Genomic DNA, 72,089 nt, shown 5'->3' with positions numbered 1-72,089 from the left:
TAGTGTTAGGGGATTAAATACATGGGGTTACGGGGATAGGGTGGGATATGTGTCGGTGCAGGCTCGATGGGCCGAAATGGCCTCTATCTGCACTGTAGATTCTGTGATTCTGTGATTCTGTGATTCAGAAGGTTGTGGATTCAAGTCCCACTCCAGAGACTTGAGCACAAAAATCTAGACTGATACTCCAGTGCAGTGCTGAGGGAGTGCTGCACTGTCAGAGGTGCCATCTTTCGGATGAGTCGTTAAACCGAGGCCCTTTCTGCTCTCTCAGGTGGACATAAAAGATCCCATGGCACTATTTTGAGGAAGAGCAGGGGAGTTTTCCCTGGTGTCCTAGCCAATATTTATCTCTCAATCAGCATAACAAAAACAGATTATCTGGTCATTATCACATTGCTGTTTGTGGGAGCTTGCTGTGCACAAATTGGCTGCCGCATTTCCTACATTACAACAGTGACTACACTTCAAAAAGTACTTCATTGGCTGTAAAGCATTTTGCGATGTCCGGTGGTCGTGAAAGGTGCTATATAAATGCAAGATCTTTCTTGTTCTTTCTTTAGTACTTTTTATTAATGTTTTTTTTCAGTGTGACAGTGTATGCAGGTTCAATAATAAGTTTCAAAAGAGAATTGGATATATAATTAAAAATGAAAAATTTGCAGGGCTATGGGGAAAAAGCAGGGAAGTGGGACTAATTAGATGGCTCTTTCAAAGAGCCGGCACAGGCACAATGGGCCGAATGGCCTCTTTTTGTGCGCTATCATTTGCTGAAAACTTACACAACTGGTCAGCTCAAAGGAACATGAATTTCCATGAACCTGCCAACATTTAATGAGGGAAACATCAAATTTCTGTTTTATTATCTGATGCATTCCATCGCTCTTTATGGGCTGGGGAATGAAAGAGTTTTCCACTCATTTCCAGTCAGTGGGTTGTAATGTAAATCTTACAGTAATGTTACTGCACCCAATTACATGGTAAATTAACTGAATCAATCAATTCTATCCTGCATCACTGGCTCAGTACGTTTGATTTCACTTAAGCCGAATATTGACTAAAGCATTATTTTAATCCAAGAATAGAATTCCAACATACTAAACCACCCTCATTTTTTAGAATTCTTAATCTAAGACACTTTTAATCTAAACAGGAAATCCTTTCCACTTAATCAAAATGCGTATGTGTTTGTCCAAAATCCACTACATGATCATTAGCTTCTAATTTCATAGCATGACTTTGTCAATGTTGCTGTACTAGATTTTGATCAATAATTTCAGTCAGCAGCAATCTTTTACCAATTAATTTCACAACTTTCTGAATGCAGATTTGTTTTCTTAATAGTTTGTCATATCTTTATTGAGTAGATTGGGCCTATACTCTCTGGAGTTTAGAAGAATGAGAGGTGATCGCATTGAAACATACAAGATTCTGAGGGGGATTGACAGGGTAGATGCTGAGAGATTGTTTCCCCTGGCTGGAGTGTCTAGAACTAGGGGTCATAGTCTCAGGATAAGGGGTAGTCCATTTAAGACTGAGATGAGGAGGAATTTCTTCACTCAGAGGGTTGTGAATATTTAGAATTCTCTACCCCAGGGGGCTGTGGAGGCTCAATCATTGAGTATATTCAAGGCTGAGATGGATAGATTTTTGGACTCCAGGAGAATCAAGGGATATGGAGATCGGGCAGGAAAGTGGAGTTGAGGTTGAAGATCTTATTGAATGGCAGAGCAGGCTCGAGGGGCCGTATGCCCTGCTCCTGCTTTTAATTCTTATGTTCTTTATTACCTGACATTCGTAACTACCTCAAAAGAATTGCAACTTTGTTTTATTTAGCTAAACATGCTACATTATTGTTTTAAACATGAGATGGAGAGACATTCTAAACGATCAATCAATATTAATGTAGAATATTGCTATTTAATGTTAAATAATTTGTCAATAATATTTCCTTTAAAGTTAAAATCCAAAAAGGTTATGTTCAGATTAAAAGTGGCCATATTTTTGCTGCTTAAGTCAGTGTTCTGGCCCCAATTTAGCTATTAAGGCTCCAGTCACCTAATCATGGGAAAAGTATTATTGAGAGACGAACAACCAAGCTAATTCAAGGTATCCGGAATCTCAGGAAAGGAAATCAGCTTGTTCTTTTTGGAAAAGTGGAGGCTTTAAGATTGAAATTTTCAAGCTTATATTTCAAGGATTATCACAGTTAATCAAAAACAGTATTTGCTATGGCATTGCTCAAATACCAGGTGACTGGTTAAAATTGGAAAATTAGGCATTAGAAGAGAAGTCAGGATGATTTTTTTTTAACAAACTTGATAGATTTGTGGAATAAGTTACAGGAAAGGCTATTGAAGCAAATGGGTCCAAAAGGCTGATCTACAAGTACTGAAGTGGAGTTAATTCTCTCCACTTTGTGCCAAAATTAAAAACAGGAGTAAATATGGTGAAGTCATGTGTAATAATGGGCAAATGTATTGAACAACGTGTTGCAGTTATGATTGGGATTGTAGCCAGATGGTATGTGATATAAAGCTATACACAGCATGTACGGAGCGTGAGAAATAGGCTGGGCTGTAAACCAAGTGCAATCCCTGCTGTTTTGTATTTTAACAAATTGCTTTTGTTTGTATCAAAGCAAAGTCCACCACTTCATCCGCACCTAATAATGATGGGGCTAGGCATTATGGCAAACACAAAGGTGGATCTGGGACTGAAGCAATGTCCTCGACTAGACACTGAAAAGTGTTCCTCCTGACTCCACAAAAATACTGCCGTACCTGGGTTCAACCCCCTCTGCTTCAGCTCCCCCTCCAGGACTTATCTGCGGATCGACTCAGTGTCGGAGCTGGCTGACATTTCTAAAGCTCCACAAGAGCGAAATGCACTGGGACACCAATTTGGCGCCCGCAGCTCACCGATTCGATTTAAATGAGGCCCCGACCTCAAAATGATTCCGGCCTCTTTTCCCCTGACATGGCTGGCCAATACACTCGGCCAATCCGTCGTCCAATAGTTAAAACCTACCCAAGAGAGTTGTGTGTCTGTGGTACCCACTTCCAGGGGTTGAAGCAGAAATTATGTCGACATTCAACACTTGATTGGAGGAAGGAAAAGAGGATGAGGGAATATGGGAACAGGACAGGTAAATGTGCTTCGGACTATTTCCCCCTTGGAGGGCAAATGCTGACATGGACCACTTGGGCCGACTGGCTTGTTTCCACATTGTAGCTCCTATGTAGTTCCATGTGTGTGGGTGATTTCAGTCAGATCATAAGCTGGGGGTGGGTCTGAAATTTGTCCGAAAAAAAGGGTCCAAAAAGTGCACAAGCAGCGGGTGCCCAGAACAGGGAGGTCCGAGGACGACCTGAAATCGGGCCTCGGGCTTCATGTAAATAATGTGGGTGAGCTGTCTCACATCCACAGTCAGCTCACCCTTTGGCAGCAAGTCATTTCAGGCCACTTCCCTTGGTGGTAGTGGTTTCAGAGCAGGACAGCGGGAGGGGGACGAATCCATTGGCAGCGGCTGTCAGAAGTGCTGTGGAGATGGGAGGAGCATTTCTACTCCTCCTAGTTCCACAGGAAGGTTCATAAAACATTTTCTTATAAATTTACCTTTCATCGGCATCCACTGCTTAGGCCACAGAGGCCGCTGAAGAATACTTGCGGTGGGGGTGGGGGGGGGGCAGGCCTGACTCTTGCCCCGCTCATCAGAACTCAATTTCTGGGAGGGGATCTACATGAGGGGCATTAATTTATGTATTTAAGCAGTCTAACTCATGATTTAGGCAGCCACCAGGGACGCCTGAAAAATGGCCTGACCCAATTTCGGGGCATAGGGTATTTGTTCCCAAGTTTGAGCCCTCATTACGTCCATAAAACATGTAAGGGGTGGTGTGTGTGGTCAGCTTTGCCTCTGACTCCCTGAGCGGTTCGAATTGCTCCCACTACCTTGGTTCTAGACTTTGGACTTATTTGGGGGTTGTAATGAAATTGCAACAGACAACTGAGTTGGTGAAAAGAATTGAGATTTTATTTTGAGACAGGAAAATATACAATACAATAATCTTATACTCTAAAAGGGGGAACACTTCGGAATATGCGAGAGAGAATGACAATAGACAAAATATACCTTACCCTCCCAATCCCACTACACTAACTAGGTTGAAATCCAGAGGACCAGGAAATGCTCACCAAACGACTTTCTTGACAGTTGTAGAGGTCCGCGATTTCAGGGTCCTCTCTAGTTGTGGCGGTTGGGGCCTGCCTTACCCCAGACGTGGTGGAAGACTGCACCTGCATTGGGTTTTCAGTCTTCACTTGTCCGCTGATGCGGTTGGATGCATATTTGGATTTATTGGGTAAGTACCCAATTTCCTTTGGTTAGGTATAGTTTTTAGAGTCTTTTGTGTTAAATCTTACCCAGGGGTAAGTCAGGCTAGCTTGTAGAGTGGAAATGAACTTGCGAATTTTCGACTTCTTGTTGGTTGGTTTCTCGTTGGTCGCGGTGGCCCAATATTACCTAGTTGGTGGTAATATTGTTAGTTGTTGGGTTCTTGAGACCTTTGGTTGCCGCGATTCTCTTTTCCTTTTGTTTTGTTCTTCTTTCCTCAAGTCTCTGACCCTCCGACTATGTACGGTGATGATGATAATGAGTAGTACTCTTTCTGAACCGTACTTTCTCTCTCCTGTACTGAACTTGAACCTTTCTGAGCCAAACTGCACTTCTCAACTGAACTGTGTTGAACTGTCTTCTTTCTCAAACTGCTTTTTGTGTCAAAGCTGGCTTTAATTATACTGTTTTGAGGCCTGGCTTATCTGACCGCCAAATCTCCTCTGGTCCATCGTTAATTTTGGCGGGCTCGTTAATTTTAATAGGTTTAAATTCTTATCGCGTTTCGGGGCTGGTCCCATCTATTTTTAATTGGTTTTTAATTGGTTTCGGGATTGCTTCAAAATCAGTTTAAGTGTGCAAAGTGGTTTTGGAAATCTTTCTGAGTGGTTAACTTGTTGTTCGATTGTCTTGTCCTGCTGGGGCCAGGGTCTCTTTTGTTGGTTGTTAGCATGTGTTGTCTTATTCATGTACTTGATGGTCCTGTAGGTTTTCGGCGGGAACTGTCCTACCGTGTGCCTATTGTCTTTATGTAGAATGACTGGGGCAGTCCAGAACATTCTCAGACAATCTGGTCTTTCCAATACTCAAACTGTCTGTCCCACGGTGCCCAACCCATTTCTTTTGGTTACCTTTTCCAAGGGCCTGGACATGCCTTTTAAAATAGCAGAAATCCTGGGGTTTTGATTTTAAGTCCCTTTTGGCCCAATATTTCCTTCAAACAGTCCAATATCTCTTCTTTTCTTGGTTTGGGGGAGTCTGTAGAATTTTGCGAGCCTTGGGTGTTACTATTGCCCACTGGACTCATAAGGGACATAAAATTAGCCATGGTTCCCATTCCAAATTGTCATCCAGTGGTTTCTACTGGCAAGTACTCGTGTCAACATTCAATGAGGACAGGAATGCATAAGGCTGTAGTGCCCTCAGTGGTAGGACAGACTGATGATACTCACTGCCTGGGCTCACGCATGAAGAACTACTGATATAGTGTGGGGGGTGCGGGGGTGGCAACCAGGACAAGAGAGTGAAAGGAGAGAATACTGAATACTGAATAAAAGAATATTTTTGGAGTTTTTAACACAAGAGACAGTTTTAACTGTGACGAGATATAGGATATGATTTTTCTGAGTGTGCGAAAATGCCTCTCACAGTGAGGGATATACCTTAACATTTGAAAGCCATGTTCTAGTAGTCTTAAAGCAGATTAAGAACAACATAATAACAGTAGAGTGTGTAGATTTTGCTACAATGTATTTGCCTTCTCTAAATGTGTGCAGGATAAATTGTTCACATTTCAATTGTTTGACAGTGTGGTCTTGTAATGAAATCTGTTTGTCTTGATCCTGTATTCGTTTTGCACTCATGTATATTACCCTCCCCCACTGTGTATAGTTTCACTTCCTCTTTCCCGAATACCCTAGGATCTGTATGACTCATTCTTGTGAACCTTGTTGAGATGTTAGCTCTGATCTTAGTGATTAAAAGCCAACTTGTTTAAGTCTATAACTTCTAGTTTTGTGGTTATTGAAGGCCCATCAATTTTAATCACTAAAGAATACTAGGATGGATCGACTCCTAAAACCAGAGCATCTGGACTTGGATCCCCATTCTGCTGAAGCATCAAATCAATTTGGACACTGGCTCAAATGCTTCAAACTCTTCGCGGGGGCCTCATCCGCTAGCAAGGTAGATAAACTGAGTCTACTGACTACTCGCGTAAGTCATCGGATTTATTCATTCATCCGGGACGCCACCTCTTACACGGAGGCCATCACTATCCTAAAGGCCCAATACCAGAGGCCGGTAAACGAAGTGTACGCCAGACATCTGCTGGCTACACGCAGGCAGCGACCAGAGGAATCAATGGACGATTTCTTACAGGGCCTAAAGGACCTGGTCCGGGACTGTAACTGCAAGGCCGTGACGGCCAACGCGTACTCTGACGAATTGGTCCGCGATTCCTTCATCACGGGCCTCAAATCGAATTATATCCAGCAGAGACTGCTGGAGAAGGAGGTCCTGGACTTAAAAAAGGCAGTGGCCACTGCGCGATCGCTGGACGTGGCCCAGAGAAACTCTGACTCTTATTCTTCCGGCCATGCGGCCCTCACCGCCTCGTGCGCGCCGAGGGGGCCGCCATCTTGGAATCAGCCATCTTCCCCATCCAGGTCTCAGACCAGCTCTACGCCGCCGGAGTCCCCACACAGAAGTTCACCCAGGAGTCCTACTACAGCGGCAATGTCTCGAGGCCCGAAATGCTACTTCTGCGGCCAGGCCAAGCACCCCAGACAATGATGCCCAGCGAAGGACGCTACATGCTTCAAATGTAAGAAAAAGGGGCATTTTAGCAAAGTCTGCAGGAGGAATCCGATTTCCAACTCCATCACCACCTCGTGCGTGCTGTGCGGGCCGCCATCTTGGGATCCGCCATCTTTTCCCGACTCAACGGCCGCCCAGGGCCCAACAGTGGCTTCGATCACGGTGGATCAATCCAGGCCACACCCGTTGACAAAATCCATGATGGACATACAGGTAAACAGGAATTTAACGAAATGTTTAATTGACTGTGGGAGTACCGAGAGTTTTATCCACCCTAGCCTGGTACGGCGGCACTCATTAACGGTAACCCCTACACGGAGCAGAATTGCTATGGCTGCTAAGCCCCACACTTCGGACATTTTGGGCTACTGTGTGGTAACACTGACTGTAAAAGGCACGGACTACAAGGTTTTTAAACTCCTCGTGATGCCAGAACTCTGTGTTAATGTAATCTTGGGCCTGGACTTCCAGTGCCACCACAAAAGTGTCACGCTAGCATATGGCGGGTCCCAGCCACCACTCACAGTCTGTGGCCTATCAACCTTAAAAATCAGCCCGCCCTCTTTATTCGCTAATCTCGCTCCGAACTATAGGCCCATAGCGACCAAAAGTAGACGGTACAGTCTGGAAGAGAGACACTTTATCAAGGCGGAAGTGGACAGACTCCTGCGGGAAGGCATTATTGAATGCAGTACCAGCCCGTGGCATGCCCAAGTAGTCATAGTTAAAAATAGCGAAAAGAAACGGATGGTAATTGACTACAGCCAGACTGTTAATATTTATACCCAGCTGGACGCCTACCCTTTACCCCGCATATCAGAAATGGTCAACCAGATTGCGCAATACCGAGTCTTCTCGACTATCGACCTCAAATCCGCGTATCACCAGCTCCCCATTAGAACGGAGGACCGCCCATACACCGCCTTCGAGGCGAACGGGCGCCTCTACCATTTTCTCACAGTGCCCTTCGGGGTAACAAATGGGGTCTCGATCTTCCAACGTGAGATGGACCGCATGGTTGACGACAATAAACTACAAGCTACCTACCCCTATCTGGACAATGTCACTATCTGCGGGCACAACCAGCAAGACCACGATCTAAATCTTGCGAGATTTTTAAAAACTGCCCTAAAGCTGAATCTAACCTACAACGAAGACAAATGTGTCTTCAACACAACCCGTCTCTGTATCCTCGGCTGTGTGGTGGAAGATGGGGTAATTGGACCAGACCCTTACCGATTACGCCCCCTAAAGGAACTGCCCCTGCCACACAATCCCAAAGCTTTAAAAAGGTGCCTGGGATTTTTTTTGTATTATGCCCAATGGGTGCCCAATTACTCTGATAAGGCCTGACCCCTCATTAAATCGACGTCCTTCCCACTATCAGCTGAAGCTCGGGAGGCTTTCACCAGTATTAAACAGGACATTGAAAGGGCTGCAGTGTGTGCAGTGGACGAATGCATTCCCTTTCAAGTCAAAAGCGATGCGTCAGACTTTGCCTTGGCTGCGACCCTCAATCAGGCTGGGGGACCTGTGGCCTTCTTCTCCCGAACCCTTCAGGGACCTGAAATCAGGCACTCTTCTGTCGAGAAGGAGGCACAGGCTATAGTGGAGGCAGTGCGGCACTGGAGACACTACCTAGCCGGCAAACGTTTCACCCTGCTCACCGACCAGCGGTCGGTGGCTTTCATGTTTAATAACAAACAAAGGGGGAAAATCAAGAATGACAAAATACTCAGGTGGAGGATCGAACTATCCACGTTCGACTATGATATTATGTACAGGCCGGGAGCCCTTAATGAACCCCCAGACGCCCTATCGCGGGGAATGTGTGCCAGCATTCATACGGACAAATTACAGGGTCTCCACAATGACCTCTGTCACCCAGGGGTCACCCGACTATACCATTTTATAAAGTCCCGCAATCTGCCCCACTCCATTGAGGAGGTCAGGGCAATGACCAGAGCCTGCCGCATCTGTGCGGAATGCAAGCCTCATTTCTACAGGCCTGACCGTGCACACCTTATCAAAGCCACACGGCCATTCGAGCGCCTAAGTCTGGACTTCAAGGGACCCCTTCCCTCTGCCGACCGTAACGTATACTTCCTCAATATCATTGATGAATATTCCCGCTTCCCCTTCGCCATTCCCTGCCCAGACATGACCAGTGCCACGGTCATCAAGTGTCTCTGTAATCTATTCTGCATGTTTGGCATGCCGAACTACATACACAGTGATAGGGGGACGTCATTCATGAGTGACGAGCTGCGCCGGTTCTAGCTCTCGAAGGGGATAGCCACTAGCAGAACCACTAGCTACAACCCCCGGGGTAATGGGCAAGTGGAAAGGGAGAATGCTACTGTTTGGAAGGCTGTCACGTTAGCCTTAAAGTCAAAAGGCCTTCCGACCTCCCGCTGGCAGGAAGTCCTCCCAGACGTGTTCCACTCCATACGGTCTCTGTTATGTACTGCCACTAACGCTGCCCCTCATGAAAAGATGTTCGTTTTCCCCCGGAAATCCACCTCGGGCATATCTCTACCCGCGTGGCTGACGTCTCCGGGGACAGTACCATTGCAGAAGCACGTGAGAGGCCATAAAACGGACCCCCTTGTGGAAAAGGTACAGCTCCTCCATGCAAACCCTCAGTACGCCTATATCGAATACTCTGACGGGCGAGAGGACACTGTTTCCATAAAAGACCTCGCTCCCTCGGGGAGCGGAGAGAACGATGGGAGACTACCCGATGAAGACCTACACTGCAAAGAGACAGGACGCCCAGAGGTATCAATACCCAACTTTAACCTGGAGGACACTGCAGATAACTTGGAAGACACTGCGGAGGCCCGGACAGTGGAGGAACCAGAATCCACTCCCCTAGAGGCACCCCAACCGGCTTTGCGCCGATCACTGAGAACTGCAAAACCTCCTGACAGACTCACTTATACCAACTTTTAAGAAACATCATCCCGATGGACTAAATCTATAGAAGGGGTGAATGTAATGAAATCTGTTTGTCTTGATCCTGTATTCGTTTTGCACTCATGTATATTACCCTCCCCCACTGTGCATAGTTTCACTTCCTCTTTCCCGACTAACCTGGGAGGTTTCAAGTCTTGGCTCTTGGCTCCGCCCCTGACTTCTCTTACATAAAGATCCCAGGATCTGTATGACTCATTCCTGTGAACCAGTCGGCGTGTTGAGATGTTAGCTCTGATCTTAGTGATTAAAAGCCAACTTGTTTAAGTCTATAACTTCTAGTTTTGTGATTATTGAAGGCCCATCAGGTCTAAAACCTTGAACTGCAGTTAAGGGAGGGGAAACACACCAAAAATGGCAAGAGCTAACAATCGCACTGATTTTACCTCTCTGTGGTTCACTATTTCTATCCTATTTGCTTAGGTTTCAGACTATGTGTAAATTCAGCACAGAAAAGCCAGTGTCTGCCTTAGATGGAATTTGTACCAATTCCAATAATGCACAGCATGATAAATGATCCTGTGGTTTAGGACCGGCTGCCATCAAAACTCTGCAGCAGTTAATATATTTCACTAAGTCTGACATTTCTTCTCTTTTATAAATTGGCACATTCAACTTTACACAGCAAAGATATATTCATCAGTCATTGTATTCTTAAGAGCAGACTTTCATGTTTTATGTGCACTTTACAAATATAAGAGAAGTGCTTAGTCATTGAAAAATGCCTCTGGCTCACTACATATATTTTCATCATAACATTAAATCAGCTAGTCAGTCAGTAAATATATATTATGTATATAATTAACAAGGTCCCAGCAGGTTTGATTCCTAGTCTGTGCTGAGTTAGCTGATCTCAGCCACGGTGGCAGTATGGGTGCTAATATTAGCTTGGACGCCCCTGGAATGGGGAGATGAAAAAGAACCAGAGTTCTTGCTCCTAATTGTTAACCCTTGACCCTGCTGGAAAGTGTGCATATGTGAATGTCAGTTGATGACAGGATTAGGATAAGTAGTGAGACCCTCATGATTGAATATCCTGCCTCTATTCACTATCTAGGCTCACACATGAAGAATGGTCACTTGGGAGAGATAGTGAAGAGAGCTTATGGAACTGTACCCCAGTATCAGTCAGCACTTTCAGGAAAAGTGGACAAGAAATTAAGGGAAGGGATAGAGGAACATGAGAAAAATTGATAGCACAATCAAAAGTGTAAATAAAATTATGTTTTTAAAATACAATTATGGCGCAATAGCTTGTGAGAATTTTGTCTTCAACCTTGGTGATTGCAATCTCAATTTCAGCTCCCTTTGCTTTCTTCTGAATTAACCAGCCTTGTATCTTCCTTAAATCTCTCCCTACGTATAAATGCTCCTAACAATAATAAATACAGGGTAAAGGTTCTGGCCCAAGCAGAGCACACGAGGATCCATATCGGAATATCGGCCATGGGGGATAGTGTACCTCTTACATAGCCCACTTGATTTTTCTTCCACCTAAGCCAATGGACGAGAAATGAATGGGATACATAATGGACATGTGATCTTCCACACCCAATGTTCCCGTACGCACTCCTGACATGTGCTATTCCACAATGAAAGCACAAAAGCAGACAACTTATATTCCAAAAGTAATTTATTTGTGAAGTACTTTGACAAGACAGAGACTGTCACTGCACGGTTAGCTGGCATATAGAAAACTCTTAAAATAAAATTTCAGGTAACAAGATAGTCTGTAAATCTACATATTTAGATCTAGCTCCAGTTTCTGAGAGAGAACCTCTCATTGTATTTTATTATATTTACAAATTATCTCTTGTCACAAACAATTTAAAATCTGAGAATTATCTTAAAGCGATATTCCAGTGAGGTTAAAATAAATAGTGACCCTAAAAGCAATGAGTATAGATTTCTAATACAAATCTACACATTGGCAATTACTCATCCTAAAAATGAACATTTTCAATTCCCTAGTATCTATCCTCTGCATTCTAGTGATGCCATTGGTCCCTTCATAGCCTGAGCTTTAGTGAGCCAGTGACTGAAGATGATGAAAGGTGACATTTCAGAGCGTAAAACTGAGTCCCTGCTCTTTGTCAGTACTATGCTTCACGTTTTATCAAATCCAAATCTATTTTAAGAGCCTGCTATATGCCAGCTAACCATACAGTGACACTTCCCATCTTATGAACACTGAAACTAGATTGTCAATGGAGAGAATGCTATATTCCTCATTGGATTCTATCTCAGGAAGCATTATATGAAAGTCTGAGTGATGATTCTGCTGTGTTATCCTTCATCAGTTTCAAGCAGTATGTCTCTTCAAAGATCATAATTCAGGATGAGTGTGAAAATGGGGCACGGATTTTAACATAGGTGAATGGGTGGAAGTAGATGCGGGGGGGCTTAATGGGGAAAAATTGGAAGCGTGTTGGGAAGCCGGCTCCAACCCGCCAACTTCTGGCTTTTACTCAGGCGCGACAAGGGGCGGTCAACCAACCCGCTCCCAGGAGATGGGTTGGCACTTTAAATATGATAATGAGGTTGGAAACCTCGGATTTAATCTGCTTTGCAGGTTTTACTACAACTGGCCGGGGTTCCCAGGCCTCAGGAATCCCGTCAGCTGCAGCAAGGTAAGGACAGCCTTGGGGAGCAATCCTTGTGGGTTGGGAGGAGCAAGAGTGCTTCCACCCAACCCCCCAAACTGCCCCACCATCAGATTTCCCCCTACCCCCCGGGGATCGGAGCACCCTTGGGATCAGACCCCCTACGGGGTCGTGGATCAGACCCCCCCAGGGATTGGACCCACCGGGGTCGGAGATCAGACCCCCCACAGGGATTGAACCCAGTGGGGTCGGGGATCAGACCTACCTGGTCCTCCAACCTCTTCTCCAGTGTTCCCCGTCGACTATAAGCCAAGCCTGTCAATCAGGCTGACTTCTGGGCGGGGAACCTTGAAGGGATAATTACTAGTCCTAGCCCCTTTAGGACTACCCCGGATCAGGAGTATTCCTCAGATGTTCATTTTCAACTAAAGTTTGAGGTAGCCGAATCCTAAAGATGCATAATTGGGTCTAAAGGTCCAGGTTATCTCTCCCTAAAGGAAAGGAACAACCTGAAAATGTTACTGTCCTCCAGATAGCACTTTTAATAAGTTTAGCTAGACTGTAACGTTCCAGATATTACGAGGGTCCGGAAAACTCCCCCAGAATTCTGCAACTCCTCACCAAAGAGTGTACAGACATTGAGTTTGCGAGTTTGATACAGATGTATTGTGTGAGACAATTCTAAAAGTATCTAGCTTTATTAAAGAACCGACATATAATTTACAGTTGGTGAGTCAATCGCAACATTAACAGTTCCAAAAAGAGAAAGCTTACAATTCTATTATCAGAGAACCTACTCTCAAATCTTAACTTCGCTACAGTTTTACAGTTCTTAGTTTTCTACAGGATATCCACCAAAATCAAATAACTTTGATACCCAAGGTACAAAGAGTTGGAGACTTACAGAGCTGCCTCTGAAGCTGAGAATCAGTTTGCCCCTTTAAAGCGAGTCTACTATCCCATTTGAGAGTTCAATATTTATACCGTTTTCCAGTGGTATTTCCTTTAAGGTTTTCTGCTGATGTAAGCTAATTATCTCTAGTCATTTTTCTGCTAACCCCTGCAATTCTTACAGTCACCTCAGCTGGTAGCACTACAGAATTATGTCTCTCCTCTAGGTGTTCTAAGTTTATCATAAAAAACAGTGTAACAGCAGGTGCGTTTTACTTGATGTCATTTTTGCAAAGGCAGATGTTTGTGCTTCTTTACAAAGTGTAAATTAGAACACCTTGTACAGGGTGCACTATTGTCTTGTTCCCAAAGGTTCAGACTGTCAGGAGCCTTTAACCTTCTGTTTCAATAAGGTTATTGGTTCAGTGTCAACAACTATCTTATCTCAATAGCCAGAATGCTATCACAGCTTTTTCATCGTTAGGTTTCTAGATTTCCAGACCCACTTTGTCCTGTTTTAATAAGGCCAGAATACTTTCATAGAATGGTGTCTTTTTCTGAATCGGTTATGTGGCTTATTCCTTCACAACCTGTCAGTGACATCAAGAACATGCTTTGGAGTCTACAGCGTGCGGGGAAACTCAGACTCCCGCACTGGATACAGCAAAGGCTATGGGCTGTGACAACATCCTGGCTATCGTGCTGAAGACTTGTGCTCCAGAACAAGCCGTGCCTCTGGCCAAGCTGTTCCAATACAGCTACAACACTGGCATCCACCCGACAATGTGGAGAATTGCCCAGGAAAATTGTCCTGAACACAAAAAGCAGGACAAATCCAATCTGGCCAATTACCGCCCCATCAGTCTACTCTCAACCATCAGCAAAGTGATGGAAGGTGTCATCGGCAGTGCTTTCAAGCGGCACTTACTCACCAATAACCTGCTCCCTGCTGCTCAGTTTGGGTTCCGCCAGGACCACTCGGCTCCAGACCTCATTACAGCCTTGGTCCAAACATGGACAAAGGAGCTGAATTCCAGAGGTGAGGTGAGAGTGACTGCCCTTGACATCAAGGCAGCATTTGACCGAGTGTGGTGTCAAGGAGCCCAAGTAAAATTGAAGTCAATGGGAATCACGGGGAAAACTCTCCATTGGCTGGAGTCACACCTAGCACAAAGGAAGATGGCTGTAGTTGCTGGAGGTCAATCATCTCAGCCCCAGGAGATCGCTGCAGGAGTTCCTCAGGGCAGTGTCCTGGGCCCAAGCAACTTCAGCTGCTTCATCAATGGCCTTCCCTCCATCATAAGGTCAGAAGTAGGGATGTTCGCTGATGATTGCACAGTGATCAGTTCCATTCGTAATTCCTCATATAATGAAGCAATCCATGCTCGAATGCAGCAAGACCTGGACAACATTCAGGCTTTGGCTGATAAGTGGCAAGTAACATTCGTGCCACACAAGTGCCAGGTAATGACTATCACCAACAACAGAGAGTCTAACCATCACCCCTTGACATTCAAAGGCATTACCATCTCCAAATCCCCCACCATCAACATCCTGGGGGTCACCATTGACTAGAAACGTAACTGGGCCAACCACATAAATACTGTGGCAACAAGAGCAGGTCTGAGGTGCTGGGTATTCTGCGGCGAGTGTCTCACCTCCTGACTCCCCAAAGCTTTTCCACCATCTACAGGGCACAAGTCAGGAGTGTGATTGAATACTCTCCACTTGTCTGGATGAGTGCAGCTCCAACAACACTCAAAAAGCTCTACACCATCCAAGATAAAGCAACCCACTTGATTGGCACCCAATCCACCACCTTAAACATTCACTCCCTCCACCATCGGCACACCATGGCTGCAGTGTATACCATCTACAAGATGCACTGCAGCAACTCGCCAAGGCTTCCTCCTCAGCACCTCCCAAACCCACGACCTTGACCACCTAAAAGGACAAGGGCAGCAGGCGCATGGGAACACCATCACCTCCAAGTTCCCCTCCAAGTCACACACCATCCTGACTTGGAAATATATCGCCGTTCCTTCATCGTCGCTGGGTCAAAATCCTGGAACTCCTTCCCTAACAGCACTGTGGGAGTACCTTCACCACAAGGACGGCAGCGGTTCAAGAAGATGGTTCACCACCACCTTCTCAAGGGCAATTAGGGATGGGCAATAAATGTTGGCCTTGCCAGCGACGCCCACATCCCATGAATGAATAATAAAAAAAGGCCGCTTTTAGCCATGTACACTATGGGCCGTATTTTGTGACCCCCCACGGGTGCGTATGAGGTGCGCACGTGCCCATAGGGGCCGCGCAAGTTCAGGATTTAGACATGCCAAGCATACGCGCTAAAACCCGGAACTTGCGATCTGACAAGAATCCTCTTGACAGATCCTCTGCATTCCCGGGGGATGGGCCTCTGTGGGTGGAGAATTGCGCTATTTGCCCAACTTCCGCCAGCTGAATGCCCGTGAAATTCTTATGTCTGGTAGAAGCGGGCGTAAGCCCTGCTTTTACCAGCATAAGAGTTTTAAAAAGTAGCAAAATAAAATTTTAGCACTCATTTATACATTAAAAACCCTGTCCAATAAGGTAAGTTTATTTTTAGCCCCATTAAAACATATACTTTTTTTTACAGAAAGCTAAATTTTCGTTTAAAATATTTAATTAAATGGCATTTTAATTCATTTTAAATACGTAATTTTTTAAAATTTATTTTGTGTGTTTGTGTATTTTTTAAGTGATCCCCATTCATACTTATGGGGATTCCGTACGTACGCAACTCCCATAAGTATGAATGGAGATTCTCTTCTTTTATTGGCCCAGAAATTCCAGAACGGGGCTTGCAGCGCGTGCAAGCCCCGTATTTGCACTTACCCCGCGCTCGTGCCGATCAGCTTCTGGGACGCCTGAACTTGCAGAAATAGAAAGCACATTCCCGGGCAGCGTATGACGTCACGCCGCCCAGAAGTGCAGCCAGCGCGAAGCCAGGAGCGTGCAGTGTAAGTGAGACACGCCCCTTGAGGTCTCAGTTTCACTGGACACGCCCCCAATGTTTCTGTCAAGCTGCTAAGGATTTTTACATGCAAAGCAGCAGTTTAAATAGGTTTTTGGAAGTTTTTTGAAGATTTTGGTAACTTTTATAAACTTTGTAAAATGTTTACATTATTTTGAGTAATCTGAAGTAGTTTTAAAGAGAATTAAAGCAATTTAAAGACTTTTAAAAGCCCTAAAAGAATTTTTTTAATTCCATTTATTTATTTAGCAATGTCGTCATCATATGTGTCTTCACACTGTTCCCTTTGGGGAACTGTATGAAGTGGTGGAAGGATTTATGGCCATGATTAACGCTCATTCCGTGACCGTAACCATCTTTGAACCAGCCATTAGGGCGGTTAGTCCTATGGCGGGAGGGTTTTACGGGCTCCCACAAGCTATACAAGGAGGGGGGGCCACCCACACCCATGGACGCAAATATCCCACTGGATGTCAACCCAGAATTTAGAGCCGGAGCTCCGACTCCACTTGCCGGGACTGTCTGGAGCGGGGTTCGAAACCCTACCCTGATCTGGCCCAGCGGCGGGGATCCTACCGCTATGACAAAGGCCCAATCCAATTAGCAACGTGAAATGGCAGCATAGGGCTCCAGTCACGGGGAGGGAAAAGGTGCAGGAAACATATGGGTGTCACCTTTTGTGCGGAGTGGGCCTTTTGCGTAGCAGTAAGCATCCCCGCCGCTGGGCCAGAAGGAGTAGGGTTTTGAACCCCACTCCAGACAGTCCCGGCAAGTGGAGTCGGAGCTCCAACTTTAAATTCTGGGTGGACATCCAGCGGGATACTTGCGTCCGTGGGTGTTGGTGGCCCCCCCCCCTCAGATGGGTTGTGGGAGCCCGTAAAACCCTCCCGCCATAGGACTAACCACCCTAATGGCTGGTTCAAAGATGGTTACGGTCACGGAATGAGCGTTAATCACGGCCATAAATCCTTCCACCACTTCATACAGTTCCCCAAAGGGAACAGTGTGAGGATACGTACGATGATGACCTCTTGCGCAATGCACCTCCTTGGGCCCTCAGTCGCAGATGCGAGGGGGCAAGTCGTGCAATTGTTAAATTTTTTATTTTATTGACGTGTAAAATGTTGGCCCAGTAATTCCCTTCCAAATGCGCTAGTACGGTCAGGGTACTTACGCATCTGGCCGGATGAAATGCCGGTTTTCAGCATTCACAGTGCATGTGGGGAAAACCGGCATTTCCTGTCCTCTGAACGAAGGGGTTCAGAGGCAGAACGCGTGCGACTGCACAGGCAGCGCGTGCGCAGTATAATTCGCCGCTTTCATTAATGCTTTCAGTGAGGTCCAGTCATTACAACTTACACATGAAAAAAGCATGGGTACAGTTGCTCCAGAGGCTGCGGAGGAAGATATTTCTTATCGTGGAGCTTCTGAAAGTATGTATGTCTGTATATATTCCTTTGCGTGTTATGTATATATTCCTTTATTTATGTGTATGAATGTATTATTTAATTATGACTTTCAGAGAAAGTAACTTATTGGAAAATCATAATTAAAAACATACATTCATACACATTAGTAAAGGAATATAAAACATACATACATATACGTAAAGGAATATATGTGGACATACATACATAACTCATTCTCACATTCCATTCACACAGCCACAATTGCTCCTTCTACCTACCGTTCTGAAAACCCTTTTAAAAAAAAAATTTAAACTTTAAAACTTACTTAAAATTTCTTAAAATAACTTCCCTCCCTTTCCCAAACCAAAATATTGCATTTCAAAAGCTCCACGATAAAATATATCTTCCTCCGCAGCCAATGAACAACTTTACACTTGCTTTTTACAAGTGTAACTTCTAAGGACTTACCCTCACGGATTTCATGAATGAAATCCACGAAGTTCACTGCGCAAGCGCTGCCTGTGCAGTCGCACGCGCTCGAGGTCTGGAAATGCCGGCGTTCCCCGCATGCGCTGTTCATGCTGAACGCCGGCATTTCCAACGGCCAGAAGCGTGAGTAAGCCGACCGTACTCACGCTTCTGGCCTGGAATTTCTGGCCCATTGTTTGGGCCGGCCCGCATGGATCCAGGGCGCTTGCGAACCGCATGCGCCCCTGGGATACGTGGGGATCTTCCCGCGCTGACTCGGAGAGGCCCAGAATCGCAAGCCTCCATATCTCCCGGGCCACCAGGTACATTCATAGATTTTTTACAGGTCGGAGCGTCCGATCGCAATTTCAGGGCCCATGTCTGTGGTAGTTCTGCTGATTTCCTGCTGGAGAATCCAGGTGATTATCTTTAGGTTTACTAATTTTTTTCGTGAGTCCTCACTGGAGTATCTCTTTAATTTACCACAATTCTCAACCAATCTTATATAGCAGTAATACACTCTTTTCTACACTGTCATTGTGTTGTAAGAGTGGTATTTTAACTGATGTATGTGTTATTATAGTTTGAATGACCAAGTCTCAAAAGGAACTGAATTAAAACAAGCAACTTACAATGTATCATGGAAAGATTTGGAAGCAGTTTTGAAACAGAAGTGGAATGGGTGGGCAGGAGGAAAGTTTGATGCAAACATGGAGTGGATAGGGAATATAAAGGAAAATGTGCAGGGGCTTGAAAATTGAGACATTGGACATAAATGTAGAGTATGGAGGAGAATCTCAGCGACATGGAGTGAATATTGTGACCTCAGATGGGGAGAGCAGAGAGGTCTCAGAAATGACAATGGGGCTATATGGGACACATGGAATGGTTGGCAGGACGTAGGGCTGAAAAGAGATTGGAGTGCTTGGAAGGGGGCGAGGCCATGGAGTTACTTGTACAAAAGTGAACTAGTGAATATGTATTGAGACCAATCTCAGAAATTCCAAGAGATCAGCCCAGCACAATTCCAGCAAGTATTATGCTCACCATTCCAGGGGACTAGAAAATTGCTCTCACTCCATGGCCCCAATTGTTACTCTGAGTTTTTCCATAACAAAGACCCTTTTTATGTGGACAGGTCATTAGCCTGACTCACAACTCCCTCTTTGGAGGGCCGACTAGATTCAATGGGGGGCTTGCCACTCTATTTCCATCAGACGAAAGTACCAGCTGGATGTAAACCTAGTATTCTGAGACTAGAACACTGATCCTGGGCAGTCTGAAGTGTGGCTCGAACCCATAACCTTCCAACTCAGAGGTGAAAATGTCTCGGGCGAGACCAGAATTAGGGCTATAAATATAAGATTGTCACTAATAAATCGAATAGGAAATTCAGGAGACACTTCTTTACCCAGAGAGTGGTTAGAATGTGGAACCCGCTACCACAAGGAGTAGTTGAGGCAAATAGCATAGAAGCATTTAAGGGGAAGCAAGTAAGGAGTGTGATGGAATACTCTCCACTTGCCTGGATGAGTGCAGCTCCAACAACACTCAAGAAACTCAACACCATCCAGGACAAAGCAGCACGCTTGATTGGCACCCCATCCACCACCTTAAACATTCACTACCTCCACCACCGGCGTACCGTGGCTGCAGTGTGTAGCATCTACAAGATGCACTGCAGCAACTCACCAAGGCTTCTTCGGCAGCACCTCCCAAACCCGCGACCTCTACCACCTAGAAGGACAAGGGCAGCTGTATGGGACCACCACCTCCAAGTTACCTTCCAAGTCACACACCATCCTGACTTAGAAGTATATTGCTGATCCTTCATCGTCGCTGGGTCAAAATCCTGGAACTCCTTCCCTAACCTTCACCACATGGACTGCAACGATTCAAGAAGGCGGCTCACCGCCACCTTCTCAAGGGCAATTAGGAATGGGCAATAAATGCTGGCCTTGCCAGCAACGCCCACATCCCATAAACAAATTTTAAAAAAAGATAAGCACTTGAGGCAGAAAGGAATAGAAGGGAATGTTGATGGGCTGTTGAAGGATATGTAGATGAGGAGGGGTGGGAGGAGGCTCGTGTGGACCATAAACACCGGCATGGACCTGTTGGGCCGAATGGCCTGTTTCTATGCTGTAAGTACTTTGTAATATTTTGTAATACTTTGTAAATGCTACTGTAGGATTCGCAAAATTGGACTTTATATTAATAAGGGTCAAATGGCAGAAAAGGCTGTGATTTTAAAGACTGTTTTAAAAGTAGCCCAGAAAAAGTGGCATACAAAATGGCCACCATACCATGTGACCAGCTTATTGGGACACTTTAAAATGGTTCCTGCGCAACCTCAGACAGATTTGTGGATTCAACCCACAGTAAGTTCTGGACGCCGTTTCTGGGAGAACGAAACCAGACCCACACGTATGCATATGGATTAGATGCAGATCTAGTCAAGATCGGCCTGGAGACAGAGGCCATCAAAATGTTGCCCCAGACAAAAGGGGACAATTTCATATTCATGAGAACAGCACCCAGGACTAGATAACGAGATCAGCAGGCCATTAAAAACAATGAAGGTAATTCCAGACCAGAGATGGGCCTGTTACCAGCCATTTAAGACATTTTAAAATATAATGACTACCCCACTGTGCTTGCAGCCCGCCAAAAATAAAACAAAGACTAACCTGATTTTGGGTGGGAAGTGAAGCCTCTGAAGAAAAGGTATAACTGGAGTTACAGTTGGAGGGGGTTACAGCAGAAAGCGAGTTGGAACACAGACAGTTGCAAGCAGGCCATCTTAGACTGGGTATTATGTAACGACAAAGGATTAATTAGCAATCTTGTTGTACGAGGCCCCTTGGGTCTGAGCGATCATAATATGATCGAATTCTTCATTAAGATGGAGAATGAAGTAGTTGACTCAGAGACTAGGATCCTCAATTTAAATAAAGGAAACTACGATGGTCTGAGGAGCGAGTTGGGTAGGATTGATTGGGGAATGGCACTCAAAGGGTTGACGGTGGATAGGCAATGGCAAACATTCAAAGACCGAATGGATGAGCTACAGAATTTGTTCATCCCAGTTTGGCATAAAAATAAAACAAAAAAGGTGACTCAACCGTGGCTAACAAGGGAAATTAGGGATAGCATAAGATCCAAGGAGATGACATATAAATTGGCCAGAAAAAGCAATAATCCTGAGGATTGGGAGCAGTTTAGGATTCAACAAAGGGGGACAAAGGGATTAATTAAGAAAGGGAAAATAGAATATGAGAGTAAGCTAGCAGGGAACATAAAAACTGACTGTAAAAGCTTTTATAGATATGTGAAGAGAAAAAGATTGGTGAAGTCAAGCGTAGGTCCCTTACAGTCAGAATCAGGGGAATTTATAATGGGAAACAAAGAAATGGCAGACCAACTAAATTCATACTTTGGTTCTGTCTTCACAAAGGAGGACACAAATAACCTCCCAGAGATGCCGGGGAACATAGGGCCTGATGAAAGGGTGGAACTGAAAGAAATCAGTATTTGTAGGGAAATGGTGTTAGGAAAATTGATGGGACTAAAGGCCGATAAATCCCCAGGGCCTGATAATCTACATCCCAGGGTACTTAAGGAAGTGGCCCTGGAAATAGTAGATGCATTGCTGGTCATCTTCCAGAACTCGATAGACTCTGGAACAGTACCCATGGATTGGAGGGTAGCTAATGTTACCCCACTATTCAAAAAAGGTGGTCGAGAAAAAGCGGGGAATTATAGACCGGTAAGCCTGACATCGGTAGTGGGGAAAATGCTAGAACCTATTATAAAAGATGAAATAGCAGAGCACTTGGTAAGCAGTGACAGGATTGGACAAAGTCAACATGGATTTACAAAAGGTAAATCATGCTTGACTAATCTACTGGAATTTTTTGAGGATGTAACTGGTAAAATAGATAAGGGAGAACCAGAGGATGTGGTGTATTTGGACTTTCAGAAGGCTTTCGATAAGGTCCCACATAAGAGATTAGCGTGCAAAATTAAGGCACATGGGATTGGGGGCAAGGTATTGACTTGGATAGAGAACTGGTTGGCGGACAGAAAGCAAAGAGTTGGAATAAACGGGTCATTTTCCGAGTGGCAGGCAGTGACTAGTGGAGTACCGCAAGGATCGGTCCTAGGACCCCAGCTGTTCACAATATATATTAATGATCTGGACGAGGGAATTGGATGTAATATCTCCAAATTTGCAGACGACACAAAGCTGGGTGGAAGGGTAAGCTGTGAGGAGGATGTCGTGAAACTCCAGTACGATTTGGACAGATTGGGTGATTGGGCAGAAACATGGCAAATGCACTATAATGTGGATAAATGTGAGGTTATCCACTTTGGTGGCAAAAACAGGAAGGCAGATTATTATTTGAATGGCAATAGATTGGGAGAAGGGGAAGTGCAAAGAGACCTGGGTGTTCTTGTGCACCAGTCGCTGAAGGTAAGCATGCAGGTGCAGCAGGCGGTTAAGAAGGCAAATGGTATGTTGGCCTTCGTAGCAAGAGGGTTCGAGTACAGGAACAAGGATGTCTTGCTACAGTTGTACAGGGCCTTGGTGAGACCGCACCTTGAGTACTGTGTGCAGTTTTGGTCGCCTTACCTGAGGAAGGACGTTCTTGCCATGGAAGGAGTGCAGCGAAGATTCACCAGGCTGATACCTGGGATGGCAGGAATGACGTATGAGGAGAGATTGTGTCGATTGGGCTTATACTCACTGGAGTTTAGAAGATTGAGAGGGGATCTCATCCAAACCTTTAAAATTCTGTCAGGCCTGGACAGACTAGATGCAGGAAGGATATTTATGATGGCCGGGGAGTCCAGAACCAGCGGTCATAGTCTAAGGATAAGGGGTAAGCCATTTAGGACTGAAATGAGGAGGAATTTCTTCACCCAGGGTGTGGTGAACCTGTGGAATTCTCTGCCACAGAGGGCGGTGGAGGCCAGTTCATTAAATATATTCAAAAAAGAGTTGGATATATTTCTTAAGGCTAAAGGGATCAAGGGATATGGGGAGAAGGCAGGGACAGGGTACTGAATTTGGATGATCAGCCATGATCTCATTGAATGGCGGAGCAGGCTCGAAGGGCCGAATGGCCTACTCCTGCTCCTATCTTCTATGTTTCTATGTTTCTCTGTTGAGCTCAGACACACAGCTCGAATCCGGACACCCAGAAGAAGAAGCAGGCAATCGCAGGAGGAAGAAGAAAGCCAACATCGAGAAGGCCGTCTCGAAACCGGCGTTCCGCCCCGGGGAAGCACATCGGGAGATCATCGACCGTCCCCGGGCCGTTGCCGGAACGAGAGGCCATCGACCCAACTTGGGAGAAGAGACAAAAAAATAAAAACCCCAAGAGAAGAAACCTTCCAGCCACCCCGGCTCGGGAGAAAAGAGAAAGAAAAAAACTGAAGAAGCGATGGGAGCCAGCCCAAGGCTCCTCTAACCAGGGTCGAGCCGACGATCCTCGACCCCGCCGACATCCAGGCCCGCCGGTGTCCAGCCGCCCTCGACCCCCACCTCAGGAGAGAGGTGTGGCGCAGCTAGCAGGGGCTCCACGATCCACGTGGAGACGAAACGCCTGAAAGGACCAAACACAGACTCGATTTCAAAACCTTGCACTTCCTAGTGGGATTGGTGAGCATGTTTCTGGCCCTTCACAATCAGATCTAGATAGGTTTAATAAGGGGGTGGATTTAAGGGTACAATTAACATGAGTTGTCCCTCGATGTTCCATGTGTTTCCTTATTTCATGATGATCTTTGTAGAGTATAAGATGCCTGTATTTGCCTTAGTTAGTACTGTGTCGTTATGATTTGTTTGTGTGTTTTTCCCTTCCATGTACTCCCTCATCTGCTTGCATTTGATTTGATATTTTTCCTTATGCAATAACATTTCATTTTGTTTCATCAAACTTGGTCTACCAGAGTTTTCTCTACATTGTAGTTCCTGCGCCTAAGTCCAGAGTATAGAATCTAAGGGGCGAGTGGGTCGAACCACTCAAGGTTTTACTGTGCAAGAGAGAGAGGCCTCTAGAGAGAGAAACCTCAGGGAAACCTCTCAAGGAAAACCCCTTACACTACCTCTGAGCCAAGGCTCACTTGTCTATTATATCTAAATTACTATAACTTATAAAATATAAATTGCTGGAAATATATGCAATGTTCTGTGCATCCCGACATCACTGTATGATTAAACTTAGGATTTGGCAAAATTTGGAATATTTTGTGATATCAATTTATCCAGACACAATATTGGTAACAGATTGTCTGGATTCATTTTCAAACAATTTTCATATGCACTTGAGATCACGCCAATAGTTCATTGGTGATCTAGGTCATGGAAATGCAATTTTAGCAAAGTTAGTTTGAATTGCCAACACCACATAATGCTTCATGTAATAAAGTTGCCTGATGTACTCTATAATTTTGTTAATGTAAATATTACAGATTTATGATTTATTTTCTTTGGAAAGGAATTCATTTTGTACTTATGAAGGTGAAGGATGGCACTGTTGAAAACTGGAATCTTATTCTCTTTGTCCGCAACGCCTAGATTTTAAAATTCTCATCCTTGTTTTCAAGTCCCTCCATGACCTCTGTAACCTCCTCCAGCCCTACAACCCTCCAAAATCTCTACGCTGCTCCAATTCTGGCATCTTGCGCATCCCTGATTTTCATTGCTCCACCATTGGTGGCCGTGCCTTTGGCAGGCCTGGGTCCTAAGCTCTGAAATTCCCTCGCTAAACCTCTCCGCCTCTCTACCTCTCTCCTCCATTAAGACGCTTTTAAAAGCTACCTCTTTGACTAAGCATTTGGTCATCTGTCCTAATATCTCCTTATACGGTTCGGTGTCAAATTTGTGTTTGATGACACTCCTGTGAAATGCCTTCAGATGTTTTACTACATTAAAGGTGCTATATAAATGCGAGTTGTTGTTGTTGTTGTTATGCCTCCTTTTTAAGTTTCAGTTTTTTTAAATATCTGTAGTTATCCGTGGAACTCGTTGCATCTGCCTCTCACCCTCCATTAGTCCCTTTCCCCACGATGCCACAATGTTGCACCACCCTCATCTTGAGTCAGTGTCACTGTCCACCTCGGACTTGTCCAATACTATGGGCAGGATTTTCATTGAGCCGTGGAGGTGGGATTGGAGGCGTGTGGGGGGTTAAAATCGCAAAAACTGGCGTGCGGGACTCCCCCCGCCTGGTTCCCGACTCCGAGCAATTTTACCTCAGTCGTGTCTGATGGTACCAACACCGTCCCGCCTCCAACAGGTGGGACTGGTCGTTAAAGCCCTTAACAAGCACTAAATGGCCTCTATAATCCTATTTTGAAAGGCCCTTGTGATTTTAACCCCTTTCCCACGTGAAACACGCCTGGTGGGAAACACGATGGTGAAACCTGGTGGGAGCACTATTGGATTGCTGACTATCAACTGCAGGTCAACCATTAAAGAGGAGATTTGATCATCCATGATTTGCAGGTGGCAGGACTTAGTGGTCTCAGGTCTGGGGCAACTTTTAGAAGGCTTATCCACACCTGTGGAAGGTTGGAGCTTGACACCCAGGCTGCTGGGAAACCCCTCTCGCCACCTTCCCTCAGCGCTTCCTCAACTGAGGCATATACCAGAAGCATGGGAGCCATTTATTTCCTTCCTATCTGTGCATTAGAGGAGCTCGAGCACCAGCCGCAGCACCAGCAGAACCAGGAACAACAGCAGCACCAACAACAGCAGCAGCAGCAGGAGCGCCAGGCTGCTGCTCACTCACCTGAAGCTGCACAGGCCAGAAGGGGCCAGTGCCTGGAAGCGCGTCGGCGCAGGAGATACTCCCCAAACATGGTCTACAGACACAGGGTCAGCTATCTCAATATGTCTGAGCAGCAGTGCCAAAGGCAGCTCCGACTTTCGTGAGAGGTAGTGGGTGACATCTGCGCAATGCTACAGCAAGACCTGCTGCCCAGAGGACCAGGTGGTCAAGCATTACCAGTGGCCGTCAAAGTCACCACCACACTCAACTTTTTTGCCTCAGGCTCATTCCAGGGATCAGCAGCAGACATCAGTGGCATCTCCCAGGCGGCCGCACACACTTGCATAAGGCAGGTAACCGATGCCCTCTTTGACATTGCGCATAATCACATCCAATTCACCAAGGATCGAGCAAGTGTCACGTCACGAGCGATTGGATTAGCTCATCTGGCAGGCTTTCCAAGGGTGCAGGGCATCATTGACTGCACACATGTGGCCCTTAAGGCACCCCATCGCAATCCAGGTATTTTTGTCAACCGCAAGGGCTTCCACTCCCTTAACGTTCAGCTGGTGTGTGACCACAAGAAGGAAATTTTGCATGTTTGTGCCATGTACCCTGGCAGTTGCCATGACTCGGGTGACACGGTGGCATAGTGGTTAGCACTGTTGCCTCACAGCGCCAGGGACCCGGGTTCGAATCTGGCCTCAGGTGACTGTCTGTGTGGAGTTTGCACATTCTCCCCGTGTTTGCGTGAGTTTCCTCCGGGTGCTCCGGTTTCCTCCCACAGTCCAAAGATGTGCGGGTTAGGTTGATTGGCTATGATAAAATTGACCCTTAGTGTTAGGGGGATTAAATACGTGGGGATAGAGTGGGATATGTATTGGTGTAGGGGTTACGGGGATCGGGTGGGATATGTGTCGGTGCAGGCTCAATGGGCCGAAATGGCCTCTATCTGCACTGTGGGGTGTCTGTGATTCTGTGATTTCTGTGACTTCTTCATACTGCGCCAGTCTAGCGTGCCTCCGCTATTCAGTCCGCCAGACCAACTTAACGGATGGCTACTTGGAGACAAGGGCTATCCCCTGAGGACGTGGCTAATGATGCCGTTGAGGAGACCATTCAACAAAGCAGAGGAGAGCTACAACACCAGCCACATGTCCACCAGAGCCATAATCAAGCAAACCATCGGTTTGCTGAAGATGCGCTTCAGATGCCTGGATAGATCAGGTGGAGCCCTGCAGTACTCAGCAGCCAGGGTCTCCAGAATCGTTGTGGTTTGCTGTGCACTTCACAACATGGCACAGCGTTGTGGCTTGCAGATTCCTGAGGACCAAATGGCTCCTCACATATCCTCCTCAGATGAGGAGGAGGAGGAGGAGGAGGAAGGGGAGTGCGAAAACGAACATCCTGCAGAGGCCCATCAACCAGCGGCAGCATTACGCGAGAACATTGCTGCCCGGGATGCAAGGAACGCACTCATCCTGGCCAGATTTGTTTAGCCTAGTCAATCAAACACTTTTGCCTCGCAGCTTCTTACCAGAGCATTGACAATGGCCAAGAACCAGAGGATTCCTAGCACTCTGACCACCATAATGACAGTTGCAAGTATTCCTAAGCCCTCAATGTGGAAGTCCCAGTAGCGAAATGACAGATGCCACAACTGCAACATTTGCCATCAGAATTTTTATGGACAATAACGAAGAGATAGCATTTTTACAGAAAACACAAAATTGCACCCAAGTGACTACCCTTGTGACTATTTGTGCAGAATTTTCATCTTACGTGTGCTCCTAAGTGGTGCCTCCCCTGTGGCTTCAGCAGATGTGGAGGCCCCTTGCTCACTTTGCTGCTGCTCCTGTCTCGACACCTTTGGCGGGCGACCTCTGGGGTTGCGAACCTGTGAGGGCTCGTCAACAGTCTGCTGCTCCTGCGGCTGTGCAGGGGTTGAAATGCCTATCTCACTTGGGTGTGGACTCTGGTGGGGCTCTGACCGAGGGCTCTGCAGTGGCATGGAAGTGTAAGCGCTTGGAGAGGAGCCCCCGCTTCCTTGAGGTCTGCCACCAACCTTCCTCTCATGGGTCAGGTCCCCCTCAGCGCTTGCAAGTGGCTGGAGAGCACCTTGCTGCACATCAGGGGGGCCATGGGGACCCGTATCTGCAAAGGCAGTCCTACTCAGAAGGACTTCCATGAAGGTCTGGTTTCTCTGTTCAATAGATGCCCATCGCTCCTCAAGAGATGTCATTCTATTCTGAACAATGACCATGTCTTCCATACCTTGGTGACTAAGCTCCTCCATGGCCGTAGCCACCCTCTCCTCTACCGTAGCCATCCTTTCCACTGAGGTAGCCATCCTTTCCGTGGTGATGCGTTCATGCGCCAATGACTCCAAAAAGGCTCTGGTCATGTTCGTTATGGACTCCTCCATTTGCTCCACATTCGCAGCGACCCTAGAGACAAATCCTGCCAGAGACTCCTGCATCTGTGCCTGGAGTTCCATCACCGCTGATCTCATGGATGGACCCAGAGGCAGAGGGTCGACATGCTGCTGAGCCGAGCTGGCAGAGTCCTATGCCCTCCGACTAGGACTCTCCACTGCTGTCCCAGTCTCCACAATCTGCTGATGCTCACTTGTGAGCTGTGATACACCAGGTGACAACACTACTCTATGTCCCGAAGGTCCCACTGAGGTGTGAGTGTCTGCGCTGGTGTTGGGTGCGCAGATTTCTGCTGACGCTGCGCCCTGAGAGGTTGCAACTTCCTCTGAGGAGTCTGGCTGCTCAGCCTCTTCTTCCTGGCTGGGGGTACGGATACTTGTGATGATCCTATGGGGGAGTAAAGGAAAGAGTCAGAGATGTGATGCCACGGCTACATGCACATTGCTTTTTGCAGATGCTCATAAGACCATCTGTTAGAGCTTCACAATCATTATCAGTGACTCATGCAATGTCAAAGAGAGAGATGGGAAACTTTTCTGTCACCAGCTTGCTGTGTTACACCCGTCTGTCCGCCCCCCACGTGCGTATCATCCTCCATTCCCACTATTTCCAGTAACGCCTCCTCCCAGGGGGTCAGGTGGACTATTGAGGCTGTCCCTCCTCCTGCCCTCGCTCGCTCTCTTTTTTTGTGAGCTCTCTTTTCCTGCAATGAGGGAGACAAGTGGAGGTTGAGTGAGAATGAAGGAGTGAGTGTAGAAATTGCATAGCATTGGTACTTAGAAGGCGACAAAGATGGAGTGAGGTTGCAAGACCAAGTGCCCTCCCTGTGTGTTGTCAATTGTGTTCAAAACATCAGAGTGATAGGGAGTGTGAGGGCTGCATGGTCGAATAGTTATGTGAATGCGAGCATAGAGAGAGAGGGAATGGGTAAGGGTGCATGGATATCAGTGTCAAGTGGGATGTGGAGGAAGAGATTGTTAAAGCTGAGTGCTGGTGAGGAAAGGCAATGGGGATCAGATTGAGGGTGATGGGAAATTCATACTCACTTTTCCAGTGCGCTGAAGGTCATGAAATCTTTTCCGGCACTGAATCCAGGTTCTTCATGTGACTCCCAAGGTGTTGACCACCTCAGCCACCTGCAACCACACTGCTTGGTCTGAGTGGGAGGCCTCTTCCTCCCTGAGGAAGGGAAGAGTACCTCCCTGTTGGCCCTAGCCCCATCCGCTAATGCCTGCAGGGTCACCTCGTCAAACGAGGAGCTGATCTGGGCCTCCCGCTTGTCCTCTTTCCTGCAGGTCTCTCACACCAAACGGAGAAAGCTTGGCAGCCTGCAGAAGAAGCAAGGCTTGCTGTAGACCTTAAATGCAGCAGCAATGATGACGTCATCGGAGGCGACTTTCAGTCAGGAAAAACCCATTTGCCAAGGTTTCCCACATGTTGGAAATCAATTGGACAATTAAGTTAAAATGGCATCAATCTCCCACGTCCATTTAGCTTCGGGTGGATAACACGAAATGCAGATAACACACCATCCCGCACCTCAGTTAAAATCCTGCCCTATGTATCTATTACAAAGTTTCAGGAACTGAGGGATTTCTTAATCTGTGAGTCTTGCCTCCCTCTGCTGCCCTGCATTTCTCTCTCTTGACACTATGGGCAGGATTTTCATTGGGCCGTGGAGGCGGGATTGGAGGCGTGTGGGGGGTTAAAATTGCAAAAACTGGCGTGCGGGCCCAACACCGCATCCATCCCGCCTCCAAGCTATTTTCATTAATTCGTGTCTAATGGTCCCGTCTCCGTCCCACCTCCAAGAGGCGAGATAGGCCGTTAAGGCCCTTAACAAGCACTAAATTGCCTCTATAATGCCATTTTGAAAGGACTTTGCGATTTTAATCCTTGTCCCACGTGAAACACGCCTGTTCTGAAACATGACGGTGAAACCTGGCGGGAGCACAATTGGATTGCTGCCTATCAGCTGCAACTGAACCATTAAAGAGGAGATTTGATCAGCCATCATTTGCAGGTGGCAGGACTTTGTAGTCACAGGTCTGGGGGAACATTTAGAAGGCATAACCACAGCAGTGGAAGTTTGGAGCCTGACACCCATCTCCAGTGTAACCTCCTGGGAAACCACTCTCGCCACCTTCATTGAGCACTTCCTCAACTGAGGCATATACCAGAAGCATGGGAGCCATTTATTTCCTTCCCTTCTGAAGATTAGATGAGGATGAAGACCAGCCGTGGTGCCAGCAGAACCAGGAACAACAGCAGCACCAACAGCAGCAGCAACAACAGGAGCGCCAAGCTGCTGCTCACCCACCTGAAGCTGCACAGGCCAGAAGGGGCCAGCGCATGGAAGCCTGTCGGCGCAGGAGATACCCCCCAAACAGGGTCTACAGACACAGGGTCAGCTACCTCAACATGTCTGAACAGCAGTGCCAAAGGTGGCTCCGACTTTCGCGAGAGGTAGTGGGTGACATCTGCGCAATGCTGCAACAAGACCTGCAGGCCAGAGGACCAGGTGGACAACCCTTACCAGTGGCCGTCAAAGTCACCACCGCACTCAACTTTTTTGCCTCAGGCTCATTCCAGGGATCAGCAGCAGACATCAGCGGCATCTCCCAGGCGGCTGCACACACTTGCATCACGCAGGTAACCGATGCACTTTTTCCCATCACGCACAATCACATCCATTTCACCAAGGATCAAGCAAGTGTCACGGTGCGTGCAGTTGGATTAGCTAATCTGGCAGGCTTTCCAAGGATGCAGGGCATCGTAGACTGCACACATGTGGCCCTTAAGGCACCCCATCGCAATCCAGGTATTTTTGTCAACCGCAAGGGCTTCCATTCCCTCAACGTTCAGCTGGTGTGTGACCACAAGAAGGAAATTTTGCATGTTTGTGCCAAGTACCCTGGCAGTTGCCATGACTCCTTCTTACTGTGCCATTCTAGTGTGCCTCCGCTATTCAGTCCGCCAGACCAACTTAACGGATGGCTACTTGGAGACAAGGGCTATCCCCTGAAGACGTGGCTAATGACACTGCTGAGGAGACCATCCAATGAAGCTGAGGAGAGCTACAACTCCAGCCACATGTCCACCAGAGCCATAATCGAGCAAACCATCGGTTTTGCTGAAGATGCGCTTCAGATGCCTTGATAGATCAGGTGGAGCCCTGCAGTACTCAGCAGCCAGGGTCTCCAGAATCGTCGTGCTTTGCTGTGCACTTCACAACAAAGAAACATAGAAACATAGAAAATAGGAGCAGGAGTAGGCCATTCGGCCCCTCGAGCCTGCTCCGCCATTCAATGAGATCATGGCTGATCATTCAAATTCAGTACCCTGTCCCTGCCTTCTCCCCATATCCCTTGATCCCTTTAGCCTTAAGAAATATACCCAACTCCTTCTTTAATATATTTAATGAACTGGCCTCCACCGCCCTCTGTTGCAGAGAATTCCACAGGTTCACCACTCTCTGGGTGAAGAAATTCCTCCTCATTTCAGTCCTAAATGGCTTACCCCTTATCCTTAGACTATGACCCCTGGTTCTGGACTCCCCGGCCATCAGAAACATCCTTCCTGCATCTAGTCTGTCCAGGCCTGACAGAATTTTATAAGTTTCGATGAGATCCCCTCTCAATCTTCTAAATTCCAGTGAGTATAAGCCCAATCGACACAATCTCTCCTCATACGTCATTCCTGCCATCCCAGGTATCAGCCTGGTGAATCTTCGCTGCACTCCTTCCATGGCAAGAACGTCCTTCCTCAGATAACGCGACCAAAACTGCACACAATACTCAAGCTGCGGTCTCACCAAGGCCCTGTACAACTGCAGCAAGACATCCTTGTTCCTGTACTCGAACCCTCTTGCTACGAAGGCCAACATACCATTTGCCTTCTTAACCACCTGCTGCACCTGCATGCTTACCTTCAGCGACTGGTGCACAAGAACACCCAGGTCTCTTTGCACTTCCCCTTCTCCCAATCTATTGCCATTCAAATAATAGTCTCCCTTCCTGTTTTTGCCACCAAAGTGGATAACCTCACATCTATCCACATTATAGTGTATTTGCCATGTTTCTGCCCAATCACCCAACCTGTCCAAATCGTACTGGAGTTTCACAACATCCTCCTCACAGCATGCCCTCCCACCCAGCTTTGTGTCGTCTGCAAATTTGGAGATATTACATCCAATTCCCTCGTCCAGATCATTAATATATATTGTGAACAGCTGGGGTCCTGGGATCGATCCTTGCGGTACCCCACTAGTCACTGCCTGCCACTCGGAAAATGACCCATTTATTCCAACTCTTTGCTTTCTATCCGCCAACCAGTTCTCTATCCAGGTCAATACCTTGCCCCCAATCCCATGTGCCTTAATTTTGCATGCTAATCTCTTATGCGGGACCTTATCGAAAGCCTTCTGAAAGTCCAAATATACCACATCCACTGGTTCTCCCTTATCTATTTTACCAGTTACATTCTCAAAAAATTCCAGTAGGTTAGTCAAGCACGATTTACCTTTTGTAAATCCATGTTGACTTTGTCCGACCCCATCACTGCTTTCCAAGTGCTCTGCTATTACATCTTTTATAATGGACTCTAGCATTTTCCCCACTACCAATGTCAGGCAACAACATGACACAGCATCGTGGCTTGCAGATTCCTGAGGACCAAGTGGCTCGTCACATATCCTCCTCAGATGAGGAGGAGGAGGAGGAGGAGGAGGAGGAGGAGAGCGAAAATGAACATCTTGCAGAGGCCCATCAATCTGCGGCAGCAGTACGCGAGAACATTGCTGCCCGGGATGCAAGGAACGCACTCATCTTGGCCAGATTTGCTTAGCCTAGCCAATCAAGCACTTTTGCCTCACAGCTTCTTACCTGAGCATCGACAATGGCCAAGGACCAGCAGATTCCTAGCAATTTGACCACCATACTGACAATTGCAAGTAATTCTAAGCCCTCAATGTGAAAGTCCCATTCGTGGAATGACACACGCAACAACTACAGCAGTAGCCATCAGATTTTTTATTTACATTATTCATCTGATGTCTTTTTGACAGTGAACATCAAATTTCACCCAAGTGACTACCCTTGTGACTATTTGTGCAGTATCTTTCTCTTACGCGTGCTCCCTACGTGGTGCTTCCCCTATGGCTTCAGCAGATGTGGAGGCCCCTTACTCACTTTCCTGCTGCTCCTCTCTCAACACCTTTGGCGGGTGTCCTCTGGGGTTGTGGACCTGTGAGGGCTCGGCAACAGTCTGCTGCTCCTGCGGCTGTGCAGGAGTTGAGACGCCGATCTCAGATGTGTGTGGACTCTGGAGGGGCTCTGACCGAGGGCTTTGCAGTGGCATGGAAGTGTGAGCGCTTGGAGAGGAGCCCCCACTTCCTTGATGTCTGCCACCAACTTCCTTCTCATGGCTCAGGTCCCCCTCAGCGCCTGCAAGTGGCATGAGAGCACCTTGCTGCACATCAGGGGGGCCATGGGGACCCGTATCTGCACTGGCAGTCCTACTCAGAAGGACTTCCATGAAGGTCTGGTTTCTCTGTTCTATAGATGACCATCGCTCCTCCTGAGATGTCATTCTATTCTGAACACTCACCATGTTTCCTGCACTCTGATGACTTATCACCTCCATGGAGGTTGCCATCCTTTCCACGGTGATGCGTTCATGCGACCCTGGAGACAAAACCTGCCAGAGACTCCTGCATCTGTTCCTGGAGTTCAAGCACCGCTGACCTTCTGGATGGACCCAGAGGCAGAGGGTTGACATGCAGCTGAGCCGAGCTGGCAGAGTCCTGCGCCCTCCGACTAGGACTCTCCACTGCCTTCCCTGTCTCCACAATCTGCTGATGCTCACTTGTGGGCTGTGATACACCAGGTGACAACACTACTCTATGTCCCAAAGGTCCCACTGAGGTGTGAGTGTCTGCGCTGGTGCTGGGTGCGCTGAATTCTGCTGACGCTGCACCCTCAGAGGTTGCAGCTTCCTCTGAGGAATCTTGAGGCTCATGCTGTTGCTCCTGGCTAGTGGGGATGGGTGCTTGCGATGGTCCTTTCGGGGAGTAAAGGAAAGAGTCAGATATGCGATGCCAAGGTTACATGCATGTTGCATATTGCAGATGCTCATTAGTCCATCTGTTGGAGCTTCAGAATCATTATCAGCGACTCATGCAATGTCATGAGAGGCGACTCATGCAATGTCATGAGAGAGATGGAAAACTATTCTGTCACCAGCTTGCTGTGATGCACCCCTCTGTCCGTCCCCCACTTGCGCATCTTCCTCCACTCGTATGATCTCCTGGACTGCCTCCTCCCAGGGTGGTGAGGTGGGCTACTGAGGGTGGCCCTCCTCCTGTCCTCGCTCTTTCTCGCTTATTGTGAGCTCTCTTTTCCTGCAATGAGGGAGACAAGTGGAGGTTGAGTGAGAATGGCGGAGTGAGTGTAGAGATTCCATATCATAGATACTTAGAAGGAGACAAAGATGGAGTGAGGTGGCAAGACCAAGGGCCCTCCCTGTGTGTTGTCAGTTGTTTTCATAGCATCACAGTGATAGGGAGTGTGAGGGCTGCATAGTCAAATAGTTAGGTGAATGTGACCATAGAGAGAGAGGGAATGGGTAAGGGTGCATGGATGTCAGTGTCAAGTGGGATGTGGAGGAAGAGATTGCTAAAGCTGAGTGCTGGTGAGGAAAGGCAATGGGGATCAGATTGAGGGTGATGGGAAATTCATACTCACTTTTCCAGTGCGCAGAAGGTCATGAAATCTCTTCCTGCATTGAATCCAGGTTCTGTGGGTTACTGATAATGAGTTGACCTCCTGGGCCACCTGGATCCACACAGCCTTGGTCTGCTGGGGAGGCTTCTTCCTCCCTGAAGAAGGGAAGAGCACCTCTTTATGAGCTCTTGCTCCCTCAACTAAAGCCTTCAAGGCAACGTCATCAAACCTGGGAGCAGACCTAGGTCTCTCACTGGTCATTCTGCCTTCAGGTCGCTGTAGCATGAAAGGCCAAAAAGGTTGGCAGTCTGCAGAAGAAGCAAGACTTGTTGCAGACCTTAATTGCAGCAGCAATGATGACGTCATCGGAGGCGACTTTCAGACTGGAAATACTCACTTGCCATGGGTTCCCACATGTTGGTACTCAATTGGCCAATTAAGTTAAAATCGCATCAATCTCCCACATCGATTTAGATTCGGGTGGCTAGCACGAAATGCGGATTACACGACCCCAGCCAGCCCCTGAATTAAAATCCAGCCCTATCTGTGTGCTGAACTGTCTACCACTGCCTCTTGGGTAACCACATTCTGAAGAGTTTGCTACAAACACCCCTCATTCTCTCTGATGCTACAGATTGTGACCAATTGCTGCTCAAGCACAGCGGTCCTCTGCTCCAAAGACTTACTTTTCCAACGCTGCCCTGGATACACTAAGGATTTATGATGGTTCATGTATTGCATTCCACACACATCATGGCGGATTCACTGCACTGCCATCCCTGTATGTCTAACTTAAAAATATAGATAGAGTTAGTCTAGACTCCCACTAGCATCAAACTCTCACATGACTCAAACTCATCTCAAATCACTTCACACAAGTAAGAAAGAAAGAACTTGCATTTATAGAGCACGTTTCACAACCTCAGGACTTCCCAAAGCGCTTTACAGCCAATTAAGTACTTTTGAAGTGTAGTCACTTGTGTAATGAAAGGAAATGCTAATTATATAATTAAGTACTAATTATAGAAGAAAATTCAACTGCACCTCAAGACTGAAATCCCTCTAAGGCTAAACTCCCACTGAAGCTAAACTCTACCCTCTTTTAGCCCTTCATATTCCACCAGCCTGTAACAACTCAAATCTGATCTCTCCTTACTCAGCTCAAATTTATACTATCTTAACTTACACAATAACCCAAATGCCACAGGAAAAGAAATCGCCAATCAGGGAAGAGCTAATTGTAAATAAAATTTCTGAACTGATGAAAGGTCATCAACCTGAAACGTTGGCCGGTATTTTCCTAGTGCCGAACGTGCGGGTTTGGGGGCGGGTCGGCAGTTAAATTGACAGCGTGTCAGGAACTCGCTGTCATCCCGCTGACTTCCGCATTTAACTAAGGCGCGTTTCGAGGCACGCCACAGACCCGCTCAGGAGAGACGGGTGCCATCATTGAGGTCATTAAATGCTTGTTGAGAGACCCTTAACTGCCTTTTTAACATCATGTTTTGGCTTTAGCTTCTTGCGCACGGGATTCACGTACCTCGGGAACCTCGCCTGTGAAGGTGGAAGCTCAGTGGCCAGTGTGCAAGTCCATTAAGTGACAGCTGGAGAAAACACATAAATACTCCCACATTACACCTGCTTCCTTGCCTAAGGGAAAGGCTCTTGCTGACTCCATTGTGTGCAGAGATTTAGCTGTCAGGTGTTTGCAGGTCATTGCTGCAACCTCAGAAGCCACTCTTACCATATTGTTAGTCACTCTCACAACATTGAAGGATTGGGCCTCTGATCTCCACTTTACCTGCTATCTATTAGATCAGCATGTGTGCCACTTATTATGTCTCACCTTGGATCTCAGAATCGGACCAAGATGCGCCCCAGCACCAACAGCACCAGCCACACCAGCAGCAGCACCAGCAACACCAGCAGCAACACCAGCAACACCAGCAACACCAGCAGCAGCACCAGCAGCACCAGCAACACCAGCAGCAGCGCCAGCAACACCAGCAGCAGCAGCCAAAGCAGCAGCCTTCTCCTCAATGACCTGATGCTCCACAGGAGAGAGGGGGTCAACACAGGGCTGCACCGCGCCGGAGGCGATACCCCCAACACAGGCTATACAGGCAGAGAATGAGCTTCCTCAACATGGCTGAACAGCAGTGCTTCAGGAGGCTCAGGTTATCTTGCCAGATCATCGAAGACATTTGTAGTTTGCTGGAAGAAGACTTACTGCCCAGAGGCCCTGGTGGAGACTCCTTACCAGTGACTGTCAAAGTCATCATCACCCTCAACTTCTTCGCCTCAGGCTCCTTCCAGGGATCCGCAGCAGACATTTGCGGGACCTCGCAGTTGGCCGTCCACAGATGCATCACCCAGGTGACCGATGCCATGTGTCACAAGTCTACAACTTATGTGCACTTTGACACTGATGAAGCCAGTGTTACTGAACGGGCACACGGTTTTGCGGCTCTGGCTGGCTTCCTATAGGGGCAGGGTGTAATTGACTGCACACATGTGGCCATCAAGGCACCCCCAGATCATCCAGGAGTGTTTGTGAACCGCAAAGGCAGCCACTCCCTCAATGTGCAGCTCGTCTGCAACCATAAAAAGATCATCATGCATGTGTGCGCCAGATTCCCTGGCAGTTGTCATGACTCTTTCGTGCTGTGCCAGTCCACCCTCCCTCAGCTCTTTGCCCCTCCAAACAGACTTACTGGCTGGCTGCTTGGAGACAAGGGCTATACACTGAAGATGTGGCTAATGACACCCTTGAGGAGGCCAAGTAATGAGGCTGAGGAACGATATAATGACAGCCACATGTCCACCAGATGTGTCATAGAGCAAGCAATCAGCATGATGAAGATGGGTTTCAAATGCCTTGACAGATCTGGAGGAGCCCTTCAGTATACACCAGCCAGGGTCTCCAGAATCATCGTCGTATGCTGCGCGCTGCGTAACATATCGCAGCAGCGAGGGCTGGAGCTGCAGGAGGAGCAGAGTGCACAGCCTCTTCAGAGGAGGAGGATGAACAGGTGGAACATGAGCAGGAGGAGGAGGTGGAGATGGCATCAGCAGCGGTGCACATTGCTGCCCGGGAGACCCGGGATAGCCTCATAATGGCCATACTTCCTTAATTTGCACCAGTGCACCCATGTGGCTGCCAAATGCTGTACCAACTTCCCCCCACCACCCCCACCCACCAACAACAACACCGTAAAGCATCCCTACAATGACCAAGCCATTCCTGTCGCCTAAACCCCCATTGCTCGAGGTTAAGTAATGTCTCACCATTCACTCCCAAGTGACAAAGCCACTTCCCAGGTAGCAGGCAAAAATGGACAATTTATGTGCATCATAAATATAACTGAAATTTAATATTCACATTTTTCCATACACCCATGTGCAAACCCTTGTGCATCTAGGATTGTGTCTTTTTTCTTTTCCTCGTGCTTCTAGGAGGTGCAGCCCCTGTGGCTTCAGCAGAGGCAGAGGCAGGCTGCTCACTTCCCTGCTGCGACTGCGTAGACACTTTTGGTGGACGTCCTCTGGGTTTTAGAGCCTCTGAGGGCCCCGCCAAAGTTTGCTCCTCCTGCGACTGTGCAGGGGAAGACTCGGCCATCAGGATCCAAGGCAGCATGTGGGGCTCTGACTGAGGGGGAGGCAATGGGGGAGAAGTGTGAGCACCTTGAGAAGAGCCCCCACTTCCATGTCCCCTCGCACCATCATCCATCCCATGGGTTACCCGCACTTCCCTGCTAGCAAGGAGCTGGAAAGCACCCTCCTGTATATCTCTTCTTCTTCTTAGGCAGTCCCTCGGAACCGAGGATAACTTGCTTCCACACTAAAAATGAGTTCTCAGGTGACTGATGAGTCCAATGCGGGACCTACAGTCTCTGTCACAGGTGGGGCAGACGGTTGTTGAAGGGGCGGGTGGGTGGGGTGCTTGGGTTGACGTGTGCTCCTTGTGCTGCTTGTGCTTGGCTTCCGCTTGCTCCCGTCGAAGAGTCTTGAGGTGTTCGGCACCTTCTCGGATGCTTCTCCTCCACTTTGTGCAGTCTTGGGTCAGGGATTCCCAGGTGTCGATGGGGATGTTGCGCTTTTTCAAGGAGGCTTTGAGGGTGTCCTTGAAGCATTTCCTCTGCCCACCTGGGGCTCTCTTGCCGTGTCGGAGCTCCGAGTAGATCTCTTGTTTTGGGAGTCTCGTATCGGGCATGCGGATGATGTGGCCTGTCCATCGGAGCTGATCGAGTGTGGTCAAAGCTTCGATGCTGGGAATGTTGGCCTGAGCGAGAACACTGACGTTGGTGCACCTATCCTGCCAATGGATTTGAAGGATCTTGAGGAGGCAGTATTGGTGGTACCTCTCCAGTGCTTTGAGGTGCCTGCTGTAGATGGCCCATGTCTCTGAAGCATACAGGAGGGCGGGTATCACTACTGCTCCGTAGACCATGAGCTTGGTGCCGGGTTTGAGATCCTGGTCTTCAAACAGTCTCTTCCTCAGGTGACCGAAGGCTGCACTGGCACACTGAAGGCAGTGTTGGGCTTCGTCATCGACGTCTGCCCTTGTTGACAGTAGGCTCCCAAGGTATGGAAAGTCATCCATGTTTTCCACGGCCTTGTCGTGGAGTTTGATAATCAGGGGACAGCACTGTGTGGCAGGGGCAGGTTGGTAGAGGACCTTTGTCTTACGGATGTTTAGTGTAAGGCTCTCGTATGCTTCGGTGAAGGTGTTGATGATGGTTTGGAGTTTGACCTCCGAGTGTGCGCAGACGCAAGCGTCGTCTGCATACTATAATTCGACGACAGAGGATGGGATGACCTTGGATCTGGACTGGAGGCGACGGAGGTTGAACAGTTTCCCGTTTGTTCTGTAAATTAGCTCCACTCCAGCAGGGAGCTTACTGAGGGTGAGATAGAGCAATGCAACAAGAAAGATCGAAAAGAGCATTGGTGCGATGACACAGCCTTGCTTGACCCCGGTCCGTACATGAATTGGGTCTGAGGTGGAACCATTGGTCAGTATCATGGCTTGTATGTTGTCATGAAGCAGGCAGAGGATGGTGACAAAGTTTTGAGGGCGGTTGACAGTGTTGAAGGCCTTTGTGAGATCAAAGAAGGCCATGTACAGCGGTTGGTGCTGTTCCCTGCATTTCCCTTGTAATTGACGTGCGGTGACAATCATGTCCATTGTGCCCCTTAGTGGGCGGAATCTGTATTGCGACTCTGGGAGGAACTCTTCAGCCACTGGGAGAAGGCGATTGAGGAGGATTCTTGCGATGACTTTCCCTGTGACAGACAGCAGGGAAACTCCTCTGTAATTACCGCCATCGGACTTGTCACCTTTCTTGAAGATGGTCACAATTACGGTGCCTCTGAGATCCCCTGGCATGCTCTCCCCCTTCCAGATAAGAGAAATGAGTTCATGAATTAATGCCAGTAGTGCTTCTCCGCCATGCTTTAGTGCCTCGGCAGGGATTCCATCTGCTCCTGAGGCCTTGTTGTTCTTCAGTTGTCGGATGGCCTTTTCAACCTCATGCCGGACTGGGGTTGTGCTGAGGTGGTGGCGGGTAGTATGCTGCAGGATGGAGTTGAGGACACTTGCGTCGAAGACAGAGTCTCGGTTAAGGAGATCTTCGAAGTATTCCTTCCAGCAGGCATTGACTGCCTCCCTGTCCTTGATGAGTACCTCTCCGTTCTTGGCCCACAGTGGGGTAGGACCTTGGGTGCTTGGGCCGTAGATGGTCATGACTGCGCTAAAGAATCCATGCATGTCATGGTTGTCGGCTAGCTGCTAGATCTCCTGCGCTTTCTCCACCCACCATCTGTTCTTTAGGTCACGAGTTTTTTGTTGGACCTCAACCTTCAGGCTTCTGTAGAGCTGCTTTCTTGCTCTCGAGTTCTGTTCCTGTTTCCAGATCAGGAATGCCTTGTGCTTGTGGCTTATTAGCTCCTGGATCTCCTGGTCGTTCTCGTCGAACCAGTCTTGGTGTTTCCTGGTCGAGTGACCGAGCGTCTCTTCACAGGTGCTGATTATGGAGGCCTTGAGTGCAGACCAGGCACTGTGGACACTCTGTGTCTCTGCAATGCTGGGAGTCATCAGGTTGTTTGTGAGGCTCAGGCTGAATAGGGCTTTCTTAGCAGAGTCTTTGAGTGCTCCAGCGTTGATTTTCCTGCGGCATTGTTTCTGTTGCTACCGCCGTTTTGGGGCTACATTGATGGAGATGACAGAGTGGATTAGGCGGTGGTCTGTCCAGCAGTTATCAGCTCCTGTCATGGCTCGAGTGATGCGGACGTCCTTGCGGTCCCTATCTCGGATGATGACGTAATCCAGCAGATGCCAGTGCTTGAAGCGAGGGTGCTGCCATGAAGCCTTGTACTTGTCTCTCTGATGGAACAAGGTGTTGGTTATGACAAGGCCATGTTCTAAGCATTTTGTCGGGAGGAGGGTACCGTTGGAGTTGGCTTTCCCTACCCACTCTGTGCCGATCACACCTCCCCAGAGGTCTCCCCAGTGGAGCAATGAACGTCCAAGTCTATGTTAATATCACTCCTCAAGATGAGGTCAATGAGCGTCTGCAATCTGTTGTTCACAGAAAGCATGTTCTCATTGGACTGGCACATTTTCTGCTGCACGCAGGTGGCCATCCTTTCCATGGAACAGCACATCATCGCCATTGACTGCGAGATGGTGGTGCTCATGTTGGAGATGGACTCCTCCATTCTCTGTACAGTCGCACACATCGCGGCTGCAAAAGATGCCAGAGCCTCATGCAATTGTTGCTGCCCCTCCAAGATAACCCTCTTTCTCGATGGCCCCCGAGGTTCAGCATCTGCATGCAACTCAGCAGAGCTTGGATCATCCTGCACCCTCCTGCAAGGATTCTCCACTGCTGTTCCTGTCAACACTGTCTGCTCTTGCTCACTTGTGAAGTGTGAGACACCAGGTGACAGCACTACTCTATCTCGCACAGGACCCACTGACATGTGCTTATCTGCGCTGGGGCTGGCTGAGCATGGGTCTGAGTCTGAATGAGTGTAAGGAATGGATGGGCTACATCTGTGGAGGGTGACTATGAAGGAGTGGTGTGACATTGCCAAATGGCCTCCTTCTGTGGTGTTACTTGCTATGATTGCATTAGGATGAGGGTGAGTGTCAGTGGTGGTTAGTCAGATGGGGACTTGAGTAGGTGCATAGACAGAGAGGGATGGGTGGACCTGCAAGGTACGTTGGTGTGAGGAGTGATGTGCAGGAGTAGACTTGGGAAGGCAAAGTAATGGGGTTGAGGTGACAGGCACATCAGGATGTAGGTGAGTGTAGCATTGCACTCACCTTTCCTGACCTCATGAGATCATTGAATCTCTTGCGTCACTGGATCCACATTCTCCTCACCACATCCCTGCTGCTGGCCTCCTCTGCGATGTCTAGCCATACCTTATTTGTCTCTTTTGCTGTTTTTTTTCTGCTATCCACAGGGAAGAGGACCTCCCTGCGTGCTCTTACTTCCGGGACCTGGGAATCTGGGAATCTTGGGGCTGCCCGCTGCCTTTGTGTCTCCATGACCCACAGATTTGTCAATGCTATTCAGCAATTTCCAGCTCTAGAAATCGCCTTCAACACTCCTACAGCAACCTTCAAATGAGATGCGTGCAAGGCTGCTTTAAATATCCGCGCTGAGAACGAGTCATCGGTGATGTCATCAGACCCGCTCCATTTAATTGGGCCGGGAAATGCGCATGACTCTTTCAATTGGTGCTATTGATTTAAACGCGCAGTTCAAATCTTCGGGTTCCCGACTCGCTATGTGGCCCGCACGCACCCGACCCGACTCCAAAGTAATGATTCCGGCCGTTAACTCTGTTTCTCTCTCCACAAATGCTGCCTGATTTGCTGAGTATTTCCAGCACTTTCTGTTTTTATTACAGATTTCCAGCGTCCACAGTATTTTGCTTTTGTGTAAGAGCTAATCATGCCTCTTTTGCAATCAATTAATTGCCTATTACCAGCTCAAACCAGTTTACAACTAACGCACAAAGTGAACAGGTTTAAACAGCTCCTAGTACTGAACAGGAAAAATGAAGTAAATTTAACTCAAAATACAATAAAATAAATGTATGTGACTAAAATTGGGGAAAAGAAAATTTTGCTAAGCTCAGAGGGGATTTAGCCACAGTGGACTGGAAACAGCTACTTGAAGATAAATCAGTGTCAGAGCAGTGGGAGGCATTCAAGGACAAGATCCGAAGGTGTAGTGTCCGAGGATCAATGATACTCAGACTGCAGGAGAACAATAAAACAGGTATTTACTGAACAGAGAGTAATTCAAGACTGAAATACAGAAGCCTGCTATGGCTTTATATACAGGGGTGGTCACTGCCGGTACTGCAGTATAGAATCACTTCTTCTCTTAAAGGCACATACACAACAATTCCTCCCCTTTTAGATAAACAGTACATAACATTCATTTAACAACTAAATAATAACTAATTACAATTACAATTTTCTCTGTACTATATACATCAACTGAAATAATCATTTATAAGTTCAGTCTTTGAGGAGGCTTCCTGATCCTGACTGGATAGCGCCTTTCTCGAGTATCCTGTTCTTGCGGCGGAGTTGATTCTGGCTCATTGTCATTGGTTGGTTCGTCAGCTTCCAATACCACTGCTTCTGAGGTAGATGCAATCTGTACTTCGGGTTGATTACCAGGTGCAACTGCTTGTGGTATGGGTTTGGCTTGTTCCTGTGACTCTAGAATCTGGTCAGCATGGCGTCTCACGATGCTCTCTCCAACGTCCACTGTGTACATTAGTGGTCCCTGCTGTGTGCATATCGTTCCTGACTGCCATTTTTCTGTTCGGTAGTCGCGGGCCAAGACTGGTTGCCCTATCTTGAAGCTCCTGGTTGGCTTCTCATTTATGTGCTGGAATTGCTTATCCTCAACATCTCGTCTTATGTTTGGTTTGAGCAAATTCAGGCGACATCTTAGCCTTCGGTTGAAGAACATTATGGCTGGAGCTTGGTTGGTGACTGCATGTGTCGCATTCCGGTAAGCAAACAAGAAATTATCCACCTTGTGTTGTAGTGGTATGTCATCATTATGCATTGCCTTTATGGCCTTTTTAAAGGTCTGAACAAACCTCTCAGCCAATCCATTTGTGGCTGGATGATATGGGGCAGATGTGTAATGCTTCACCCCATTATTCCTCAGAAACCTCCGGAAATCCTCTGACACAAACTGTGGCCCATTGTCGGAGCAAATCTGTTCTGGCAAGCCATTCCTAGCGAAGATGGTCCGCAGGACTGCAATAGTTTTCCCCGTGGTGGTGGAGGACATTTTGATGACCTCTGGCCATTTCGAATGGGCGTCCACAGCGATTAGGAACATTGAGTCCATAAATGGACCAGCAAAATCAATGTGTACCCGTTGCCATGGAGATGAGGGCCACTCCCATGGATGTAGCGGGGCCTGTGGTGGAGCGTTTTGGACCTTCTGGCATCCTGTGCATCTCTTGGTCATATCCTCGATTTCTTTATCGATTCCCGGCCACAACACAAACGCCCTGGCTAGGCTCTTCATTTTTACCCCTCCCAGATGACCCTCATGAAGTTCATTGAGCACTCTATCTCTCAACTTGGGTGAAATTACCACTCGGGATCCACACATCAAGGTCCCCCGGCACACTGACAGCTGTTCTCTCCTTGGCGAGAATGCTGGCAACAGTGAGTCGCCATGTGCTGGCCAATCCTTCACCGTCAAATCATAGACCCGAGAGAGTGTCGGGTCATTTCGGGTTTCCTTCTCTATACTTGAGTTTGTAACAGGTAGACATTCGACTATGGTCGCATGGAATATCTCAACAGGGTCCACTGCAGGTGCTTCCTCTACCGTAGGCAATGGTAGGCGCGACAGCCCATCAGCGTTTCCATGCTGTTTTGTACCCTTGTACTCTATGTCATACTGATGTGCCCCTAGAAAAAGTGACCATCTTTGCAGCCGTTGCGCCGTCATCACCGGAACGCCCTTCTTTGGGTTAAAAATGGAGACCAGGGGCTGATGATCAGTCAGTAGGGTGAATTTCTGCCCGTGCAGATAGTGATTGAACTTCTTCACCCCCCACACCAGGCTGAGGGCCTCCCTGTCAATCTGGGCATAGGTACGCTCGGCTGAGGTTAAGGAGTGCGACGCAAAGGCTATTGGCCTCTCTGAACCGTCAGGGAATTTGTGTGACAGCACCGCTCCGATGCCGTAGGGAGACGCATCACATGCTAACCGAATCGGTAGTGTTGGATTGTAGTAGGCCAATACTTCTTTTGAAGTGATTAGGCATTTACATTTCTGAAAGGCACGCTTACACTCATCACTCCATTTCCATGTTATTCCAGTTTGCAGTAGGGCGTTCAGTGGGTGCAGAATTGTAGATAAATTCAGCAAGAGCTTATGGTAGTAGTTCACCAACCCGAGGAACGACCTCAGTTGCGACACATTTTCCGGTGCTGGAGCCTTGACTACAGCCTCAATCTTGTCCGGCGACTTATGCAACCCTTCGTCATCAATCATGTGGCCACAATACGAGATTTGTCTCCTGAAGAACTCGCATTTGGGGCGGTTGGCTCATAGCCCATATTCCTGTAATCTCGTGAGCACCTGCTCCAGGTTGGCAAGGTGTTCACTGTCATTTTCGCCCGTAACCAGGATGTCGTCCAAATAACACTGGGTCCCCGGGATCCCTTGCAGGACTTGTTCCATCGCCCTCTGCCAAATAGCCGGGGCTGATGCTACCCCGAATACCAGTCGATTGTACTGGTAAATGCCTTTGTGAGTGTTTATCGTGAGGTATTTCCTAGACGCTTCTTCCACCTCCATTTGTAGATACGCTTGGGCCAGATCAATCTTTGTAAAGCGTTTCCCTCCAGATAGTGAGGCGAAAATATCTTCAATCCGTGGAAGTAGATATTGTACTGTGTGCAGGACTGGGTTCACAGTTACCTTGAAGTCCCCACAGATGCGAACCTTCTTCGGTTCCCCAGGCGTGCTGCTCAATGATTTCTTCATTACAGGAACGATGGGTGTGGCCCACTCGCTCCAGTCCACCTTGGACAGCACACCCGAACGCTCCAGACTCTCCAGCTCTGCTTCAACGGCTGGGCGGATCGCTGCCGTTATCGTTGCCGTTACTCCTTTTAGAGTCCCAAGTCCTTGTTGGAACACCTCTTTCGCGTCAGTTAGAGTTTGTGACAGTCGTCCAGGTGTGACGTCATCATCCTTTTTATCAGTCACAGTTAGCGCCTGAATGGAATGCCAATCCAATTGTATTTTTCGGATCCATTCACGTCCCAATAATGGTGGTCCTCCATCTGGTAGTATATATAGATATAGTTTCTGTGTTTCCTTGCCGTTGTATTCAACTGGCACCCTTATTTTTCCTCTGGGGTAGACTTTTTGCCCCGTGTATGTCTTCGATACAATGGACGTGTCCTTCAAGGGTATGTGTGAGAATAGCTGCTCACAGTCTCGTCGATTCATGACAGTTAGGGATGATCCTGTGTCCAATTCCATCTTTACTGGGGACCCTGCTATCATGAGGGTGACCCAAATGGTTCGGTGATCTTCCTTTGCGATCATGTTGTGTAACTTTAGACAACTTAATCTCCTGCTCCCGGAGTCCTTATCACTCTCCTGATCTTCCGAACTACTGTCTGTCAATTTCTTTACTTTCTTGTACTTTTCCTTAGTAGTTCTTGTAGTGTTGGTTTTCTTTCCCGACCTGCAGACTCTTGTTATGTGTCCCATTTTCCCACATTGCCTGCATACTTTGTCCTTAACACAGCAGTCCGTCTGATCATGGGTTGTTCTGCCGCAGTGATAGCACTTTTCTGCTCCATACGCCATTTCGTTAGCGCTGTATTCCTGTGGTTTCTGTTGTATTTCCGCAGCTCCCCGTGCTGCTGCTTCGTAGGATACTGCCACGCTGAAAGCCTGTTCTAGCGTCAGGTCCTTTTCCGAAAGTAGTCGTTTCTGGGTTCCTTCACTCTGGAGCCCGCAGACAAACTTATCCCGCAAGGTGTCTGCCAGTCCTGCTCCGAACTGGCAGTGCTTCGATAACTTGCGTAGTTCCGTAAGATAGTCAGTATTGCTCTCATATTTGTGCTGGTTTCTTTTATGAAACTTGAATCTTTCTGCTATCAGCAGCGGTGTAGGGTTTAGGTGTTCCTGTAAGATATTAACAATCTCTTCAAAACTTTTCTCCATTGGTTTAGCTGGGGTAATTAAATTCCGCAATAGGCCGTACGTTCTCGCGCCCATCAAATTTAATAATACCAATGCCTTCTTTCCATTGGCCACCTCATTGGCATTGCAGTACACTTCAATTCTTTCCACATACGTGGTCCAGTCTTCTACCTCGTTGTCGAAAGCAGTGATACTGCCACGCTTTGGCATCTTGGGTGATTTAAAATGGCGCCTCCCGCGCTTTTTCTTCTTCCCCAATGTAATAAAATGGCACCTCCCGCGCTTTTCCTTCTTCCCCAATGGAATAAAATGGCGCCTCCCGCGCTTTTCCTTCTTCCCCTTGCTGCCACGCTGCTCCTAGCATTCTACAGGGTAATGGCGGCGACCCGCAGCTTCGGCGCGTCTCACTTTTCCTTCCCCGCGTTCTATCCTCTCCATGCTGCCCTGTTCTTGAGCACCGACCGCACCCTTTGCGCTCCACCCTCTCTCTCTCTCTTCCTCCCGACAACGCTGCACGGCCCCTTTGCAGAGCCGCTCGATTGAACCTGAGCCCGCCGCAGTCCGGAAGGGTCAGCGCACTACCTGCTACCAGCACGACTTGCTGGAACAGCTCGACTGGGGAGCCAGGCCCAGCTCTCCACAGCCTCCCCTGCAACTCTCCGATGGATCCCTGGGTGGTTGCCCACGGTCGACGCCCGCCGTTCTGACTTCGACCTCCAAGAAGCTTCTCTTCAGGGAAAAGATCCCCGTGAGGTGATGCAGTACTGCAGGTGAGTTCAAACCTGCCCGTCACCAGTGTCGTGTCCGAGGATCAATAATACTCAGACTGCAGGAGAACAATAAGACAGGTACTTACTGAACAGAGAGTAATTCAAGACTGAAATGCAGAAGCTTGCTATGGCTTTATATACAGGGGTGGTCACTCCCGGTACTGCAGTATAGAATCAGTTCTTCTCTTAAAGGCACATACACAACAGAAGGGTTCAGACCAAACATGTGCCCTTAAAGAAAAAAGGGGGGGCTAACAAATCTAGCGCTCCCTGGATGACATGTAGGGTAGGATAAAGAAAAAAGGGAGGCGTATGACAGATACCGAGGGCTAAATACTCCAGTGTGGCGTACCGATCACAGAAAGGACACAATCCGCTTTTCGGTCCGTAGACTATAAATCAGGCGTCATGCCTTTAAGAAGGATCACACCTTTAAGAAACTCGATCTGCAACATAGTTAAGCCCAGAGCGGTGGAAGAGCAGTCGAAGCTGTGGACTGATGAAAGGCAGTCGGACTTGGTGTAGGCTCTGACGCCATTTTGTGTTCAACATGCAGTCTCAACAATTAAACCTTTTCTGTTGAACCTCTCCGAGTTCAGTATTTTTTGCTAGGAGTACGTAGACTCCTACATTGGTGACCCCGACGCTCAGGACGACTCCTAAGCGTAACCATGGCTGACACAAACGCAGTTTCTGTGAAGCTGCCGGAGTTCTGGGAGAACCTAGCCACCGCCTGGTTCCTTCAAGCCGAATCGCAATTCCGACTCCGCGGCATCACCGCCGACGCAACGATGTACGACTACCTCCTCGCCTCCCTGGGCAGCTCCACAATCACAAAAGTCTGGACAACACTACAAAACCCTTCGGAGGAAGGCAAGTACGCACATCTCAAGGCCGCGCTCCTTAAAAAATTCACAGCCTCCCAATTTTTGCGCAACTGCCACCTCCTCGACCTCCCGGGCCTCGGTGACTCCACGCCATCAGACTTGCTCTCACACATGCTTGCTCTGACCGACGAGAAACCGCCCGGCTCCCTCTTCCGCACGCTCTTTATCCGCCAACTACCTCCCAGCATCCGCCCGGCGATCGTGGCGTCCAGCCTCACGGACCTCGAGGCCCTGGCCGACGAAGCCGATAAGCTCCTGTCCGCCGGCTCCAACCACGCCGTCACCCCCGACCTGGCCTCCGTAGCATCGGCGCGCGCTCCACCCTCTATCGCGCAGCCACACAGCTCGGCCACGAGGCCCCCCAGGCCCCCACGTCCCCCAAGCCCTCCGACCCAGGGCTACTGCTACTTCCATACCCGGTTCAGCGCACGGGCACGCCGCTGCAGCCATCCCTGCACGTTTCCAACTGCCCCCACACCAGCCTACATGATGGCCATGGGGCAAGCAGGCGCGCTGCTGTACATTATGGACAGCGCCTCCGGACGCCGTTTCCTATGCGACACGGGCGCGCAGCGCAGCATCATCCCCGCGTCCGCCCTCGAGATCCAGCGAGGCGGTCGCGGCCCTGCGCTGGCTGCCGCCAACGGCACCAACATCCGGACGTGCGGCACCCGCACCGTCACCATCGACCTCGCAGACCGCCACTACCACTGGGAGTTTATCACCGCCAAGGTGCTCTCCCCGCTCCTCGGTGCGGATTTCCTGTGCACCCACGGCCTGTTGGTCGACATGCCTCGGCGCCGCCTCGTGGACATGAACACCATGTCACCTATCCCGGGCGCCATGGCCCCCCCCAACCCGCCGAAATGGCGTGGCAGTGCCGCGCCCGCTCAACGGACGACTACTCAGCACTCCTGGCTGAGTTCCCAGCCCTCACCAACCCGACATTCTCCGCGAAAGTTGCTAAGCATGGGGTAGAACACTTCATCCCCAACACAGGCCCACCGGTGTATGCCCATGCCCGCAGGCTGGACCCGCCCAAGCTGGAGATCGCGCTGGCCGAGTTCGCCACAATGGAACAGCTCGGCATCATCCGCCGCTCCAACAGCCCCTGGGCCTCCCCACTCCACATCGTCACCAAACCCGATGGGGGATGGCACCCCTGCAGAGACTACCGGCGCCTAAACAACGCCACCACGCCGGATCGGTACCCCATACCGCACATTCAAGATTTCTCGGCTAGACTGGCCGGCCGCTCAGTCTTCTCCAAAGTCGACCTGGTGCGCGGTTACCATCAGGTGTCAGTCCACCCCACAGACGTTCCCAAGATGGCCATAATCACCCCTTTTGGGCTATTCGAGTTCCTCCGAATGCCCTTCGGCCTCAAAAACGTGGCCCAGGCCTTCCAGCGGCTCATGGACTCAATCCTCCGGGACCTGAAGTTCCTCTTTGTCTACCTGGATGACATCCTGGCAGCTAGTTCCTCCAAGCAGGAACACATCGAGCACCTCCGCACCCTGTTCCAGCGGCTCAGTGAGCACGGGCTCATCATCAGCCCAGCCAAGTGCCAATTTGGCCTCAGCAGGATCGAATTCCTCGGCCACCACATCACGCAGGATGGAGCCATTCCCCTGCCTGCCAAGGTGCAAGCCGTCCAGCAGTTCCCCGGCCTACCACCATCAAAGGCCTCCAGGAGTTCTTGGGGATGATCAACTTTTACAACCGCTTCATTCCCGGAGCGGCCTCCCTCATGCGGCCCCTATATGAAGCCCTCCGGGGTAAGAAAGACAGAATGCCGATCGAGTGGTCGGCGGACATGTTGACCGCTTTCGACTCGACCAAAAAGGCACTCGCCAATGCCACCATGCTCGCTCACCCACAGCCCAACGCCAGGGTGGCCCTCACCACGGACGCCTCCGACCACGCGGTCGGCGCCGTGTACGAACAGTGGGTCGACGGGGCCTGGCAACCGCTGGCCTTTTTCAGCCGCCAACTGCGCCCCCCGGAGGCCAAATACAGCGCCTTTGACCGCGAGCTCCTCGCACTGTACCTGGCAGTCCGCCATTTTAGACTTCTTCTGGAGGGCCGCCCCTTCACCGCGTCTGTCGACCACAAACCCCTGACATTCGCGATGGTGAAATCTGCGGACCCGTGGTCAGCCAGGCAACAACGCCAGCTCGCTGTGGTGTCCGAATTCACCATGGACATCCGGCACGTCTCCGGTCGAGACAACGTGGTGGCTGACTGCCTATCCCGCCCCGCCATCCACGGCGCCCACCTGGCAGTGGACTATGCTCAACTGGCAGCGGAGCAACGCACCGACCCCGATCTGCTCGCCACGCCCACAACCCTCCCAGGGCTGCGACTGACCAACGCCGCCTGCGGCCCGTCCGCCGTCACAGTCAAATGCGACACCTCCTTGGCGCAACCCCGCCCCGTAGTCCCGGCATCCTGGCGAAAATGGGTGTTCAACATCGTCCACGGCCTCTCACACCCCGGCACCCGCGCGTCCATTAGACTGGTGGCCAACCGATTTGTCTGGCGCGGCCTGCGCAAAGATGTGCGCGTCTGGTCCAGATCCTGCATAGCTTGCCAGCGTGCCAAAATCCACCAGCACGTCAAAGCACCACTCGAGGAGTTCACCGTGCCAGAAAGAAGGTTTGACCACGTCCACATTGACCTCGTCGGCTCCCTGCCGCCATCACAAGGTCACACGCACCTGCTGACAATCGTGGACCGTACCACCCGCTGGCCCGAGGCCATTCCACTGACGTCCACCACCACCGCCGACATCGCGAGGGCGTTCATCGGTACCTGGGTTGCTCGGTTCGGCGTCCCCTCCGACATGACGTCGGATAGAGGCCCGCAGTTCACCTCTGATCTGTGGGCCGCCATCACCCGAAACCTCGGGGTGGCCGTTCACCGCACCACGGCTTACCACCCCCAAGCCAACGGACTGTGCGAGCGATTCCACAGGTCCATGAAGGCGTCCCTCTGCGCCAGCCTTGAGGACGAGGCTTGGATCGACCGCTTCCCGTGGGTGCTACTTAGCCTACGCTCCGCGGTCAAGGAAGACCTGCAAGCCTCGGCGGCGGAACTCGTGTACGGCCAGCCGCTGCGCGTACCCGGAGAGTTCCTGCCCACCGCTACGACCCCCTGGTCGGCTGACCAGCAACGCCGCGCTTTCGCCAACCGAGCACAACAGTTCGCTCCGGTACCCACTGGCCGGCACGGCGAACCAGCAACCCGCATACCACCTAGCCTGCACATGGCCAAATTTGTTTTCGTGCGCCATGACGCCCACCGAGGACCTCTACGGCCCCCATACGACGGACCCTACAAGGTACTCCAGACGGGGAACAAGTTCTTCCTCCTCGAAGTGGGCGGCAGAACTGACAAGGTGTCGGTCGACCGGCTCAAGCTGGCGCACCTAGAGACCGATGAACCCGTTCAAATGGGCCAACCCCCACTGCGGGGCAGACCGCCTAAGAGCCCGACGCGTCCGACCGCCCCACTCCCGACACCAACCGCCAAGAGCCGTTCCGGTCGTGCCATCAAGCCGCCATGCCAGTTCGTACACTCCCTACTAGTGGCTTCTGGGGGGAGCTGTGTGGTGTACCGATCACAGAAAGGACACAATCCGCTTTTCGGTCCGTAGGCTATAAATCAGGCGTCATGCCTTTAAGAAGGATCACACCTTTAAGAAACTCGATCTGCAACATAGTTAAGCCCAGAGCGGTGGAGGAGCAGTCAAAGCTGTGGACTGATGAAAGGCAGTCGGACTTGGTGTAGGCTCTGATGGCATTTTGTGTTCAACATGCAGTCTCAACAATTAAACCTTTTCTGTTGAACTTCTCCGAGTTCAGTATTTTTTGCTAGGAGTACGTAGACTCCTACACCAGAATCTTTAGAGGAGCACAGAAAGTGCAGTTAAAAATGATATTAGGAAAGCAAAGAGAGAGCATGAAAAATTCTTGGCAAGTAAAATCAAGGAAAACCCAAAGATATTTTATAAATATATTAAGAGTAAGAGGATAACTAAAGAAAGGGTAGGGCCCATTCGAGATCATGAGGGTAATCTGTGTGTGGAGATGGGAGACGTTGGTAGGGTTCTTAATGAACACTTTACGTCTGTTTTCACAAAGGAGAGGGGCGAAGCAGACATTGCTATCGGGGGGAAGCGTGTGAAATATTAGATGAAATAAACATTGTGAGAGAAGAAGTATTAAGGGGTTTAACAGCTTTGAAAGTGGATAAATCTCCAGGCCTGGATGAAATGTATCCCAGGCTGTTAAGCGAAGCAAAAGAGGAAATAGCAGAGGCCCTGACCATCATTTTTCCATTCTCTCTGGCTTCAGGTGTGGTGCCAGAGGATTGGAGGACTGGAGGACTGCTATTGTGATACCCTTGTTTAAAAAAGGAGAAAAGGGTAGACCGAGTAATTGCAGGCCAGTCAGCCTAACCTTGGTGGTGGGAAAATTATTGGAAAGAATTCTGAAGGACAGGATAAATCTTCATTTAGAAAGACACGGATTATTCAAGGATAGTCAGCACAGATTTGTTAAGGGAAGGTCATGTCTGACAAACTTGATTGAATTTTTTGAGGAGGGTAGATGAGGGTAGTGCATTTGATGTAGTGTATATGGACTTTAGCAAGGCTTTTGATAAGGTTCCACATGGCAGACTGGTCACGAAGTTAAAAGCCCATGGGATCCAGGGCAAAGTGTCAAGTTGGATTCAAAACTGGCTCGGAGACAGGAAGTAGAGAGTAATGGTTGATGGGTGTTTTTGTGACTGGAATGCTGTTTCCAGTGGGGTTCCGCAGGGCTCAGTACTAGGTCCCTTACTTTTTGTGGTATATATCAACGATCTTGACTTGAATATAGGGGGTATGATTAAGAAGTTTGCAGATGATACTAAAATCAGCTGTGTGGCTGATACTGAAGAAGGAAGCTGTAGACTGCAGGAAGATATCAATAAATTGGTCAGGTGGGCAGAACAGCGGCAAATGGAATTCAATCTGGAGAAGTGTGAGGTAATGCATTTGGGGAGGGCTAACAAGGAAAGGGAATACACATTAAATGGTAGGACACTGAGTAGTGTAGAGGAACAAAGGGACCTTGGAGTGCATGTCCACAGATCCCTGAAGGTAGCAGGCCAGGTAGATAAGGTGGTTAATAAGGCATACAGAATGCTTGCCTTTATTAGCCGTGGCATAGAATACAAGAGCATGGGGGTTATGCTTCAACTGTATAAAACACTAGTTAGGCCTCAGCTAGAGTACTGCGTGCAGTTCTGGTCACCACATTACAGGAAAGATGTGATTGCACTAGAGAGGGTACAGAGGAGATTTACAAGGATGTTGCCGGGAGTAGAGAATCTTAGCTATGAGGAAAGACTGGATAGGCTGGGTCTGTTTTCCTTGGAACAGAGGAGGCTGAAGGGAGACCTTATTGAGGTGTATAAAATGATTAAGGGCATAGATAAAGTGGATAGAAAGGACCTATTTCCCTTAGGAGCAGGGTCAACAACCAGGGGGCACAGATTTAAAGTAACTGGGGGAAGGTTTAGAGGGGATTTGAGGCGAAATTTCTTCACCAAGAGGGTTGTGGGGGTCTGGAACTCACTGCCTGAAAGGGTGGTAGAGGCAGGAACCCTTACCACATTTAAAAGTACTTGGATGTGCACTTGGGATGCTCTAACTTGCAGGGCTACGGACCAAGAGCTGGGAAGTGGGATTAGGTTGTATAGCTCTTTGTTGGCCGGCGCAGACACAGTGGGCCGAAATGGCCTCCTTCTGTGCTTTCTATGATTCTATGAAAATGTCAGTACTTATGGCCCAACTTATGTCACTAAGGCTAAACTCCACATTCTTCTGGCCTTTCACACGCCATTAACCTTTCATAACTCGAGACTTGAGGGCCAAGACGGAGTGTTTATGAGGCAATTTGATGCTGAGTTTGGACATTTCAGCTAGACTCAATCAGTCAGCCAAACCTGGACACTGATGAGTCACCACCACCTGTCCAAGGTCTTGGTCATTGGAGACTCAAGGGTAGGAAAATGCACTATGTTTCAGAATTATACAAATGACAGATTCCAGCAAGAACTAGAAATTCACCTTGTAAAATAAGGAGCAGAAAAAATATTTTTCTTAATCATGTAAATAACTGAGGAATATGTTTTGGGTAGGGAGATGGAGCAGCATCTACCCTTTCAAATCCTTTTGACGGACGGACGACATTTTTAATGTGCCGTAATAGAGTAGAAAAGAAAATATGGAAAATGGAAGAGAAACTAGTAGAAGTAAAGTGGCAATTATAAAAAATATGTAAAATTGCATTTTGAGTATCTATCTTTGTAGTATGGGTGATATTATAATAGTAAAGTTGCTAACTGATATTTCAGTTGCTTTATTATTGTAATATTAGTGTTTATTTCACGGTATGTGAGGTGAAACCCTAAACAAATGCCTGACCCAGGATGCCTGGAACTTCGCTGGACCGACCAATAGTTGAAGAGTTAAAATGAGCTCTTATATTTTGACGCTATGGAATGAACATTTCTGTCATATAATTACTGATGCCACTGTCAAAGTGGTCATTATTGTTATTGTAACTGACCTGAGGTATGTGAAGAAAGAAGAAAGCTTTGCACTCGTACAATGCCTTTCATGTCCTTAGGACGTCCAAAGCATTTTATGGCCAATGAGTTACTTTTGAAGTGCAGTCGCTTTTGTTATGTAAAGAAAAAAAGAAAGACTTGCATTTTTATAGCACCTTTCACGACCTCAGGACGTCTCAAAGCGCTTTACAGCCAATTAAGTACTTTTGAAGTGTAGTCACTGTTGTAATGTAGGAAACACAGCAGCCAATTTGCACACAAGGTCCTACAAACAGTAAAATGATAATGACAGATCATTTGTTTTTGATGTTGGTTGAGGAATATATATTCTTCAAAATAGTGCTATGAGAACTTTTACATCCACCTGTGAAGGCAGACAGAGCCTCAATTTAACATCTCATCCAAAAGTTGGCACTGCATTTAGGGTTAGTGCAGTGCACTCCCTCAGTACTGCACTGGAGTGTCAGCCTAGATTATTGTGCGCAAGTCTCTGGAATGGGACTAGAACCCACAACCTTTGGACTCAGAGGCGAGAGTGCGACTACTGAGCCATGGCTGACACTGTGTAGGCAAATATGGCAGCTAACTTACGCACAGCAAGGTCCCTCAAACAGCAATGGCATGAATGACCAGATAAATTATTTGGCTGGTGTTGGTTGAGGGACAATTGTTGGCCAGGACACCAGGAACGCTCCCCTGTCCTTCTTCAAATAGTCCGCCCACCTGAACTTGCAGATGAGACCTTAGGTTAATACAGCACTTCCTCAGTAACACACTGAAGCTTGGGTAGGGCTTGAATCCATGAAGCAGAGGCAAACGTTCTACTGCTGAAGCAAGCTGACACCTAATGACATTAGCGCACTCCATTATATGGCCATCATAATTCATAAAATAATATCAAGCACAAGTAACAGGATTGATGAACACTGTAACATTTCCCTTCTCCATACCAGCCATCCTTGTGGCCTGCTTGAATAAGAATGCTAAATTAATATAAATTAGTGCCAAATGATAAAGAGATTTCTGCTGTGGACTTTTGCCCACTGAAAATAAGTTTGAGGGCTAAAAATTTGGGGGCTTTACCCCACCTGTTACCATCAAAATAATGTGAAAACCCAATGGCGGCAGCTCTTTCGCCAGCTGGTAGGGGGTTCCGCGGCGTCCGCCATTTTCCAAGGGCCAGCAGCGCTGCCGGTACAAGCAATGGCCGTGGAAATTTAAATTAGGGGAAGGGTGACATCACGCCGACTTAACGTCATGCTCTGCCGAACTTGGACCTTAACGCTGAGTTCAGCGCTGGGCCCTAAGCTCACCATGAAAATCCAGCATTCAGCAGACTCAGAGAGGTGCCTAAAGGGACACACGCATCTTGCAGGTAAGTTTGCATTTAAGCTTTTGGACTGGATTTTTTTGATTTTATTGAAGTAATGGCTTGCTGCAATACATGTTAAAAGTTTTTTAAGTGTGCAGGGAGTGCAAGGAGTGCTGTTGGATGCTTGCAAGGCCTCGGATGGTAAAGGAAGGCCTCTGAGAAGACAGAAAATGCTGGAAATACTCAGCAGATCAGGCAACATCTGTGGTGAGAGAAACAGAGTTCACGTCTCAGGTCAAGATGCTGCCTGACCTGCTGAGTATTTCCAACATTTTATGCTGTCATTTCAGATTTACAGCATCCGCTCACAGAAGGAAGAGGAAGACGCAGAAGAGGAAGATGCAGAAGAGGAGGAAGCAGAAGAGGAGGAAACAGAAGGAAGGATACAACCCAGACAGCCCCTTTCTGGCCAGGATATCCAGGATGGAACCATCCATCTGCGGTACCAGTGACCACAACCACAATTCCCCTTTCAACATTTGTCCCACACCTTACCTTCCCTCTGTTACTGACCATCATAGCATCCTCTTGGCCACATGCTGATATAAAAGCCACCACAAAGCAAACTTTCCAATCCAACTTTATACAACTATCCATCCAATATTATATCAAGAAATCAACTCATCACCCTTATGCATTCCCTTAGTGACTGTCTTGTGTGTGCTTTTGCCTATCCTACTGATGTCCTGCAGTGCTACCCCAGTGGCTGCAGCAGGGCTAGTGGAAGGCTGCTGACTTTCAGTGAGGGACACTGCAAATGGCCTTGCTGATCGATCTTGAGGAGCTGGTGGTTGGGAGCGTGAAATCGAGTGAAGGTGTTACTTCTGCTTCTTCTTCACTCTCCTCTCCCTCTTCTTGATCACCCACTAGCTGGGCAGGCTGCATTTCCTGGGTGTGTGAAATGAGGAAGGCACAAGGGTGGAGTTGTGGTGAGGGGAAGGCGGGAAAGCGAGAGGTGCATGCGAGAAGGAGGTTAACATATGAGGATACCAGCATCTTGTATCCTTCCAGCCTCACCGCTGGCCAAGGGCTCAGCCATACCCCTGCCAAGAATGACCAGCACCGTCTCCTCCAAGGGGGTGAGGTGAGGCTAGCAATGGGAGGTGTGTCTCAGAATTGGTACAGATTGTTGGTAGGTGAGTGATTGCGGGGGGGGGGGGGCGGGGGCGGTGTGGAGGTGAGTCATACATTGAGAACTGTCTGAGGCTAGTGATGCAGTTGGTAGAAGACGGCTTTTGAAGATGCATTCACTGACCTTGACTATTGGCCTGAGGTCATGAAGCTTCTTTGGGCATTGGAGCCAGGTGGTGGGGGCAACACTGCTGGCAGTGATGGCCTCAGTGATGTGGTCCCACATCGTTCTTTTTGGAGGGCGTCCTGGCCCCTGTGGGTAGAGGACCTCTTTTGCAGAGTTGAACCCCTGCACAAAGCTGCAGTGCTGCGTGCGAGATCCTGGGTGGCCCTTCGCTGGCTTACTAAGCCATTTATGTTAGTGCTGAAACACTTTTCCCATTTTTTAAGTTGCGGAAAGGAATTCTGCTTTAAGAGCTGAAGACTCCCATTTGGGAATGTTTTTTCACATTTTTTTTTTAAAGGCAGTAGAGCTGTAAGGGCTGAAAACTGCATTTTTATACTTTATTTTTATTTCTATCAGCTCAGAAGGCATTGCCCTTTTAATATCCCACAATGCCTAACAATAGCCTCACTTCCAGAGGCTGTTGGGAGATGCAACGCCGGTCCTGGATGCCACATTCAGGACTGATGCCGGAACTAACGCCACCAGGACGGTGCTGTATCGTCAGTTTAACGCTGGGCTAATAATCTTTTGTCCTCAGCGCGAATTTTTCTCTCCTACCGGCACAACCATTTTCGGCGGCTGTTAACCCGAGGCCACCGGCAACTTTCGTGTCACAGTCGAATTTCTAGGCCTGAGACTCTTGAACCTTATTCACTTAGGGCCTTTACAACTGGCAGAGAGTACCTTTCAATCCATCAGTTTGGTTTGATTTCAAACTGAGGTACTGGAGGTGATGACCAATCTTGAAGCTCCCTGTACAGACCAGACCCTTCAACTATTCTTTGATTGTTGAGGCAAATTTGAATAGACAGTTCAACATTCCTTCTCTCCAGGGTAGGTGTAATGAAATAACCTTGGGTTAATTATTCGCATCCGGTTATTTACTCGCTGTCATTTTAATTTGCTTTCCGTATGGAGAATTTTTTTTTTTTTTAATGTTTTCCATTGTACGGAGTTCTGTTATTTTGTAAAACTAGTAGCTGTTAGTATTTGTTAACACCCAAGCCCACATGGCTATACCACATAACATTTGGACCAGTTACCAAGACTAGAAACTCTTCACGCCTCATTTTGGATGAGCAATCATTGCATTTACTTGCAGCTACAAATGATTACATTGGACTTTTCAGAATGCTCATCTTTTATCCTTCAAATGTGTTTCCACTTAAAAAAAAGGCCTGTGATTCTTTTGCTTGTGTTTGAGTGAATGTTTTTCTCATTAAATTAAGCAATGCCAACAAATTGACCATTTTTTTCTGCCCACTCTCATTCCTTTTCTGTCAGCCAATTAAAGACACATAGGGGGAAACATTCAGTATCGCCCTGTTTGGGGCGCCATTATCGGCCGTGCTCAAAGTTTAGCGCCTGGCGCTAATTATCGCCTCCAACGGCAAACTTGGTTTTTATCGCCCCTGAAGGTGATTGGATTCAAGATTCAAGATTCAAGATTCAAGATTCAAGATCATTCTATTGCCATATGTAACTAGTACAATGGAATGCTTACTCCCCACTCACTCCCACAATACAAGCATATAAATATAAAAGCAAAAAATAAAAACAAGTATAAATAAAAACAATAAGCAAATAAGCAGAAAGTATAGTAATAACAGTCCAAGTTGCAGGATATAATGAATAGTGCAAAAAAGCCTCAATTACCACTGGAAATAATAGTAATGTAATATGATAAATATATGGTAATATAAGTGTAATATATATATTTACATAAACATATAACTATAATATATGGGGCAGTGCGATTAGCAGTTCAGTAGGCGCACTGCCTGTGGATAGAAACTGTTCTTTAACCTGCTGGTCCTGGTTCGGATGCTGCGGTACCGACGTCCGGACCGCAGGAGGGAGAACAGTTTGTGCCCAGGGTGATTGGAGTCCTGGATGATGGAGCGGGCCTTGTTCTGGCACCTGGTCTGGAAGATCTCCTCGATGGACGGAAGTGCGCACCCGATGATCTTTTCTGCCGTATTCACAACTCTCTGGATGGCTTTCTTGTTCTGTGCAGTGGTGTTACCATACCACACATTGACACCACTCGTCAGGACACTCTCTATGGTGCCGCGGTAAAAGTTCACAAGCCACTCTGTGCTTATGCCGCATTTCCTCAGGCACCGTAGAGGGTAGAGGCGCTGGTGTGCCTTCTTCAGCACAGCCTCAGTATTATGGTTCCAGGCCAGGTCATCAGAAATCTGCAGTCCCAGGAATCGGAAGCAACTGACGACTTCCACTGGTGTCCAGTCTATGCTGATGGGGCGATGGTTCCCTCGGTGGCTTCTGAAGTCCACGATGAGCTCCTTAGTCTTGCCAACGTTCAGGGCAAGGTTGTTGTCAGGCGCTTCACACCTCTCTTAAGGCGCTAACGCCGAGGAGCGAGGCGCTACCTCAGAGCGCTGGTGAAGCTCATGTGATGTCAGTCAGCAATGGAACACAGACACACTGGCGCTGGCCAGTTCTTAAAGGGGAGGGTTGATCTTGCTCTCCATCCACACCCTGCTCAATGCAGCCTTGAATCTCGGCCTGGAGAGACCTGTACATCAAATCTACTGGAAAGAGCAATGGAGAGAACCAGGGAAAGAGCTCAGTGTGCAGCCCCCACAGTGTCTTCTAAATCGATACAAGGAAGGGCAAATCAAAATGAACCTGCAAAGTGCTGCTCAGTACGCAAAACTCCTTCACACAGCGTTGAATCTCTCCAGAAGTCTCTCTCTCTCTCTCTCAGAATGCGTGGTGCAAAAATGTCACCAACAAAAAAAGGCAGGAAGCGGTCGCCTTTAAATAGTGCTCCCCCAGTCCCTTTCTGACTGCAAAACGCTCCCCTCAACCTGTCGTAGCTAACAGCAGGCGGTAAGGCAGGGGGTGCCACTCAATATCCGGTCCGGGGCGCTACTGGGGCATTGCGCACTCGACGGACGTCATGATCTGCCGGCGCAGGAGATCATGGTGGTAGTGTTTAGCACTGCCGCAAAATGTCTAGTTAATTTCACGAGCGGCGCAAACATCGCCGCGCCCGGGCGCTAGTTGCTTTGCGTCCCATTAGCGCCCTCTTAAGGCGCTAACGGGAGGCACAAACCAACTGAATTTTTCCCCCATAGAGTCATAGGGGCTGATTTTGCCAGCCCTGGGAAGGCGGGTATGGAGGCGATAAAAAAAAGGGGATAATCCTATTTTCTGTTTGTTAACTACTTGTTAACAGGCAGTTAATAGGCTTTAACCCCTTCCTGCCTCCAAGGAGATAGGACTGCCCGAAAAATGGCAGAATCTGGGGGCGGGTGCCCAACCCGCCTCCATTACATTTTCCTAGGAGGCGGGTAGTCGTCCTGTGCCGGGTCCCGTCTCCTTGGAGGCGGGAAGGGATTAAAGCCTATTAACTGCTTGTTAACAGGTAGTTAACAGGCAGAAAATAGGATTATCCCCTTTTTGCCCTCACAAGTGCGGGCTTCCCGAAGGCTCCAAAACCCACCAGGTCAGCTCAGCGAGTACTGGTCTGTGGGGGTCGGGGGGGTGCAAAAGTGTGGTGTGAAGGTAAGTAATGGGTGCAAGAGTGTAGAGGTGAGTATCTGAGGTAAGTGCAAAGTGTTAGTAAAAGCGTACTTACCTTTGTTTCTTCCTGCAGACTTCAGTCGGTGTCTATGCGCAAAGTCTCGGACCTCTGTGTTGCAGATGAGAGATGGCCATTGCATTCTCAGATGCAACAACCATCTCATTTCTGTAAAAGAAAGACGTTTGATGAGGTCTTGAATTCAAGACCTCACCAAACTACAGAGAATATCACTGTTTGACAGCTTCACAGAGCTGTCAAACGATGACAATTGATCTGTCAAAAATTTTTAACAGATGAAACGTCATACGTTGATGATCTCTGCAACCGGCTTTCCCTTAATTGGCCTGCTAAGCCCGCTGGACGGACTTAAAAAGGTCAATCAAGGGAAAATAGTGTGGGTTGGCCACAAATCAATGGAGGCGGGACATCGACCTGCCAAGCAGCAATCCTGCCTCCAATGCACCCCCATTAACAAAATCTCCCCCTTAGAGTCATAAAGTCATAACGGCACGGAAGGAGGCCATTCAGTCCATCGAGTTCGTGCCAGCTCTCTGTAGAGCAATCCAGTCAGTCCCATTCCCCTGCTCTATCCCCATAGCCCTGCAAGTTTATTTCCCTCAAGTGCCTATCCAGTCTCCCCTTGAAAACATTGTGGCCTAGAAATTCAGTATAGCCACTTTTGGGGCGGTAAAGTCGGGCGGCCACTAAAGTTTGCGCCCGGCGCAAAGTCGCGCCCCCTTCGCTGATATTCAGTCGCATTGCCCCAAGAGGTTGCTGCTGCGCAAAAACAGGCGATGCACGACTATCTTTAGGCGCTAAGCCGGCGGTGCTGAGCGATAGCCCCGAGGCCGGGCGCAGCGCAGGTGCGGCGAGTTCTTGATTGACGGCAGACACTCTGGCGCCGGTCATCTCTTAAAGGGGGAGGGTGGATTTGTTTGCCTGCCACGCCCTGCACACTGCAGCCCTCAACCTAGGCCTGACCACTTCAGCTTCACCTGTACAACGCCCAGGACTATGGAGAAGGCCAGGGAGAGAGCGCAGCGCTTCAGCGACGGGGACCTGAGGGTGCTGGTTGGCGGAATGGAACGCAGGCACCATATTTTGTTCCCAGAAGGTGGCAAGAGGCCGCTGCCCAGCGCCTACCGGAAAGCCTGGAGGGAGGTGCCCAACAGGGTGTCTTCCAACAGCGTGGTTGCCAGGACTCCTGTGCAATGCCGGAAGAAGTTCAACGACCTCACTCAGGTTGTCAGGGTGAGTACCCTTTCCAGTGTCCTCCTCATCCTTGCATGTGCACCTCACATTATGGGCAAAGGGACCTGAAAGCCCTAATGGCCAGCCCTCATCCAGCAGCTATGGGACTGGCATGAAAGTCAATTGCACATTCAGCACTTTACACACTGTACAAGCTATTCGACCATGGGAGGCAGTGCAGACAAGATCAGGGCTACACACTGTCCAAGCTATTCGAACATGGGAGGCATTGCAGACAAGATCAGGGCTTCACACTGTCCAAGCTATTCGACCATGGGAGGCAGTGCAGACAAGATCAGGGCTTCACACTGTACTTAGAGGCCATCCTTTCTCTTGCAGGCCAAGGTTGCGCACAACCGGCGCAACCGAACTGAGACCGGGGGAGGCCGTCCTGACCTCAAAGAGCTCTCCGACCTCGACCAGCGTGTGGAGCGCATTATGGGAGGCCGGCTGATTGGCCCCGTCGCCAGTGGAGATGCCGACCCTGTTCTGGGCACCAATGGTTAGGGCATCACCTTTTGGACCTCTCTCGTTCCACTTGCGCATCAGATCAGCATCCTTTGCCACTGTCCGACCAATGCGGTGAATGGCACCACTCCTGCCTCCCTCGCTGCCGCCCTGTCCTCACTCTAAAGCTATTCTTGTGCCTTCCTGCTTTCAGATGGTGAATCGCCAGGTGAGGAGGCGGGCCCTCAAGCTGCCACTGTCAGCCCTTCGGAAGACGAGGAGGAGGAAGAGGAAGCCGGCCCATCAGTGCCACCCTCAGCCGCGCCAGCCCATGGCGATGTAGGGGACACGTCTTCCCTGGAGGGGAGCCGGGGGGAAGGGTCGGAGGAGAGTGAAGCTCCGGGGCCCAGCGGCCTGCAGCAACGCGGGAGGGGTGGGGAAGCTCGGCGGACTTCTCCCCAGAGGGTGAGTGCGGCCTCCAGTCCTGCGACGGTGAGCGCAGAGGAGGTGCGCCTCCTAGAGGAAATGGCCGTCCAGGCTGAGCGCAGGCACACTGAGCTCATGGCTGCAGTGGCAAGGATGCCTGACTCCATAGAGTCACTGGCAAGGAGTGTGCAGGAATTCGGGGCAGCACAGGCCAGGAGTCTGCAACAATTCAGTGCAGCACAGGCCAGGAGTCTCGAACAATTCAATGCAGCACAGGCCAGGAGTCTGCAGGACATCGCGGCAGCACAGGTCAGGAGTCAGCAGGACTTCGCGGCAGCACAGCCGGCTTCTAGCCAAGTGCTCAGTCGTGCCGTCCATTCACTGGCTGGTGTTATGCGGACACAGACCAGGGCCACACGGGCACTAACTGCTGCCACCCTCGCTGGATCAGCCAGGCATCGCCAGGGCACTCGCCGCGCAGCAGCAGCCCAGCAGTCTGTCCTTCAGCAGTTTGCTGCGCATGCTGCAGTGCTGGCCCGTGCGAGTGCCAATGTCTCAGGCGACCAGCGAGCACCTGCGATCTGCCAGGTTGCCACCATTCCTGCAGCCGACACTGCCACTCCGCCATTGCAGCTGCCACGAGCTGCTGGACAGACTGCTGCCGCCCAGCCAGAGTTGGAGCAGTCAGCAGCCGGACACTCCAAGGCCAGAGCTGGTGCAGGCCGACCCCCAAGGGCATCTGGCGTCTCGCCATCTGACCCTCAGCAGCCTTCCCCCAGCCTTGCTGCAGCCACTGGGCTCCCATTGAGGAGGAGCTGCAGGGCGGACAGGGGCCAGGCAAGGATGCGAAAGGCATCGCCCTCGCAGGCCAAAAAGTAGAAGGTCTGAACAAATGGTTCTTTGTTTTTGTAAGGCCGAGACTGGTGTCTTTCTTTGTTTTTGTAAGGCCGAGACTGGTGTCTTTTTTAGTTTTTGTAAGGCCGAGACTGTTAGTTTTGGGTTTTTGGAGGGGGCTTCTCCACATGAGCATGTAATGTGGGAAGGGCAGAGGTTTTCAATAAATTATTGTTGTTAAATTGCAGTGTGCATGGCTTTTTGGTTAAGTCCTGGTTGCCCTGCTCGGCTGAGGGCTTGTGGAGCGGCTACATTCATCTGCTGACATTGGCACAAGCCAGTCCCTGAGAGGGGGCCTAGAACCGACGTTCAATAAGCCGGCGACGGGCGGCCCTTGCACTTTGTGCCTCCCTCCTGTGCTGGTCCTCCTCCTCCTCCTCCTGCTCCTCCTCCTCAGGTGGTCCTCCAATCTGTGGTGGCAGTGGCTGAGTCCTGCGGATAGCCAGGTTGTGCAGCATGCAGCAAACGACCACGAAATGGGAGACTCGCTCCGGCGAATACTGGAGGGCTCCACCGGAACGATCCAGACAGCGGAACCGTTGCTTCAGGACGCCGATTGTTTGTTCGATGATGTTCCTGGTCGCTTGATGGCTCTCGTTGTATCCCTCTTCAGCAGGGGTGCTGGGCGCACGGAGCGGGGTCATCAGCCAGGTACACAAAGGATAGCCTTTGTCCCCGATAAGCCATCCTCGTGGGTGAGGCTGTGCCTGGAACATGTCTGCCACAGAAGTCTGGCGCAGGATGAAGGCATCGTGGCTGCTGCCTGGAAAGCGGGCATTGACAGTTAGGATGAGCTGCCTGTGGTCACACACCAGATGGACATTCAGCGAATGGTAGCCCTTCCGGTTGCGGTAATCCTCGGCATTCTCCAGAGGTGCCCGCAAAGCCACATGCGTGCAGTCAATGGCGCCCTGCACCATGGGGAAGCCCGCGAATGCTGCAAAGCCCATTGCACACTGTTGCTGCTTGGCAAGGGCCATGGAGAAGGAGATGAACTGACGTCTCCTTTTGAAAAGGGCATTGGTCACCTGGCGGATGCAGCAATGCACGGCAAACTGGGAGATGTTGGCAATGTCCCCAGTAGCGGATTGGAAGGAGCCGGTGGCATAGAAGTTGAGAGCCACCGTCACCTTCACTGCCACCGACAGAGACGTCCTGCTCCTCAGCTGTGGCTGCAGATCACCGCCAAGCAGCTGGCAGATCTCTGTGACCACCTCCCTTCGGAATCGCAGCCTCCGAACACACTGCTCATCAGACATGTTGAGATAGGAGAACTGCTGGCGGTATACCCTGGGTGGGTAAGGCCTCCTTTGCCGACGCCTGTTGCCCCCTCTCCGTCTAGCCAGGGCTGCCACTCTCTCACGGCGTCTGTGAGCCCTTTGGATGTAATTGAGAAAGCCTGCGTTGGCACCCATTGCAGCCCCCATAATATGCTGGCAAACAATGAGATGTCAATGAAGGCAAAGACTAGTGGAAAGCTGTGGCCTGAAGCCAGAAGTACCTGTCCGAGTGTTGGGCCAAAACAGAAAGCTATCTACCTTGGTCTCTCTCCAAAGATCCGTTTCGCAAGAAGGCGTGCTGCGAAATGGCAGCCTTTTATATTGCAGGAGGAGTGCCCTTTAATTTGCGCCCCCCGCGCCCCGCATCGGCTGAGCACCGTTCCACTCTAACAGTCACTAGGGGCGCCAGGCGCACAATGGGGCATTGCCACTGAAGTTCCGGATGGGGGCGCACAAAGGGCATTGCACGAGGAAATGACGTCATGATCTGCGTGCGCAGCTGTGCACGCGCAAAGACTTTGCGCTGCCGCTAAATCTCTAGTGAAGTTGGGGCGAGGCGCAGTTTGCGCTGCGCCCGGGCGCTACCCGCCTAGCGCCCGACATCTACTCCTCCTAAGGCGCTAACGGCTGGCGCAACCAACTGAATTTCTAGGCCTGAGTGTCTCCGCTTCCACCACTTCCGTCGGCAGCGAATTCCAGGTCTTCACCACTCGCTGTGTAAAAAAGTTTTCCCTCACATTCCCCTGTATCTCTTGCCCAAAATCTTAAATCTGTGTCCCCTAGTCCTTGTACCATCAATGAGTGGGAACAGACTTTCTCCCGTCTAGCCTATCCAAACCCGTCATAATCTTGTACATCTGTATCAAAACATCCCTCAACCTCCTTTGCTCTAATGAAAACAAATCCAGCTTCTCCAACCTGTCCTTGTAGCTAAGATCCCCCATCCCCAGAACCATTCTGGTAAATCTCCTCTGCACCCTCTCAAGGGCCTTCGCATCCTTCCTAAAGTGTGGTGACCAGAACTGGATGCAATACTCCAGTTGTGGCCTAACCAGCGCTTTATAAAGGTTCAGCATAACTTCTCTACTTTTGAACTCAATGGCCTAGAAATTCACTTTGGGGCGCCCAGCTTGCCTGGGCGCCGGAATTACTGCTGCGCGCGGAGCCACTTGCGCCAGCAGGATATTCACTTTCAGCGCTCAAGTGGAAGCCGGCCGCTAAACAAGGGTTTCGGCACCCCGCTTGGGGCGCTGAAACTGAATATCGGCGTGTAAAGTGCCGCAGCGCCACCCGCTGCGGCACAGCAGCCTGCGGTACTGCAGGCCTTCCTCTCATTCTTAAGGGGGAGGTGCCTACAACAGCGCGATCCCCGCTCGTGAGTGCCGGCAAATGAGCCCGGCACCAAGGAGAAGTGCCGGGCTCTCTGGAAACAGCCGGCAATGCCGCGGGGGGGCGGTGTAGGAGGCAGGGGAAGGAGGTGCGGGCAGGCGGCCGCCGAAAAAGCGGCCGGCCACACCTCCACCTTAACTCGCCCCACTACCGGCATAGGTAGGCCCCGTGTACCGGTCGCTGTTTGCGGCCGGCGCGGGGGAGGCGGCGGCAACCGAATATGGCCAGCGGGGCGATAGTGGGGCGCTGCGCACACCGATGACGTCATCGGTGGCGGCGCAGCGCTAATGGCTAACGCCGCCATTAGCACCCCGCTAAATATCGCGGTAGGTTTGCACAGTGGCGCAAAAGCCCTCTTTGGGCGCAAACTGATGGCGAAGGCCACTGAATTTCTAGGCCCCTACCTCTATTTATGAAGCCCAAGATCCCATATGCTTTGTTAATCACTCTCTCAATATGTCCTGCCACCTTCAGGGACCTATGCACATTAACTCCCAGGTCCCTCTCTCCCTGCACACTCTTTAAAACTGTGCCATTAAGTGTATATTGCCTCTCCCTGTTCCTTCTGCCAAAATGCATCACCTCACATTTCTCTGTATTAAATTCCATCTGCCACTTGTCTGCCCATTGTAAGATTCTCAAAATTCCAGATCCCCAAAACTCGGAGAAAAACCTTAAAGAAAAAGACTTCGGACTCTTTTCTAACCACTTCAGGGTGATAAAATGTATTGGGCCTCACAGAGGAAGATTCAAGTTCAAAAACCAAGATTTGGTATTCTAAAAAGGCATGTTTGGGCTTGTAAAGGAAAAGGCTGCAACAGGAGATGGGATCAACCTCTGTAATAGACAATTTGAGTATTGGAGTTAATCAGGCTGTCTGGGGAACTGTCTAACGTCACTCAGCCCCTAACAGACAGTTTACATTCTAACAATAGACCCACGGAAGAGCAGTCCCCACCCAAATTACAGGACCCATCCAAAACATGCATAAAACAATTCACCTCGCCCAACTCCATAGAAATCTCAGGCCCAGTCAGGAAACTCAAAACCTGAGCACAATGACTACAATCAAGTAAGAGCTCAACATCTCATGGAACCATCCCGAAACCACTTCACACATTCATAAACAAGTTACTATTAATGAGCCCGCCAAAATCTTACAATAAACCGGGACTGATTTGGCGCACAGATTAGGAGGCCTCAATTAGTATAATTGAAGGCCTGTTTTCTCAAGAAGATGGTTCAGCAGTTACACAGTTACAACAAGTTCTCTACAAGCTCTACAGTTCTCGGCAGTTCTCAGGAGTTCATCGAGTTCGAAGAAGTTCACAGTTCTGGAAGCAGGTCAACACACAAGAAGAAACCAGAGCAACAGTTCCAGTGACCATCAGACACCTCGCGGCAACAAGGGCCTTATGAAACAACCAACCAAATATTACCACCAACCAACTGGATAATATTGGGCCACCGCGACCAAAGAAAACCAACTCAGGAGAAAACCAAAGATTCGCAAGTTTTCCACTCTGCAGTCTATTCCTGACTTACCCCTGGGTAAGATTTTTACTTAAAAAGTCTCTAAACCCTATCTCTAACAGAAGAAAAGTGGGTACTCACCCGATAAATCCAATACACGCCCTAACGCATCAGCGGACTCGCGAATACTGACCAGACATGTAGTTGAAGTCCTCTACCGTGTCCGGGATATGGCAAGCACCAACCAACATAGCCAGCGAACCCCGAAACCGTGAACCAGCTCAACTGTCAAGGATTCGTTTGGTGAGCATTATCCCTGGTCCTCTAGAGCCCAACTTAGCTAGTAAAGTGGGATTGGGAGGGGTGAGGCATTTTTCTGCTGTAATTTCCCTCGTGTGTATCGAAGTGTTCCCCATTTTATTAGAGTGTTAAGATTGTTGTGTTATATTTTCCCTCTTGAATAAAGATCAAAGTTTCTTGCACCAAAACCAGTTGTCTGCTGCACTTTTGTCACAACCCCCAAATAAGTCCAAGGTCTAGAACAAAGGGAGTGGGAGCGATTCGAACCGTTTATAAGTCAGAGGTGAAGATGACACACACCACCACCCCCTACATAATGGCGACCACGACAGGACCTTGGCAAAAGGGATGTGATGCAGTGGACACTGTTTTTGAAGAAAGCACCCAGATGGAAGAGAGGATTTCCTCTTATGTGTTCGAGAAAGTAAATATAACAAAGAAATGGGTGCTCAGTCTGTTGTGCGCTGCTGCAGCCAAGTGGACTGAGAGCAAGGGCCATAAGAAATCTGTGGAGAAAGCCATCTGGTTGGTATGCTCCCAGCGACAGATCCAGATTTTAGACAAACACATTGAGGCACTAACAGAAGAACTGTGGGAATCAGTTCAACTGTCTCACACAAGGGCTCTAGCAAGGGAAAAATTATTGGCAGAACCAACCGCCCAAAATCAAGAAAAAATGCAGGTAGTAGAGAAACATATAAACAGACAGGAATACTTTTGGTGTCAGGTCACTGAAGCTAAAAACAGTGAACTGGTGTTACAGGAAGAGAACGCCTGCCTTGCCAAGCAAGTAAGAGAGCAGGAGGAGAGGTTGAGAGATGTCCAGGCAGCTTACAAGATAGCAAGCACTAGGGGGTATGAGGCGGGAGATCACGGCCCCTGCCAGAAACAAATCGAGAGTTTGAGCCTTGCTCTGTCCAGGGCCAAAGGCATGGTATGCCTGATAAGCCCGGGTGTGGCCCAGGTGGACCTGGAAGTGCAAGGGGAAACTGTTCGGACGCCACTTGTGGCGCCGGGGAATGACCTGGTTTGGCAGCAGGAGGGATGGACTATTTGTGAAGCCGGCAGGGAGTGCACACCACCACCACCTATGGCGGTGGGTTTTAGCTCTGTTTGGCAGCAGGGAGGGGTGGGCGAACCAATGCAAGAAAGGTCGGGGCCGGGGCCAATGTGCCCGGCCCGGCAGCAAAAGTTTGGCCCGCCCAGCGGTGGTGGGGATCAAGGACCCCTTGAAATCCAATTCCTGGCTCCCATGGCATCCAACAGCTTAGGGCTATGATGAGCCACCTGAACAAACTCACCCAAAAGGGGGATCCCTCGGTCCACTTCATGGAAGTGGAACAGGCAGCGGGCATCAACGACTGCGATGACAAGCTGCTTGCCACGGTTTGACCCAAAAGACCCCCGGGTCACCGAGGAGACAGTGGTCAGTCAACTGACCCTGGCTCACCGGAACGGTAGAGGGACAGAAGGGCACCCACCAAAAGGAGAAGTACATGAAATGAAACCTAGTAATAAGAAAGAGTGGCACCAGGAAGGGGGTAACCCTTCCAACATGAAGCGTAACTGCTTTGGGTGCGGGAAGAATGGGCATTGGAGAAGGGACTGTAGGAATCCGTGGAAGGATAACATAGGAAAGAATTCCCCAGCTCCTGCCCCAAGAACCGAAACACCGACCTCTCCCCCCACGTTAGACTCAGTCATAGCTGCAATCCGAGCTTTATTAAATGGCCCAGGGAAGGTAGCCACCGTTACTGGTGCTTTAACTCCATCTGTCCCACTCAACACAGACCTATGACTAGAACCAGCACAGCCTGTCTATCTGTGTCCACTGGAATACGATGCATGGAAGAGACCGTATGTTAAGATGGAGGTGGAGAAGGTTAAAGGGACTTATCTGTTAGATACTGGAGCATCGAGCACCATCTTCTATTCAGCTAACCCCGCTGCCTCACCTCTGTCTAATGGGGTCCCGTACAGCTTAGTGGGGTTTACAGGTACCGAGCAGGCTGGCTCGTTCACCATCCCGCTGTCCATTCGCTTAGCAGCACTCCACACCAAGTGGACCTGTGTCTTAATGAAATGGTGCGGAGATGCCAGAGTTGGACTGGGGTGGAGAAATGCAAGAAGTCACACAACACCTGGTTATAGTCCAACAGCTTTACTTGAAATCACAAGCTTTCGGAGCGCTGCTCCTTCATCAGGTCATCTGACGAAGGAGCAGCGCTCCGAAAGCTTGTGATTTCAAATAAAGCTGTTGGACTATAACCTGGTGTTGTGTGACTCCTTACATTAATGAAATGGGAGCAGGAAGGGAAGGGGATCCTGGGGACTGATTTTATCATAGGCCACAGGATTCTAGTGGATCTTAGGAACCACTGTCTGTGGGGAGCATGTACCGGCAAAGAAAGTGAAGTGCAGTCATCCCAGGGAAACAGGGCAAGGGGACCTTGTGCACCCTGAAACTAAAGGAGGGTTACGACCTCAAACAAATGGTCAGTAACACTCCGGTGGCATACCAGGCATTTGTGCGAGCACACCTCGGCACATTTGCCACTCACAAGCACGATTGTGGGAGGGTAAACGGGGTCGAGGTTAGTGTGAATGGGGACCCCATGACCCGACCACAGAAGCAATACAATTTTCCCAGGGAGGCGG

Source organism: Somniosus microcephalus, chromosome 10 (genome assembly GCF_052327205.1).
Source record: "Somniosus microcephalus isolate GS21.2 chromosome 10, FLI_Smic_1.0, whole genome shotgun sequence".
NCBI classification, from domain to species: domain Eukaryota; kingdom Metazoa; phylum Chordata; class Chondrichthyes; order Squaliformes; family Somniosidae; genus Somniosus; species Somniosus microcephalus.
Note: the sequence above shows the minus strand (reverse complement) of the source record.